Below are 67,419 nucleotides of genomic sequence, written 5' to 3'. Positions count from 1 at the left end.
CTAATATAATCCGCTATTTGCTAACTACTAGCACAATATGCTAACGCTAACCTCTAACTTTTGATTGCCAAATAAGGACATTGCGAGGTAGTTTCCCACTTCAATTTGTTGTGTGATTTGAATACTCTCTTTGTCAACAAATCCCCAAGTAGTTAATATGATTGGCTTACTTATATTTTTTTATTTTTTCATGGTATTAATAAAATACTTGATTAATAAATATATAGTATTATTTTGTATTATAACTTGATATTTAATTAAAAAATAGTGTACAAAAAAAAGATAATAGACAATGTAGTGAATATAATCAATTGTTGAATTTGAATGTAAAGAATTTTTACATTGGAGAAAAATAAAGACAATATAACTAATGAAATTATTTCTCTTAATTAATTTATTGATAATGAATAAATTTTTTTAATAAAGACATCGTAGGGACAATGTAGCGAATATAATCAATTAATTAATTTAAATGTAAAGAATTTTACGTTGGAGAAAAATAAAGAAACTAATGAAATTATTTGTCTTATTTAATTTATTGATAATGAATAATTTTTTTATTTTTTATTTTGAATAAATGCATTATAGACACATAATTCTAAATTAAAGAAATGCATATGTACGTGGCTTACATATACTGTGGGATCCTCCTGATGCAATTTTAGGTCTTTTAGATGATGATGCCTCTGGGGTGCCCAGATGGCGAGAAATTTTTGTTACTAGTTGCTAAAGATGTATTAGTCTTTGGGTATCCCCTTCCAGTGAAATATAAAAAAAAAAAAGAAATGCATATGTATTATTTTTTATTGTAGCTACTAAATTATTTTTTTAATTTAATAAGAGTATAATAGAGTACTAATTATGCCAACTTTGATTATTGGGATGATGTTTGAACCTAAGACCTTTCTTATTGAAATCAATGAGTTAACGAAGAATCTAATTTTTAAGGGAATTTTGATTGTGATGGGGTTCGAACCTAAGACCTTTCTTATTGAAATCATATAATTAAGGATAAATTTAGAAATCTCAAGAAAAAAAATTAAAATATGAACAATTCATTTGATTTAATAATTTGACTGACATTTTTTCTACCTATTATATGCCTAACTTCTTTTGGCTCTTATTAGTATAGTAAATTTATCTTATTACTTTATTTCTTGCAAATTGTCCATTACAATTTTGTTATAAAGTATTACATTTATGATATAAAGTATTATATATAAGACTTAAAATATTAATTATATATGTAATTCTGATATGACACATCTTTATTCAATCCGATTCATATCACAGATTGAGACTCGTGAGACAGTCTCACTGGAGACCAACCCTATTTGATATTGTTAGGAATGTAAAATTGACAAGCAATGTAATAACTGAACCAAACGCCGCACCCATCTTCTTGAAGAATTATTTTCTATCCTTGCTAGAGGGAGCTCCTTGTGCGCAATAAGCAAATGTCTAACCTCTATGTTCAACTGAGTTACCATGATTTACATCATTTTAGATGCTCTGTCGGGTTGAAACGTGGGGAAACCTTATAATGAGAGATTCAACATTTTGGAAACAATTATTTTCTATCCTAGCTAGTTGGAGGTAGTCTCACAACTCCTCTAATATATTAAAAACGTAAAATAAAAAGAATAGATAACAAGAAAAAGAAGAAGAAATTAAACAGATAAACAACACCAAAAGTAAAAGAGAAAAAAAGGGGGGAAATGTCAAAAACGCAAAAGTCAATTCTCGTCTTTAAAGGAAAAAAGAAAGAAGAAAGATGTACTCCATGCACATATACATACGAACATATCTAGCTGGGCAGCATAATAAGTGAAAGGACATTTTTTTGCATGTAAATTTTTGCACACTAATGTGAATGAATAAATCTTTAATTCTTACTCGTAGATTAGTCAATAATTTTGTGAAGAGAAAAGGGTCAAATAGGCCCCTAAACATTTTGCTAAAGGTCAATTAACCCCACAAACATTTGAAAAGGTCAATTGAACACATGAACACACAATTTTGAGTCACTTAACCCCATTAACCGGTAACTTTTACCTGATGAACCGGTAATTGACACTGTGGCGTGACACATAAGCGTTGGAGTGAGTACTTGGCTGCCACATAAGCATAAAAATATTAAATTAAAAAAATTAAATTAATAAAAAAAAGAATTTAGGGCTAATTTTAAATTCTTTTTTTATTAATTTAATTTTTTTATGCTTATGTGACAGCCAAGTACCCACTCCAACGCTTATGTGTCACGCCACGGTGTCAATTACCGGTTCACCAGGTAAAAGTTACTGGTTAATGGGATTAAATGACTCAAAATTATGTGTTCATGTGTTCAATTGACCTTTTCAAAAGTTTGTGTGGTTAATTGACCTTTAGCAAAATGTTTAGGGGCCTATTTGACCATTTTCTCTTTTGTGAATAATGACATATATGCATGTTCAAATTTGTATATTAAATTTTGTGCATATATAAAAAGAAAATTGCTTTGTTTCCCAATTCGTTATCAAAAAGACAAAAACTAAATCATCCAAGAAAAAAAAAAAATCATGTTAGGATGAAAGATTAGGAGATAGAAATTTTGGAGGGGTGGGTATTATTACTCTATATAAAATTATTTAAATGAAATTCTTTCCTTTTTCTTTCCTTATTGGTAATATTGAGTTTTTTTTTTTTTTTTTTTTTTTTTTTTTTTTTTTTTTTTTTTCAAAATGGATACTATCAAATAAAGAGAATAATGTCTAAATTGACCACTGAACGTAACTTAAAAATGTAATTAGGTCACTGAACAAAAAATTACAATTACACCATTGAACACCCCAAATGTATGCAATTTCACTTGATAGCAGGTTACCATCCATTTCATTAGGTTGCCTGCTTATGTGGATGGTGAGTTGACATTTTTAATAATTTTTAATAATAAACTTTAAAACTAAAATTAAAAAAAAATAAAAAAGAAAAGAAAAGAAAACGTCGGGTGGCCGCCCGCCACTCCTTCCCCCTCCTCCTTCGTCTCCGACGAAGACAAAGGAGGGGGGAAGGGGGTGGCTTTAGACGAAGGATCTGTCTCACGCCACCCCCCTTTCCCCTCCTTTGTCTCCGGTTTGGAGACGAAGACAAATCTCTTCGTCTCCAACTGGAGACAAAGGAGGAGGGGGTAGGAAGGGGTGGCCGCCGGCCACTCATCCTTTTTTTTAAAATTATTTTTATTTTAAAAATTTATTATTAATAATTATTTAAAATGTCAACTCACCATCTACGTAAAGTAGGCAACCTAATGAATGGATGGTAACATGCTTTTAGGTGAAATTGCATATATTTGGAGTGTTCAGTGGTCTAATTGCACGTTTTTTTTCATTCAGTGGCCAATTTGGCCCTTATTCCTCAAATAAAGATGCTTAAAGACTTATTTCCCAAATCATTTATACATTGTTATCAACCCTTATTGTGTGGACCATATTTTTTATACTGTAAAATAATGTACATTGTATTCAGGGAATGTACATTATTTGTATACTGAGTGTACATTATATTGTATAATGTACATTCAGTACAAAAATAAAGTACATTTAGTATATTAAAAATGTACTTTTTGTTATGCTCCACATAACACTGTGTGAACAATAATTTGCCCATTGTTATATCCACATCACAAACCTTGTAATGTCATCTTCACCCACCATCGATGCGCTATTTATATAATATTTTGAAATTGTAACCACTTTACTATAATACCTTTTAATTAATATTTCATTTAGTTTATTTAAGTACTGAATTATTTACGTTCAAAAAAAAAGTACTGAATTATTTGAAAGCAAAATATATAGTGCCATAATGCAACTCCTTTTATTATTGATTAATATTATGTCTTTTATTTTATTTATTTAATTAAATATTTAAATTTTTATTCTAAGAACTTTATAATACATTTTAAGAAACTTTTAAATTAATTTTACTTGATTAACATTTGGAAACAATATTAAATTAATTTAATTCTAAAATTTTAAACATTTGGGAAAATATTTAATTGAATAAAATTAGTTTGCAAGTTTCTAGAAAATATATTGTATTAGACCCTGGAATAAAATTATTTTTCTGATGTTTTCTTTAAATTTTCAGTAAAATAATACAATAAAAGACATATTAATAAAAATTAAAAGAGTTATGGAGTATAATATTGTTTTGTATCCAACTTAATAGGGTAGCTCAAGTGGCAAATGAGCTCTTTTTGTGGGGGAGAATTCTAGGATAACTTGAGTTCGATTCTCAAAAGTGACGATTCCCTTTGGGCCAGCTTAGCGAATCGAGTGGACCTGGACCGTTACATGGACAGAGAAAGACCCGGACCACAATGTGTGGTTTTCACCAAAAAAATATTGTTTTGTTTCCAAATGATTTAATACTTAAATAAAGCAAACTAAATACTAATTTAAAAGCATTGTAATAGAGTGGGTAATTTTTTTTATTTTATTATTATTATTATTATTTTTTTTTTTTGCAGCACATGATTTTCACCATCGGAATACAATTACTAAAGTCTATTCCTTCAGTAAATTAAACAATAGAATACAATTCCTATTCTATTCCTTACCTATTTCATTCTCTGTGGAATAGCATTCATATTCACTCTAAATTCATTCTGTGAATCAAACGTGCTGTTAGAGTCTATTTGGAGACCTAAAAAATGACTTCCAAAAATAGTCATTTTCCAAAACTTTCAGGGTTTTTAATTTTTTTTTTTTTAATTTAAAACAACTCAAATTTTATTAAGTCAAAAGAAACAATATAATACACCACAACAAATATATATGGAGGCACAAACCTTCCCTCAAAGAAATGGGGACAAACCCACTAAGACAAACAAAAAAAAAATGAATAACATTAGCATGCCTCAACCACCGCGGCTTGGGCAACCTCGCCCTCTAGCACGACGGCCGATAACCCTCATATTTTAATTTCTCAACCTCAAAATCGTTCACCTCATGATCCTCCTCCTCAGATGGGAGTGATAAGCATCCCCCATAGTTACCATGTTCAGCAGTCAGCACGACCTCAGTTTATTGTTAAAAATGATTAAAAATGTCAACTCACCATCCACGTAAGCAGGTAATCTGATGAAATGAATGGTAACCTGCTATCAGGTGAAATTACATACATTTGGGGTGTTCAATATCCTAATTGTACTTTTTTTCTGTTCAGTGACCTAATTGTATTTTCAGGTTATATTTAATAATGGCCAATTTGGAACTTATTCTAAAAAAAAAAAAAAAAAAAATCAAACCTTGTTTAATCAACCCAACACATAAGATGCGACAATAAGTAGTGCTGACTCTATTACAAGGTAGTATCTTCTATACTTTCTCTAACTACTGCAGTCCAAAGAGTCAATACCCCACCACCGAGAAGGTAGTATCTGTTCTATACTTTCTCTAACTACTGCAGTCCAAAGAATCAATATCTCACCACCAGGATTCGATCCTGTGACCTTCACTTAAGAGGAGCCACAGAAGTGTCATTTAAGCATAATATTTAAAATATTTAAATATGTAATATCTCTATGAATAGTTGATGTGACCGAATATAACAATTTGCGTCTATAAAAAATACATTTCATAAGTGATGACACTTCTAATAAGAATAAAAAATTGAATGTTGAATCATTTTTGGTATAGAAGTGTGTGATCACTCATAAAATAAAATTACATACTATATTTAATCTAGTTACTGTGAGACTAATCTGGATTCAACATATTTTTCGTTTCTACTCCTCTTTTAACTTTTTTAGAATTTAAGGAGAAACGGGTAGAAATGAGAAATTTATTAGCATTGGAGTGAGAATTTTTTTAGAATTTAAGGAGAAACGGGTAAAAATGAGAAATTTATTAGCATTGGAATGAGAGTGTATGTTCTCATCCCTGAAGAGAAAAATATGGATGAGTGGGGCCGTGGGGTAACCCCAAATCAAGTTAGCAAGGATATAAACTTCTAAGGTCACAAATTTAAATTCTAGCATTTTTAGTTTGAACCGCATTGCTATAGATACCTTATATTAGTTTATCTTATTGTGATTTTTTGTCAACTAAGGACACAGTAATTATGAGTTTTTCTTAGTCATCGGAAAAAAAGGTGGATGAGCTAGCAGAAAATAAACTCCATTTCTTTTACTTATATATATATCCCTCAGCTGTTTGATTGGGTTTTGATTGATTGGTAATGATGAAAAGCAATCCCTTTTCTCTCCTTTTCCTTTGCTCTCTCTTGGCAAACCTTTGCAGCCTTTAGACTTTGGCTTTGCCATCTCACTTTACCCATACCTTATACCTAGCCAGCCAGCCAGCAAAGCTCAACATCTCTCTCAACTGTGTCTCTTCACCTCATTTCTTGATAACCCCATAAGAGATTTGGAGTGTTAAGTTTCAATCATGAAGAGGTTCACCTTTTCTGATTCTTCAACAACTTTGCTCTATCCACACAAAGGTAATTAATTATGTTCTACCAATTCCCTTCTACCTCACAATAAACTCTATATGCAAGAATAAGCAATTTCAGGTAACTCAGCCAAAATGACTAAAGATACAAGGTTACAAGTTCGAATTCCAGCCTTCTTGATTTGAGCCGGCTAACTATGAGTAATCTGGGCTGGTTTACCTCCTTGTAATCTTTTGTCGGATAGGGTCATAAGACGGGGTTTAGCCAGTGTATACCCTCGAGTAGTGGCTGCTGGTTTCTCTCGTCACCCCAAATGAATGAGCAATTTCATTGTCTTTGACATTATAGGTGAGTTTGTGGGGGGAATGCTGGAAGGATTGGAATATGAGGAAAGCATGGAAGAGATGAATGTGAAGAAGAAGAGACTAAGTGCAGAACAAGTGAAGGCACTGGAACAAGTGTTTGAAGAAGACAGGCAACTTGACCCTGAGAGGAAGGTAAAGATAGCACAAGAGACAGGGCTCCAGCCAAAGCAGGTAGCCATATGGTTCCAAAACCGCCGCGCCCGCCATAAAACTAAGCAGATGGAGAGGGACTACACCCTCCTCAAGGCTAACTATGAAGCTCTTCACCTCAATTATACCAAAGTTGAACAAGAAAAAGAAGGCTTGATTGCAGAGGTATATTATATATATGTGTGTGTGTGTGTTCACAAGTAATTATGTAAATATATGCTTGTTTGAAGTTTTTAAAACCCATGCATATATCATTTCCCTTACTTTTTGTTGGGGGAGGCCGGTAAGGAGTAAGTCTAGTATCATATAGTTAAGGAATTATTGGGCAGAGACGGGTAGAAGGCTAAGTCTAATGGATCATTATTTTATGGACTATCGTCCACAGTGGACCACAAATAAAAAAATACATTATTTGTGTACATAAAGTACATTATTTGAGTACTGAAAGTACATTATTTTGTATATACTATCAAATAATGTATATTCAATACACAAATAATGTACTTTTAGTATATTAAAAATGTATCTTTTATCCATGGAAAATAAATTATATTATTTGAGTACTGAAAGTAAATTATTTTGTATACTATCAAATAATATACATTCAGTACACAAATAATGTACTTTTAGTATATTCAAAATGTATCTTATATTCATGGAGCACACAGAAAAATTTGCCAAGGCCAACACTCTGGTTTTCGAAAATATGTGACGGTATAAGGAAATAAAGTTAGGTCTTCGCTACTAGAGTACTAGCTATAACATTTTGGCATAGTGGTAAGTGTTTGATCCTAACACTTTTATTCAATTGGCAGCTAAAAGGGCTAAAACAGAAGATTGGAGAAGAAAATAATGCAGGGCTCCATCACTCTGCTAAAGAACCTATTACTATCAATTTAGGTTCCCAAAACCAAGAGCACAGAACAACCAATTATGCAGCAGCCTATAATACCTCCCAACTTTCACCAGATAGTGATGATTCAAGTGGAGTCTTGAACAACAATGAAGATTGCAGCCTCAATATTCTGCAGTTAATGCACAAAATCTCAACCGTTGATCAACGGTCGGATTTCGCCAACGTGGAGGATCGATCTGGGGGCCTTGGCTGCACAGAGGATTCTTGCAACATCTTCTGTGTTGATGAGGCACCTGATGAGTTTTATTGGTAATGTAGTGAGCATGCAGAGAAATTAAAGTAGAGGTTATTTAGCAGTTCATAATGGCAATTCAATAAATTTAGCATTTCTAGTATTAAGCCATCAAGAAGCTTATGTTCAAGAGTTTATTAGTTTCAATGCTAAACTTTGGTTAACTTTTTACTATTTAGATTAATACAAATTATACATATGCAGAGTCTTATAATTTTTGCATTTTGTGAGAGTTCAGTAGTTCCTAGTATCTAGTTAATAACTTTATGGTGTGACTGAGTGGAAGAGACTCATCCATCCTTAACTAAAGATCAAGGGTTCGGTCATGACTTTGGGTATGGAGTAACCTATTAGTCACTATGTCCGAAGGTGGAAACCATAAGTACACCAAAAAAAGTACTCATTCTATCTTACTTACTATTCATTGGTCAAATTAACTCTTTCTTCTTTGTTTATTTTCTTTATTATTTTTTACTTATTTTTAAATTTAATTTTTTGTGTTTAGTAGTACAATTAGTGTAGTTTCTAAATATATAAATTTTGTATACTAATACTAAACTTACTATTATGAAAAATTGAATTGAAAATAACTCCAGTCAAGCCTCGTTAATCTAATCAGACACATAAAATGGAATGGAGGGAGTAGTTCCTAGTTAATGAAATGCCTGCCAAAGCTTAAATAGGAGGATTATTCTGTCTGTCCCATTTTACATATCATATTTATTATATTGGTCAAACCGACTCTTTTTATATTTTCTTTAGTATTTTTTTTATTTTTTAAATTTGAAATTTTTACCTTTAATAATAGTTTTATTGTAGTTTCTAAATATATAAATTTTGTATATTAATACTAAATTTAATATTATAAAAAAATTGAATTAAAAATAACTTTAGCCACGTTAACTGAATTAGAAACATAACATGAATGGAGTATTTAATTAGTGGTAAGGCTGCATGGGTAATGCACTTTTCAAATCATCTGCCCGTATTTGTGTCCCAAAATACATGCAATACTCTTAATCTATTATTATTATTTTGAAATATTATCGACTCTATTACAAACTAGTATGTATTCTATGTTTTCTCTATCTGTTGCAGCTCAACCCTACCATCGGAATTTAATTGATCCTGTGACTTTTCCTTAAGAAAATTCACAGATCGAGGTGTCATCTGAACACAATGTGCTTGACATCAAAATAATTAATATAATTCACAAGTAATTATGAATAAAAAAAAAATTTGTGACACTGATAACATTGTAGGTCTGATCTAGCTAACAAATACAGAGTACTTATTAGGGCAAATTATGTTGTGCAGGGTGCATACGGATGCAAAAACGATGTCGTTTTGTATAAAATGCGCGCCCTACTTAAGAAAAAAAATCTGTTTCGATTCCCAGCAACAACATTATGTTATTCATTTTTAGTCCATTCATTTTGGATTTTTTAGTTATGAAATTCTGGAAGTGTAGTTATGCAATTCTGGAAGTGTAGTTATGAAGTTATGGATCTGTAGTTATGCAATTCTGGAATTATAGTTATGCAATTCTGGAAGTGTAGTTATGCAATTCTGGAAGTTTAGTTATGCAATTCTGGAAGTGTACTTATGCAATTTTGGAAGTATGGTTATGAAATTATGGATGTGTAGTTATGAAATTCTGTTTTTTTTTTTAATTAATTAATTTATTTATTTTTTATTTTAAGTTAGACGCCAAAACGACGTCGTTTTTGCATCCGTATGCATCATGCATGTTGCATACGGATGCACAGCATAACGCTCCCTTATTAGTATGCAAATTAAAAATTACAGCAGCTTGAATTTGAATTTTGAAGAGAAGCCCATATTAACAATGTAATTCGTACTTGACATCAATGATTAATTATACCATGCAGCTTTTTTAAAATAAAGATTATTCCTAAACATGGAATGGTTTGGCAAAGAGAAAATATGTACATATGCATGCATGATTCACGTCTTATATGTTGTCACTTTTACTTGCACATTTAAGCAAAAGCGATGTGGGCAGACGATGACTTTCACTTATGGTTTGTGGCATATAGTGTTCTTGCTTTAAGTCACTATCTCTTGTGCATATCTTTTTCACTATATTATATATGCTACCATATATTAGACCTCATATTTGGAGATATCATAAAGTTAAAATAATATTCTTATGGTGAAATATAATATATATATATATATATTGATTTAAAATGATTGACACGATATTTGATGTTGTGATGACATCAGGTCAAATTTCGACAAACTTTTCATTTGTTTCTTTTACCTAAGTAAATTTGCAATAGGCTAAAGAGGTGTTTGGTAAATAGTTGTTAGTTGATTGGGTTAGTGGGCTTGAGTAGTTGATAGTACTACCTGATTGTAGAAATATATTTGGTAAATTAGCTATTAGCTAATAGCTTATTACATGCAAAATGACTTTCTCAAAATGCTAATCGAAAAAGTTGTTTTGTGCATCTTTTTTGAATTTTAGCATTATGAAGTAATAAGTTGTCAACAAAAGCTAATTAATCAAACACATATATTGAATGTTTAACCAAGTCAAACAGTTAATAATGGTCAAATAAGTCAAAATTGACTAAGCTAACTATGTTACCAAACAGGTCTAAGGATGGAATATGAGGAAACTTATAGAGAAATCATTAGACAAAATTCAATAGTTGTTATTAAGTTTAAGCCATGCAAGTGTAGTTAAGCTTAGGAAAAATGATACTATTAATCCAATGTAATGAGAGTAGTCATCAACAAATATAACGAAGTAACGATATCCATTATTTGAAAGAATGGGAGCTGGTCCCCAAATGTCTGTGTAAACTAAATAAATAATACATGGTCAAGCACATACCTTGTGCTTAGATGGCATGTAGTGATCTCTCCCATGTGAGAGGTCATGAGATCAAGTCTTAGTGGAGGGGTTGTTGGCTCTTTATGCTTCATTAGGTTGAGAAAGTATCTTTGAACATTAAAGAAAAACGTGCAGATTTCCTTAGCTGACATGCAGTACATTATAATCTAACTCAAATACATAGAGTCTTAATACATATTTGAAATCCAAACGGCACTTGTACTTAACTATGTTAATGTTATAAACTTATAACTAATAAATCATTAGCTTAGTAGCATATAACAAGGATGGATTGGATTAAATTAAAGAGTCCAAATTTTCCTATAACAAAAATTTTAAATAATAAATTAATTGAACTATAAAATATCTACTATATATATATATATATATATATATATATATATATATATATATATATATACTAATAAGAGGCCAAGAGAGTTAGGCCTATAATGGGTAGAAAAAATGGCGGTCAAATTTTTTAATCAAATGAATGGCTCAGATTGATCAGATTTTAATTTTTTCTTAAGATTTCCTAATTTATCCTTAATAAATATGATTTTTCGTTAATTTTTCCGTTAAATATTATCTTTTCCGTTAATTTCTGTTAGTTCGCCGTTAACTTACTCATTGAATTCAATAAGAAAGGTCTTAGGTTCGAACCCCATCCCAATCAAAATTGGCATAATTAGTACTCTATTTTACTCTTATTAAATTAAATAATAATTTAGTAGCTACAACAAAAAATAATACATATGCATTTCTTTAATTTAGAATTATGTGTCTACAATGTCTTTATTCAAAAAAATTATTCATTATCAATAAATTAAATAAGAAAAATAATTTCATTAGTTATATTGTATTTATTTTTCTCCAATATAAAAATTCTTTACATTCAAATTTATCAATTGATTATATTCGCTACATTGTCCCTACAATGTCTTTATTAAAAAAAAAAATTATTCATTATCAATAAATTAGTTAAGAGAAATAATTTTATTAGTTATATTGTCTTTATATTTCTCCAATGTACAAATTCATCAATTGATTATATTCACTACATTGTCTATTATCTTTTTTTGTGCACTATTTTTTAATTAAATATCAAAGTTATAATACAAAATAGTGCTATATATTTATTTACCAAGTATTTTATTAATACGATGAAAAAATTAAAAATATATAATAATAATAATAATAATAATAATAATAATAATAATAATAATAATAATAATAATAATAATAATAATAATTGTTTTAAAAAAATAAAGAAATAAAAAAATATAATTAAACCAATCATATTAACTACTTTGGAGATTTATTTACAAAAAGAGTATTCAAATCACACAATAAATTGAAGTGGAAACTATCTCGCAATGTCCTTGTTTGGCAATCAGGAGTTAGCTCTTCAATATTAGTATATATTTAATATTTTATGCACAAATTTTTATTTTCTCTCCTTATGTCCCGTATTTGGTTTCAACCATACCTATAGAATTATTTCATTGACAATTATAATCAATCTTGACTATATTATTTTGCATTTGTAAACTTAGAATTGCCTATTTAAATACACAAATTTAACATTCAATTATCTATGCATGAATAATTCCAATATAATCTTGCCTTGATATACTTTAAAGTACTTATTTAAAAAAAGAAAAAACATTGGGCATTATCTCAATCGCGCAATGCGCGTAAAAAACTAGTATTTAGATAAACTTTGGAGGTTGGGTGAATTACATTGGTTAACCTCGCAAGTTACATGGGCAGGGTTACTTTGTCCACTTAGGTAGACACTATTTTAAATAGGTAGAGCCTATTTTGGATCACTCTACAAGCCACTGGCCTTATTTGGGAATATAATTAAGTTATCAATTGATTATTATTAACTGTTTGACTTAGTTAAACAATCAATATAAGAGTATATGATTAATTAATTTTTTTTTTTTGTAATAACTTATTGCTCTAAATCGCCAAAATTCAAAAAATGGCTTAAAATAACTTTTTTGATAAGCTTTTTGAGAAATTAAAATAATTTTGTATGTAATCAGCTATCGGTTAACAACTAATTTACTAAACATCTTTCTACAATCAGCTAGTCAAACTCACTAACCCAATTAACTAACAGGTATTTACCAAACACCTCCAATTACTTTTTGAGGGATCAAATGTATTACTTCTGCCAAGCACGTACCCACTGAGACTCGATCTCATGACTTCTCATATGGGAAAATCACTATATACTATCTGAGCACAAGGTGCTTCGAAGTATCATGTATAATTTTATATATATTGTTTTTGTTTAGTGGCTATATCATATATTATTATATCTAATATTATTATTAGAAGCTTTAAAACAAATATTTTTGGAATTGTTTGGATTAGAAAAATAATGATAATGTAGGTGCCAAAACATGAGGATGGGATCATGGGAGTGGAGGAGTAGGCTACTTTTCATGTGGTTTGAAACTTGTGCTAATTGCCAAAGGATTAGATTGGCAGATATAAAAAAAAAACGTGGGGGGAGAGAATCTCCAATCACTGCCAAAAGCGGCGCTCACACCACACCTTTTATTTTATTTTATTTATTTTTTTTTAAAAAAAAGAAATTCTTTTTAACACACTAACTTATTAACAATATATTGGCAATTGTTTTTTTTTTTTAAAACAATATATTGGCAATTTATATCATGGACCAAGGTTCACATACTATTATGAACCCTGGATCGAAACGATGAATTACTCGTAAGGAACATAATTTCATAACACAAGATAACAAAAAAAAAAAAAAAAAACACAACACAAAACACTATATATTTAGTTATTTTTCAAATCTGATTTAGGTACATATATAATTTGTGTTCATAGGCACAAAATTTCACAATACAAAACACAAAAATTTATAACATAAAACACAATTACTAATTTGTTTCAGGTACAAAATTTCATAATATAAAACACAAAAACTCACAATATAAAACACAAACACATGCACCGGGTTTCATAGTACACTGTGAATCCAATATAGTCCATGGTATAAGAATTGCAATATATTGGAATGGACTCAAACGGAGACATTTCTTATAAAGAAAATAAAAATATTATTATCAAATCACAAGATACTTCACCAACACTCAAAATTTATCTTGTGTTATTGTATTTGTCATACTGAAATATTCTACCATTTTTATTTAGTCTTGTTAGCAAAAAAGAATCTAAATTATTGTGCAGCGCAAGCAAACCTTAGCTTATTTGTAAAAACACGTGAACATATTTGTCACAATGTTGTTTCAAAGAAAATATATTTGTCACAATGTAGAATTATTTTATTTATATTATGTTCAATAGAGTTGAAGATTTTAAAACAACTTTATATAATTCGTATATTTCAATCACCATTTTCAAAGTTAGGTAGATTACTTTTCCTTTTTGTAATGCGTTTTGTGAAAAAATGTATGCCGGCCTAATCATGTATACACAATTTACTATAAATAAAGCACACGATTTACTCTAGGATCTCCATATTCATCTAGAGATGTCAAAAAGTAGATTGTGTGTATTCATGTAATAGTTGACAAAATAATGCATTTTTAGTACTCAAATAATTATTTGTCATGAATACAAGTTACATTTTTAATCTATTAAAATTACGTTATTGTGTATTGAATAAATATTATTTGATAGTATATAAAATAATCTAAAAGTACATTATTTGTGTCCCGAATGTACATTACTTGATAGTATACAAAATAATGTACTTTTAGTACTCAAATAATATACTTTTCATGAATACAAGATACATTTTTAATATACTATATAAAAGTACATTATTTGTGTATTAAATGTACATTATTTGATAGTATACAATATAATTTATTTTCGACACTCAAATAATGTATTATATGTACATAAATAATGTACTTTTTATTTGTGGTCCACACAATTGTGTGAACTATATATAGTCCACAGAATAATTATATATATATATATATATATATATATATATATATATATATATATATATATATATATATATAGAGGCTTTGGATCTGGTGCACCCCTCTAATTAGATGAGCTCATGAGGCCTAATAATACCTATTGATTAGATTCCCATCTATGGTTGAGATTAAAAGAAATATTTTCAGTTATTATCTATGGTAAGATTAGATTAGTAATTTGGTTAGCTGATTTAATTAATGAATTAATTTAAAAGGAATATGATTCATCTTTTGATGCTTTTGAGGATGGAAATTAATAGATTCTATTAATAAAAAGATTAGATAACATATTTAACGTGAATAAGCTGGTGATAGTAGGAGCAGCAAGTTAGGACTTTCAACAAATGGACATTGGCAGTCACGGTAAGTGCATATACACAGCATAGTCTGTGCGTTTTCTGGTTTTTCTGGTAATGGTTGAGATGTGAAAAGGGTCTAGGGGTGGTCGTTAGCATGCGTTCACACCCCGTGTGCGTCCGGGTACACCTGCCTGTGCGTACATATATACTTCCATCGAGATGTTTATGTGTTGTTTTTGCTTTGCCTTGTACTGCTCAGTGCATGTGTACTTTTTTGTCCGTGCATATTAGGTTGTTTTTTGTTTTCGTCCGTACATACTTCGTGTCGGTGCATATGTTGGTTTTTGTATAATGCTTATAACATATACGCCGTTCTACCTTACAAAAAACCTGCTCTGTGTCCGTGATTTTGGTATTCTTTTGGTTTGTACCAATAAGTGCTTGAACGGTTCGAGTCTGTGCGTATGGTCGTTTTGAATATTGCTTATCAACTGGACGATGAAGGGGGGTGTCCGAGATTGGAACGTTGCATTTTTTTTTTTATTAACAGGAGTTAGCATTTTAAGAAACAGGTCTGTACATAATTCAATCTTTTATATATATATATATATATATATATATATATATATATATATATATATATATATATATATATATATATATATATATATATATATATATATATATATATATATATATTATACATGTAAAAACGCACAAACCTTGGGGCCTATGCACATACAATAATTTAAAATGCACGGACTACATAATATACTACATAGTGTAAATGCACGGACTACATATGTGTGTTATGCACATTTCCATCTACTTATGCAAATTTCAAAATTTAAATAACCATGCATTAACCAAAAAGCTGGGTAATGAACGGTAATAGCAAATTGACCATAGAAATAATGCGTAATACCAAATTGGTCATCGCGGGGACAAATTCACTTATATATATATTATATATATGTATATACGCACAAACCGTTGTGGACCAATGCATAGACAACAAATTATAATAATATATGTATTAGTACACCTAAAAAAAAGTGCATGTATGGAATGCGTTGTAGACGAAAGGTACGTGCATAGTTGCGCACTTGATATCATGTGCGAAAGGCAGTGTAAAATGGACGAATAATATTTCATATTTAAGTTTTATCACACTGTTAATAAGAAAACTCGAAATGACATCTGGTCCAAGCCCGAAGCGATACATAAATACAAACAAAAACGTAGAGTTGGGGATAGAATAATAATACTAAATATAATAAAGGTGTTCAACGAGACGAGTCAGTTGTCCTCATGGCAGAGTTGAAATTCATTCGGCGATGGGTGTTGTTTTGAAATAGCAGGATATCATACATATATATCGTGTGCGTAAGGCACTCAAGGCACGTGCGTCACCTCCGCAAAGACCACAATCCCATGAAGCATAGGGCTGTCCAACATAACACTCCATGTGTCGCATCACGAACACACCACAATCTACTTTATTCTTGGCATCGCGACACGAGAGGGAACCCTCCGGGGCGTGAACCTAGTGACCTTCAAAAACATTGCGGTGGCCTCCACATCCTCCAAGAAAACGGTCAAGAACTCATGCTACAAAAATGACATTGTATTAATATATAATACAGCCTAGTCCTTAACAAAATGACAGTGTGGCTATAACTACACAAGTATATATTGAATATACTATTAGAATTAAATTGTTAAAAAAGCATACCAGCAAAGCAGGGATGTGAAGATACTTGTCTAGTGCGATATCACCAACAGAAATGCACACACATTGTCTCTACTGCGCCCATACCCATCTCATATTATTCATTTTTAATATGCTCAAAATTAAAATTCCAAACCCACGATACTAAATCTACACAAATATGTTTGACATGCTTAACGCAATTACAATATCCCATAATTGCACATACTATATCCCACAAAACTATACTGGAACGCACATACTATATCCCAAAGATGCATTTACCTTCATTCCAAATCGCAGGCAATTCTGCCTATCCCCCTAAAACAATAGCAAAAAAAACCCAAGCAAATATACAGATAAAAAAGACAAAAAAAAAAAAAAAAGAAGGCAAAATGCACGAAATGTGCTTGTAAAAGATGGTAACATGGGTGCAATGAACATAACTTACGCTAACATGGAATGCACACGCATAGTCATTACTGCGCCCATACCCCACCCATAGTATTCATTTTTAAAATGCTCAAAAATTAAAATTACAAAACCAAACTACTAAAACTACACAAATATGTTTGACCAAACTTAACGCAATTACAATATACCCTATATGCACATACTATATCCCACAGAATTTATATTTGACGCACAGACTATATCACTAATATGCATCTTCCTTCATTCCAAAATCGCAGGCAATTAAACCTATCCCCCTAACACATTTACAAAAACAAGCCCAACCAAAAAAATTCTAAAACAGGATAAAAAAAATAATAATGCAGCAAACACCAGAGCCCCAAACCAAAAAAAAAAAAAAAAAACGACAACCCATAGAAAAACACGGGGGCACAGAGTGGCTGCCATTGGAGCACAAACCTGCGAGGAAAAACAAGAAGACAACCATAGACATGCAAGACACCCCATACTTGACTTCAGAACTCCAAAACCCCCAATGTTGTAATAACTTACGATTAACCACAAAAAACCCTAAATCTAAACCCAAACCCTAACAAGTAGCTTGCCATACTCCGCCTCCCAGGGCGATACCGGGTCCGCCGCCGACCAGACGCCGGACATGCAGCGTCCGCCCAGTAGCCACGCACCCACGAAAAACCCCCAAACTCCAGGCAAAAAAAACGGCGAACCAGTTCGACCGCCATTGGAGCAAACATCCGGCGAAAAAAAACACACAAAATTACAGGGGATTGTGATTACCTTCGATGGAACCACCATTACCCCGTCGTTGCCTCTTCGATCGACGTACAATTGACGCCACCATGACGAGCTTCACCGCCGAGATTTTTGGATGGAGAGGGAGAGAGGATAGAGGTCACCTATTGATGTAACTCTAAGAAAAAAGATATGCGCTGGGAGTAGTACTCTAGCAGATGGAAGAGACAGACATAGAATACAAATGGTTTAAATCTCATTGCAGATTCCAAGGCGAATTAAATACACCGTATAATAAAAAGCTAATGTGAATTTACAAAAAAAACCCTTATGTTACAAATTAGCTGATACACGTGTGAATTTTCCCTATTGATCTGGACCATTCATCTAAACTAATTAATGGTCTAAAAAGAGGCTCACGAGCTCATCTGCCAAGGGAGTGTGCACCTGATCCAAAATATATATATATATATATAAAATTAGTGTTGGAAAACGGTGCCACTAACGGCACCATTACTCCAAAATTGTCAAACGGCGTCATATTGGAATCGTGTCCACCTTGCAAGGTGTACACAATTCCACGGCATAACAAGACGTGACAATTATTGTGAGTAGGGAAGTTTTTTTTTTTTTTTCTTTTTTGAAACCAAACGAAACTATGTATGTTAATTTTCCAAAAGGTCTGCACCAACAATACAAGAGATAAATCTAGGAATATAGTCCACATATTCCAATCGTTATGCTATGCATCCGTATGCACCATGCATGGTGCATACGGATGCCAAAACGACGTCGTTTTATTAAAAAACGCGCGTCTCCCCTTTAAAAAAAATTCAGGTTCGATTCCCAGCAACAACATTATATTGTTCATTCATTCTGGAATTTTAGTTCATAGATTATGGAATTATAGTTCATTGATTATGGAATTATAGTTCATCGATTATGGAATTATAGTTCATCGATTATGGAATTGTAGTTCATCGATTCTGAAATTTTAGTTTATAGATTATGGAATTTTAGTTCATTCATTCTAGAATTTTTAGTTCATAGATTAGATTATGAAATTATACTTCATCGATTATGGAATTGTAGTTCATCGATTATGGAATTATAGTTCATCGATTATGGAATTTTAGTTCATATGTTGTTGCTGGGAATCGAACCTGATTTTTTATTTTAAGGGGAGACGCGCGTTTTATTAAAACGACGTCGTTTTTGCATCCGTATGCACCATGCATGGTGCATACGGATGCACAGCATAATTTGCCCACATATTCTACCCTGCCCATCCCTTCATTAAACAGTGAGCGTTTTGCAATTTCATGAGCTAAGGTGTTTGCATTCCTTTTGACAAAATGTAATGTAACTGAGTGCAACTGGTTTAAGAGAGAATGGATGTCATGAATAATTAGCCCGAAAGGAGAATTATGCGTTCTTCCCTTCACTGCCGTAGTCACGATCTGAGCATCCGTTTCAACAATAACTCTATTCCATCCCTTGCACTTTATCCAGTTTAGAGCTTCTCTTACCCCTACTGCCTCTGCTTCCCGAACTGAATAGAGGTTCCCTACCTTATGCCACCCCATATTCACCACCACTCCCATCCCATCCCATCTCTCATTACCCAACCAAACCCCATCTTGTATCTCTCAAAATCCATTGCTACATCCACATTAATTTTCATACTGCCTTGCATGGGAGGCTGCTAGCTTTCCAGAGCATAATATTGGCCTTGCTAGGGGTATGACCATTACTTTCTATATGGACTTGCTTCCAATTTTGCATGTACAGTAAAGCTTGAGTAACTAGCATCTTTGCATCCATGCTTTGATCTTTGAACACCATATTATTTCGGTTGTCCTATATCGCCCAGCACACAATGATAATCTTCTCAATCATCTCAATTGGCAAGCTTATCCACATATCCCCAAGCCATGCCTCAATAGAGTCCACATGCGCCATTCTCCAAGTTCTATCCAATTAACTCAGGCATGCACGGGCAAAGAGGACTGGTGATTCATACTCCACAGTCCACACCACACATAGCGCACATCGATCGGGTCACAAGCTACCCGTTTTATGATCAAGACATCTTTAGTAGGTAAGCGGTGAGTACATAAAGCCCAAAAGAAGCATTTTGTTTTAGGAGGCAATTTCATTACCCACATCCCCGCCCATCTCGCCTCTTCCTCACCATCCCAATTCTTTGTTATCATTCTATACGCACTCCTTACCGTAAATTCCCCCTTCCAGTACCAATCATCTTGAACACAAGTGGTAGCAGTAGGCAAACTTAGAATAAGTTTTTGATCCCTTTGGTTGAACATGTCACGCACCAACTCTCTATCCCATATATGAGTATTTATGCAAAATAAAAACACCTGTGGAGATCCCAAATACCCCGGGTTTGGAGTTGAAATATATGGGTTATTTAAATCTGGAAGCCATGGGTCCCCCAAACATTTATGTGCATACCATCCCCCACTCTCAACCGAGCCCCTTCTCTAATTAATGCCTGGCTCTCCCGAATACTAGACCACAAGAAAGATGGGTTCGATCCTGCATTCACCTATAAAAAAAAACAATTTGGGAAATATTTAGCCTTAAAAACTCTAGAAACCAAAGCATTTGGGTCTGTTAAGAACTTTCATCCTTGCTTTCCCAGGATTGCCAGGTTCATCTCATGTACCGCCCTAAAACCCATTCCCCCGAATTTTTTCGGCTTACAAAGATCCTTCCAAGTACTCCACCGGATTCTTGCAACACCTCTACCCTCACACCCCCACCAGAAAGCATTCATAAGCCTTTCCATCTCAACACACAAGGTTTTTGGTAGTAAGAAAACATTCATTGCATAATTTGGGATGCTCTGTAATACGGTTTTCAACAGAATCTCTCGGCCTGCTCTAGAAAGAAACAAGTTCCCCTAGTGCAGAATTTTGGTTCGGATTTTTTCGCGAATAAATCCCAAGATCTCCTTTTTCCTACGTCCCACTAACCCCGGTAATCCCAAATACCGCACGTTTCCCTGCTGTTCGTGAACCCCCAGGACCTCACAAACAACCTCCTTATGCTCCCAATGCACATAACTCCCAAAGGTTATAGATGTTTTGTCAAAATTCACTAATTGGCCACTCGCCTCCCCATAATCCCCCAAAACAGTCTTAATGATATATACCAGCTTCAAGATTATTTGCACGAAAAAAGAAGCAATCGTCTGCAAAAAACAAATGAGTGATAGCAGTAGCATTACGAGACAATGATAGCACTCAGACTTTCTGCCACAATGATAAACAGACACGGGGAAAGGGGATCCCCTTGACGCAACCCTCGTGTTGGCCGGATTGGACCCCATTCCTTCCCATTGACCAACACAGAATAGGTAATAGTAGACACACACTCATACATCAGATTTGCTCATTGACTATTGAAATTAAACCTAGTTTTAATATAACAGCCCTCAAGAAGCCCCATTCAACCCTATCATAGGCTTTGCTCATGTCAACTTTTAAAGCCACACAACCTCCCCATTCCCCTGACCCCGATATAGAGCATGGGTAGACTCGTAAGCAATTAACACATTATCAATAATGGACCTACCCGGTGTTAGGATGTGGCTCAAATCAAACCCATGCATGTAGGCTTGTGGACCACGAACGGCTTCTTCGCGCATTTGTCTCCTTCGCTATTGCCGCAACATGCTTCATTACATGCATAATTATCTCATTTGTATAGTATAAATAGAATAGCCTTTTGCTTTGTAAAATGCCTCAAAAATTGTAATTCATTCTTTCTCTTTGTCTGATCTTCACGTAGATACATATATATATATATATATATATATATATATATATATATATATATATATATATATATATTATATTTTGCCTTTTATTATATTCTTTGTCATTTATATATATTTTTCCCTATTTATATTATTTAACTTCTATAATTCTCAATTTTCGATTCTTCGCTTCCGCATTATTCCGCTATATTCCTAACAAGTGGTATCAGAGTGGTTTATTTGAGAATTATTTTCAAAGATGTCGACTGTCACTAAGTTCGATATCGAGAAGTTCGACGGGAAAATTAGCTTCTCTATCTGGAAGGTTCAGATGGAAGCCGTTCTAACCCAGAACGGTTTGAAGAAAGCGCTAGCTGGGAAGAAGAAGAAACCAGCTACAATGACAAATGAAGATTGGGAAGATTTGGATGACAAGGCACGTTCAACCATTCTTTTGTGCCTGTCTAAAGAGGTTCTACGTGAGGTAGTAAGTGAGACGACTACGTCAGATTTATGGTCCAAACTGGATACGCTTTACATAGCCAAAACTCTGGCGAATACGCTACGCCTGAAGGAGCGTCTGTACACAATCCGTATGACGGAAGGTACTTCTATTAAATCTCACTTAGATGAATTCAATTCTATTTTATTGGACTTGGAAAATATTGATGTCATAATTGACGATGAGGATCGTGCTGTTTTATTGCTTGTCTCTCTCCCTAATTCATACAAGCATTTCAAAGAAATTATGCTGTATGGTAATAGTAGTGATACCCTTACTTTCAACAATGTTAAGTCAAACCTATTATCCAAAGAAAAGTTTGACTTTGAAATTAAGTCTGAGGACAAAGGTGAAGGCTTGACTGTAAGGGGTCATTCACTTGAATCAGAGAGTAGCAATAAAAAATCTAGATCCAAGTCCAACAAATCCTATAAGTACTGCAAGAAGCATGGTCATGATGTGACTGAATGCTTCAAGTTGAAAAACAAGCAAGAGAGAGAAAAGAAGTCCGCTGAAGCTAGTGTTGTTGAAAGTGATTCAGATGGTGATGTGTTGTTATCTGTTAGCTCCGGTGAGAAACGGAGTGAAACCGAGTGGATTTTGGACTCTGGTTGTACATTCCACATGTGTCCCCACAAAGATTGGTTCATTTCTCTGGAACCGGTTGATGGTGGAGTTGTCTTGTTGGGTAATGATACCTAATGCAAGGTTAGTGGAATTGGAAGTGTTCAGATTAAAACTCATGATAACGTTGTCAGGACTCTTACCAATGTTCGGTATATTCCTGATTTGAAACGCAATCTGATATCATTGGGCACCTTGGAATCTCTGGGGTGCAAGTACACAGCTGAAGGTGGAGTTTTAAAGGTCATCAAAGGCTCTTTTGTTCTCATGAAAGCTTCTCTTTTTGGAAGCTTGTACGTCTTGCATGGCAGTACTGTGACAGGTTCAATTGCGGTATCCTCGTCAAAGTCTGATGCATCTACTAGCACCGCAACTCTCGTCGAGCCACAACGAGAGTATTCCATTGCTATGGATCGTCCTAGGAGGAAAATTAAAAAACCTGCTAGGTATGCTAGTGATGATGAAACCCACTTGGTTGCTTATGCTCTTTCAGTCACACAGGAAGTTGATGGTGATCCATCTTGCTATTCCGAGGCTCTTCCTGTTGCTAAGTTCAAGTAGTGCTTGAGTTTAGTCAGACTGTTCCAATTGTTAATAATTCTTAAAGTGGATTTGATCCAAGATGGAGATTGTTAGGATGCGGATCAAATCAAACCCATGCATGTAGGCTTGTGGACCACGAACGGCTTCTTCGCGCATTTGTCTCCTTCGCTATTGCCGCAACATGCTTCATTACATGCATAATTATCTCATTTGTATAGTATAAATAGAATAGCCTTATGCTTTGTAAAATGCCTCAAAAATTGTAATTCATTCTTTCTCTTTGTCTGATCTTCACGTAGATACATACATATATATATATATATATATATATATATATATATATATATATATATATATATTATATTTTCTCTTTTATTATATTCTTTGTCATTTATATATATTTTTCCCTATTTATATTATTTAACTTCTATAATTCTCAATTTTCGATTCTTCGCTTCCGCATTATTCCGCTATATTCCTAACACCCGGAATGAAAGCACTCTGAGCACATGAAATAATAGAATCCAGAATAGGTCTAACACGATTTGCTAAGACCTTCCCCAAGACTCGATAAAGCACATTACATAGAGAAATCAGGCGGAAATCAACCATCAACTCAGGTTTTTTCTTTTTGGGAATTAAAGCAATATGGGTATCATTAGCAGAGATAGGTAACTGACCAGAATTTAAAAATGATTTGCAGAAAGAAACTACCCCCTCACCCAATACATCCCAATGAGTTTGGAAAAAAGCTTGAGATAAACCGTCAGGGCCCGGGAACTTGTCCGGGTGCATAGCAAATAAGGCCGCCCGAACTTCTGCATGGAAAATTTCACGCAAGAGTTCCTCGTTCAGAGCAGCCGACACCCTTCCCTCCACACAATCCAGAGCCAGCTTCCCATCCCCTCCTCCCGCCGTAAACAACCAATCGTTATACCCTACACCACGGCGCGCATAGCACTGTGCGTCGCGCGCGTCGTTTTGGGAGGCGCGGTAGGAAGTTGCTGTGATTATGTGTATTTGTTCACACAATTATGTGTATTTATTCACACAATTATGTATATTTGTTCATACAGTTATGTACATTTTTTATACAATTATGTACATTCTTTTTATACAATTATGTACATCCGAATAAGAAAATTTGTGTGTATTATGTTAAGAGTTGATGTGTATTATGTTAAAAGTTTATGTTTATTATGTATTATGTTAGATGTTAGATTATGTGTATTATCTTTTAAAAAGAGTATGTATATTTTGTTATATAATTATGTACATTCATGTATACAATTATGTGTATTCTAGTATAATATTATGTAAATTTTTGAACAGCGGGTTTTTTTTTTTTTTTTTTTTTTTTTTTTAAGAAAAAATTACTGCCATTCACTTGGGCGGGAATTTAAAAAAAAAAAATATAAATTAAAACGACATCGTTTTGCATCTGGGCGCACAGTGCAACGCGCTCCGTGGTGTAGGATATAAATTGCCAGTTTACCGATCAAAATAATCCACTGCTATTTCCCCCATCTGCCTCTCATCCGTAACCAACACCCCTCCCTCAGTCAGCAAGCCATTTATGAAGTTTCGTCTCCTCCGAGTGTTCACTGAATTATGTTTGATTACTTAAATATAGGTGACATTAATTGATACTATAATTTTATAATTTATAATTTCATATTTGGGTCTAATTCGATCAATCTAAGTATTTTTTTAGAGATCTTTTATATTTATAGGTAAATTGCATTTTAGTCATTCAATATTCTTCTCAAGTCATTTTAATTCCACATTTTTTGTCGTTATAATATATTCCATACATTTTTTAAGAAAGTTACAGTTTTAGTCTTTAAAACTGCAAAATTACTAAAGTTTAGGATTTTCGTTAGTGTGTTAGTATTTTAGTAATGGAAAATACTTTGTTTCCGACCAAAATTCTCATATTAAAATCATTGAGTGTCATAAATTTATTGAATTAAAGAAATTAAATAAAATAAAATACATAAACTTTAAAACATATATTTATTTTTAAGAAAGAGTAAAGTGGATGAGGGCAAAATTGACAAATATTACATAATTTGTACAACCCCAAAAGAGTTAATACCTAATTTGGTTCCTCAACTATTAGGATTTCACCATTTTGATTTTTAACTTTCAAACTTGCTCAATTTCATCTCCATTTACGCAAATTTTACCTAAAATAGTCTTTTGTCGAAACCAAAATAGTCCTGATTAGGACCATTCACTACTGGAAATTATGAAATTTCCGACCACCTGAAAATGATCTTAAATCAAATCTAAAGTAAAAAGTGGTCGAAAATAGCTATAAAGGTTTTTCCAGACACCAAAAGTGATCGGAACAAGGCTTTTGACTTAATTTAAGATCATTTTCAGGTGGTCAGAAATTCCATAATTTTCAGCAGTGATTTTGGTTAATAATTACATAATTGGATATGAAATTTAGCAAGTTTGAAAGTTGAGGATAAAATCCTAATAGACAAGGGATCAAATCCGACATTAACTCACCCCAAAATAACAAAGTATAACTGCAATGCAAGAAGTATTGTTGGGCCAAAATTGAGTACATAAAACAACTTGTCATAAAATTTCGTCTCTTTCAAACCGCATTAGTACGTACGGTTCTCATCATATATGTAATTTTATCATGCCATAATCTATTGCTTTGCTGCACATCATATAAGCTGACTGATTTAAAACATTTATGACTCTAACCAAAGACATACCTATCACTCAGCGATAACTTCATCCTTAACCTCTATTTGACACATGCTAGAAAAACCTGAAATAAAGTAACTGGTTCTTCTTGACAGTATAACAAAATCGTGCCCAGAGTTCAACCTCGTTCCAAATGAAGTGCAAGAATCATAGTTGTGCTTATTCACAATCCACACATCCTGAAAATGCGTATCATAGTCAAACTCTAAAAAGCAATACAAAATAATAATAAAAAAAATTAGTTGTTAATTAATTAATTTGACCAAGAATATATTTGATTATTAAATAATTTTTTTTTTTTTTATACATAGAACATCACCAGCCTTAAACTTTTCGCCATTTGGCCAGCCATCCATGTTAAGGCCCCATTCGCCGCTTGCAACGATGATAGTATCTGCATAAGCAAAACCGCACAACATTGCTATTATAGCAATGGCTGCAATACTTTTCTGAACAAACATCTATCAGACAAATGAAAGATGAGAGCTTTCTTGTGATGAAACTTTGTCTTTGTACCTACCAGTGAAATGGAGAATGCAATAAATATTCTGGGGACCAGACTCCTATTTATAAGTCGTAACGCTAGTTTAATTATAACAAGTTTTATTGGATTTTCATAATTTGGAATTTATATGTGTAATTGGGTTATAAGTAATTAAGATGTCAATCTTTGCATGAAGCTGATGGGCTGGCCCGATAAAATTAAAAAATTTAAGATTTGGCCCAAAATATTTTATCTCGATAAGCTTGGTGCTTGTTAGGAACAACTGTAATTTAGATTTTTATGATACCAAAGTTAGGAAATTTTAGTCCCCAATTTACTTTACTTTAAATTTTAGACTTAGGAACTCAATTTTCTCTAATCGAATAGTCTGGATGATAACTCACATAGTTACATCTCAGGTGATCTAAAGACAAGCTTCAAAGAGTTCAAGAAAAGAAGAGTTCGAGTCGAAGAGTACTAAAAGAATTCGAGATCGGAAGGTTGCAAAGGCCGAAGAGTGGAAGGGCCTACCTTACCGAATAGAAGAGACTTACAAAAGATCGAATAGTAAGGTCAACTATTTGAATCCGAAAGGTTGAATGCATAAGGTTCGAAACATGAACTCAAATGCTAAGAGTTAATTGTTCGAAGGAACTGTTCGAGACATCCTCTTATAAGCAAACAATTCGAAACTTTAAAGCAAATAAGCGTTATGTGAAAATGTGACAAAGGCAAAGGAGTCCTAGGTACACATCCCAAAGGAGATTTTTCTTAAAAAGTCTAGACAAAAGGAGCATAACAAAAAGTAAAGTTTAGCAAATAAAGGAGGTCCAACGGTTGGAAAATCTTACACAAAAGCAAATTTTCGAATTGTCCATTGGTCATTACCCAATGGTTAAAGGACGTTTGAAATAGATTTTCCTCCAACGGATTTATTTCAAAATACCAATAAATACCTTCATTCAAGACTAAAGAGTGTGTTGGTCAATCAAGTAAAAAATTTACAGGTGTTCAAAAGCTTTCAAGTATTTTATCAAGTGACCAGTGTGTGAGAGAAACAAATTAAGCTACAAAGCTACATCCAGTTGAGACTTTGGTTGACGAATTGTGAAGATTCAAATTAAGATCCAAGAGCCAAGTCTATGTGTTGGAGATTCAACAATCTTTTGTTGAAAATCTTTGTATCTTTACTCGGTAGAACTAGAAAGAGACGGAGTAAACTCGTGTGGAGTTGAAAAACCTAGATACTAAGGAAGCAAGGCAAGTGAGATTCTCCACAAGCATAGCAAGTAAGTGACAACTTCATTTCTCCCACATATGCTCCTCAATGATTTTGTAGGAGTCATTTAATTTGGATCTTTTGGCTTGGGGTTCCGCCAATTTTCACACATAAGCTCCATGATGGATTTCTTTTCGGTCGAAGGTGTGTTTTGAGTGTATGATGGTGGAGAGTAAGTTTGGTATGGGTAAGAGGTATAGGATTGAGAATTGTTTTGGCGACTTAGTGAAAAGTAGTCATCATCTTCTTCAAAATGGTTAGAGGGATAGACTTGAGAATGATAGGCTTGGTGAAAAGTGGTCCCTCAATCTTCCCGGTAAAAATTGGAATAGTCTCCTTGATCATGACATCCTCCTCATAATCTTTCCGGTAAAATATTGGTGTTTGGTATTCACCCGAATAATCATGAGGGATTTCTCTTTGTAGTGGTTGGGCCCGATTACATGAATGCTCAAATCAAGATCATAGGAAGACTCTTGATAGTTCTTTGGGGAATCATGTATGTGTATCTTTGTTGAGGTGGTGGTGTAGTGTAATGGTGGTTTTGATAGTGCGGGTTGTAAGAATAGGCATTTTAAGAGTATGATTTTTGTGGTGCTGGGGTATGTTTTTTATGGGATTAATGGAAAGGATGGAAAGAATCATCATAGGAATCACAATATTGAGAGTAAATCTTGCAAAGATCAATCCTCACAATATTAAGAACAAGATTTTGAAACTAGAAGTAGTTGCAAGTGGGATCAAAGTGCAATTTCAATTTCAATGGTTCAAGAAGAGATAGGAATGAAAAGAACATAATGTAAAATGGTAAAAAAAAATGTGAAAACACAATTCAACACAATGGACAAGATGATGGAAATAACAACACAATGGCTTCACAAGATAACACGATGGAATATGCAAAAGTGACCGTTGTTTTTCCCGGCAACGACGCCATTTTGACTTCCCGGCAACGACGCCATTTTGACAAGTTGTAGTTTAGCCAAGCATCTGGAAAAGAACCAAGAACAAATGAGAACAAGTCCTTAGGAGAGAAATAAGAACTAATCTCAACCTTACATATGGAAAAATTGGATGGATCAGATTAGATTTAAAAAAAAAAAAAAAAAAGTGGCATTTTCGTAATTATGACCAACTTTACTATGCAAATTTGAATACTAAAATCTGTAATTTTCATACTTTTTCAGGTTTGCACATTTAGTATTAATATTTTTACACATTTAGTATTAATATTTTGCATATTTAATATTAAAAGATTCCACTTGCAAAATTGCGAAAGTACATTGCACATAGGGTTTCGATTTTAGAATTTATGACTGAATTTTTTGTTTTATTTGGTTTAGTGGTTCACTTTTTACTGCTTAGGGTCTAGCATTTATAGTTTGGATTTAAAATTTAGCTTTTCCATTGATTTTATAAAATTTAATAGATTTGCATATTTAGTTGTTAAAAGATTGCATATTTAAGTCACTAGTACAAAAATGATCATAAAAATCTAACAATCTGCGTCTAAAGTTTAAACATCGGCCATGTAAAGTGGGGGCGGTGGCATTTTTGTAATTAAAATGACACTATTTAATTATTTTTTAATTTTTTAAATTAAGGACAATCTGCGTCCGATGTACTCGATCAAACATCGAACGCAGATTGTTAGGATTATTTGAAAAAAACCACCCCTAGCCCGTCGTCTTCCCCACAGCCCTATGCCCTCAAACAGCCCCCATCTAAGCGATGCTGCTATTCCCAGCCAACAAACACCCCACACAGCCACACCCTCCGCCGCTCTCCATCGTCTTCCCCCTTCACTGGTCGTAGTTCGCAAGTTGCCGCAGCATCCGCCCCTCGCCATTCGTTGAGTCGCCGCCTTTCTCCAGCACTCGCCGCAAGGTCGCTGGTCTCCCGTCCTCGTCGCTCGTCGTTGGTCTCCCGTGCTCTTGGTCGTCGTTGTTGGGTATTCGTTGGTAAAACTGAATAATAATCCTACAAAAATAAGGATTATTATTTTCTGTAGAAAAAGGGAAGGAAAAATGAAGAGATAGGCTCGTGTTTGATGTAGGGTTTTTAGCATGAGTCGAGCGATCACTCTTTCCATAAAACCTTATTTGCTACCTCCCACAAGTGCTAGGAGCATTGTAGCCTAGGCTTCCCAGAATAAAACTTGCTACGATTTAATGTTTGAGCATCCAAACAAGGAATCCGACGAACTAGAGCAATGGGATGAACACAGTTAGGCTAAAAAGAGAGTAGAAGTAGAGAGTTTTGAGGTTGGAAAATATGATTTTCTATGTTCTAAAATTCTGCTGCTCTAACCTCTCTTATATAGGGCTGTTGGAGTGAAACAGCAGGCCACTAAGTAACGTAGCCCCCAGGTGCCGGCGCACACGAGCTTAGGCTTATACCAAACCTTTTCAATCTCATTATATATATATATATATATATATATATATTACATACATATCTATAAATACGCATAAAGGCTTAGTGATTTTTGCCCATGACATTTTCAGGCGACTTTTTTTGTGCCGTGTGCTTTAATGGTTGGACCTTGCTACATGAAATTCCTCATGTGCCCTTTTTTTGCAATATGAAATTCCTCCTCTGCCCTTCTGATGCACCAGCCGTTCAAAATCCGGCTTGTATACGACTTGTATCCGGCTTGTGAGGTATAGAGAGAGTGTTCCTTTTTACTGTAGTCACATGATATGGCCTGCCAACCCATCCCTTACCTACTATACTTTTCTTTCTGACAATTCATGCTTGCATTTAATGTGAATGTTACCAATTGAGTTTCTTTCACGCCATTATTATTTTTTTTAATTTCCTTAGTCTTCTCTCTCTCCTCAAATGGACAGCCTTCACCGCCATATCATCTCCCCGACTTATTCTCAGATTTATTGACTTTTCTGTTCCAATTCTAGATTATTTAAATATTTTATTTTCTTCACACTGTCCTTTCGTCGATTCAACACCTTTCCCTGTTTTTTATTATTATTACTCTGTGAAATGTGATGAAAATATATTAGGTATATAGATATAGATATAGATATAGAAAAAGGCTTCACATAGAGGGAGGGAGAGAGACAAAGATGGACATGGATTCAAGGAGGCTGGAAGAGAACCGCAGTCCACATCCATCCATCCGCCGTTGACTTTGTAGGCGGCAGCCGCCGAGCTTCCGCAGCCCGCAGGTAAACCATCGATTTCTAGTGTTTTGATTTGTTTTGTTTTGTTTTTTTTAAAGGAAGGTGGAAGAGAACCGCAGCCCGCATCCATCCATCCGCCGTCGACTTTGCAGGTGGCAACCGCCGTGCTTTCGCAGCCCGCAGGTAAACCATCAATTTCCAGTTTTTTTTATTTGTTTTGTTTTGTTTTTGTTTTTTTGTTTTTTTTTTTAATTTTTTTATCGCTTTTGTTAAATTTGTCAGTTCGTGTTGTGAGGCCGGAGCCTTGCACTAAGATGGAAGGTCAAATTTGGAAAAATAAAGTATGTCGCCTTTCACTGTTTTATATTTCGAAATGAAAATATATTATGTATAGATATAGAAAAAGCCTTCAGAGAGGGAGAGAGGGAGAGAGAGATAGAGAGAGACATGGAGGCAATGAAGCTGGAAGAGCTAAAGTACTTCATTGATCACTCCAAAGCTAACCCTTGGATTCTACAGACTCCGTCACTTTCCTGTGCTATTCCTGCTTAGCTTTTCTTGTTCTCTGGTTTTTTCCAGCAAGCGTTCACGGTAAGGAATCGCGGGCCGCATCCATCATCCGTCGTCGACTTTGCAGACAACAGCCGCCAGCGGCATCCGTCCACGGCTCCACAGCCTGCAGGTAAACCATTGATTTCCAGTTTTTTTGTTTTGTTTTGCTTTTTGTTTTTTAAACAATTTTTTCATCACTTTTGTTAAATTTTCCAGTTTGTGTTGTCAAGCCGGAGCCTTGCACGAAGAAGGAAGCTGAAACCTCGGAAAATAGAGTATGCAACAATGCTTACAAGCTCTGGATTACACCTTCATTCAAGAAAACAATAATGACTTTGTTTTAACAAGTTTTTCCCTTTAACTTATGAAATTATTACATGTAGACCACATCCGTATGTGTCACATTTTGAGAGATGGAATTCTGCATCTAAATGTATTCTTTTGTGTGTAGAATATCACATTGTTAAATGTATTCTCTTGCAGCAAAATATCTGGTTCATATGCGATGATTTGCATTTGTTCAGCAAAGCAACGACAAACGTATTCTCACCCAAAAAAAATAAACAAAGCAGCGCCAAACATGCAAAGTTTTGGCTGCCGCCGGACATGCTAATGGATCCTTCTTCAAGCACTTTTTCTTTATTCTTTTGCTTCTAGATTATGTGTGTTAATTGCTGGGCTAGAATTGTTGGGAAAATATCCAAAGGCAAGGCTCCAGCCACGTGTTAATGACTCATGTGCTAAGCCCATAATTATCCAAATGGATTATGTGGTAAACATATGTCCTAATGAATTATGTGGTAAGCATATTTCTCGTACAGCTGGACCATGCGTGAGCTATCTTTGTGGCTTGGCTGTAATGGAATGTGAAATGCTATAAATAGCAATGCATTTCACATTCTTATTTACACAAAGTCACGACTTTAAAGCCATACCCGAGAAACACCGTCCTGAGTTCTTTCAGATTGATTTCTTCCCGTCTGTGTTATCTGTCGGAGATATAACGATACCCTGGTCGTTAAATATCTTTAAGATAGTGTTGCCAAACACGACACAGAACGCTGCCGGTTTCCTGTCCTAAAGCAACAACGCATCGCAAACTACCTTCCAGGTATTTATTTTGTTGTTACGCACAACAGTGAAAGATATTTAATTCAGGGAGGCGATGTCTACTTCAATGAAGCCAGCTTCTGATGTCACACCAATCGAAATTCTAACCGGAGGTATGAACTACAAACGATAGGCTGCTAGGATCGTTATGCTGCTGGAAGAGAAGGATGTTGACTATGTGATATATGAGGATCCAGCCACGTTCATTATGGAGGCTACTACCGCGACAGCAACCGCGACCGCGACCGCTGCTACTGCCACTGCCGTGGCAGCTGACAAATCTGACAAGGCCGATGATCAAGTTCCTGCGCGAGACCCACCCGGACTACACCGCAGGTTTGTCCTAAGTATGTGAAAGACAACAAAACTGCACGGTCTACAATTCTTCAATGGGTAACAACTTCAATTTTTGATATGTTTTCTGGAGAAAAATCTGCAAAAACTCTCTGGGAAAAATTGCAAGAAAAGTATGGTTCCGATGACACCGGTAGAAGGAAGTACGTCGTGGGACGTTGGCTGCATTTTCAGATGACCGGATCCAAAACCGTGATAGAACAGGTACATGACTTCGAAAATATGGTTTCTGATATGCGATTTGAAGGTGCTAAAGTCAACGATGCATTCCTGTGCGATGCACTCGTTGATAAGTTGCCCGAGTCGTGGGTAGACTTCAAAAGTAAAATGAAACACGAGCGACGCAACTACGCCCTTCAAGAACTTATCAGTAGCATCAACATTGAAGAGGAAAATCGCACTATACAAAAATCTGAATCCTTTTCTTTTAATTCAAAGGCTAACTTTGTTGAGACTACAGGAAAAGATGATAGGCATAAAAAAGGTGATCAAAATAAAAATAAAAAAAAGGAATGCGAAAATAACAACAATCGCATCAAAAAAATGGAAAAATTCAGAAAAAGGGAAATGGCGACGAGTGCTATGTTTGTGGGAAACGTGGACATCGAGCTGCACAGTGCTATCATTGCAAAGGGTCCACAAATAAAAATTCAGAGAAGGACGGATCCAAAAAACAAGCAAATGTGGTAGAAACCACGGAGGATGACGAGGTCGTAGCAGCGGTGATTACTGAGATTAACATGGTCGGAGACCCAGACGAGTGGGTCGTGGACACCGGGGCATCTCGTCACTTCTGCAACAACAAGTCATTTTTCAAGGTGTTCGAGCCCGTCACTGGAGGAGAACAAGTCTTCATGGGCAACTCCAGCATTTCTGAGGTAAGTGGTAGAGGAAAAGTAGAGTTACTGCTTAATTCTGGCAAGAAGCTATTACTGAACAATGTGTTGTATGTTCCCTCTCTGCGTAGAAACTTAATTTCCGAGGGCCTACTGAATAAGGCTGGTGAGCTGTCGTAGGCTCCCAAATTAAAACCTTACAAACGTAGTAGCGGGAGTAAGGGTCGATCCCACGAGGAGTAACTAGTTTAATGTATGTGCTCAAATTAAAGGAAAGGGGGATTTGGTATGAAAGTGATAATCAAAGTAAATAAACGCATAAAGTAATGAAAACAAAATATTGAAAGCACATATAATAGAAAACCTTGGTTAGTAAAGATCCACCACCGGAATATAGCACTGATCATTGATTCATAAAGTAATTAATATGCAGTTGAATATTTGTTGTGAAATTATTTCATTTCCGTTTTCCCTTAGTTGTAGGTAACTAAAGCACACGCGGTTTAATTACCCCTAACTACTAAATAATCTAAGACAAGCGCTATAGATTTAATTTAATAGCAGCAATAGGAACTAGGAAAACCAACAAACTAAATAAACAAGCACAAGCAGTTGCATTTAATTTAGGAAAATATTTTACCCGAGTCCAACTATCACTAAGCCGTCAATAATTAACCCCAGCTGCTACTGAATATTAGAATAATTTGTAGCACAACATTATCTAATATAGCAAATAATTATATCAAGTAAATAACTAGTAGGCCTCCCTAGCAATTAAATGATACAACTATTCAAATAACTTAGAAGAATATTTAATACCCAAATGCATAAAAATTATATAATAAAAATAAATAAATAATCTTACAGCATATTCAATTCCGGGGCTTCAATTCACTAAACCAAGTTAAAGAAATTAGTAACAAATGGACATTGATAACAACTTTAAAGATAATCGAGAAGGGAAGAATGAATAAAGAATGAACATTTTACAAATGGAAACTTCAACTATTTATACACTTTCCAAAATACCTAAACTATTTCCTACCATTCATTGCCTATTTTTGTGCCTCTTGTCTGAATTCCTCCGCAACGATCAAATGCCGTGAGACCGTGAGAATAGCTCATACTTTCCTATTGGCTCGCCTGTACGAAGGAAAAGAAAAGAATCATGATATATGTTTACAATGATTTGGACTAAACCATTCAAATAATATTATAATATACTAGGAGTTCAAATAATGATTTGCATGAAATAATACTTAAAACATTCATAATATACTAGTACAGTACGTAGTATGTATTCTTATATATATTATTTATTACATATATTATATATTATATATTATATATTATATAAAAAGAACTAATTATAAGATAATATTAAATAACTAATGCAAAATTATTATAAAGATGTACCTAAAATATGAGTGTAAAATATGTCTATCAAAGGCCGGGATTAAAATTATCCTTGAGTCAGACCGCTTGGTTATGACTCGGTGTGGGACTTTTCTCGGAAAAGAGTATCTGTGGGGGGATTATTTGTGTTAGACATATCTGTAATTGGATCAGAATCTATCAATAAGAATAATGCTTCTACTTCGGCTTATATTACTGTTTCAGTTAATTTGTGGCATGGTAAATTAGGACACATTGGCTCAAAGTGCTAAAATAGATTAAAAAGCCTAAACATGTTGTCAAACTTTTCTAATGATGCATGCTCCCAATGTGAAACTTGTGCTGAAGCAAAATTTGCTAGGAAATCTTTTTCTGTTGTAGCTCATCGATCTTCCCCTGTGCTTGAATTGATTCACTCTGATCTAGCGGACTTTAAAACCACTGAAAGTAAAGGTGGAAAACCGTATTATATAACCTTTATAGATGACTATTCTCGTTTTACAAAACTATACCTCTTAAGATCAAAAGATGAAGCTGAACAAAAGTTTGTGATTTTTAAAACTAAGGTAGAAAATCAATTAAACTTGAAAATAAAGAGGCTTCGTTCTGACAGAGGTGGATAATATGAATCCTTTTCGCTAAAAACCTTATGTGAAACTTCGGGTATAATCCATGAAGTAACTGCACCTTACTCTCCCCAACAAAATGGCATCACGGAAAGGAAAAATAGAACCCTTAAAGAAATGATTAACGCCATGTTGATCAGTTCAGGGGCACCAGACTCTATGTGGGGGGAAGCTGTTCTAACGGCAAACCACATTTTAAATAGAGTCCCACATAAAGGGTTCGAAAAAACTCCTTATGAGATGTGGAAAGGGCACGCCCCGAACCTGAAATACTTTAAGGTATGGGGATGCTTGGCTAAGGTTGGTCTACCATCCCTGAAAAGGTCCAACGTAGGACCCAAAATCTTTGATGCCGTTTTTGTTGGATATGCCGAGAATAGTGCAGCATATAGGTTTATGTGTTTAGAAAAACCGTTCTATGTGTGAATCAAGAAACGCAATATTCTTTGAACATATCTTTCCTTTAAAAAATGCTTATGTCTCACCAGTTGATACTCTGTATCAAAATGATAATGCCATTTTTTCTAGCATTACTAACGATTTGGATGAGCCCAGAAGAAGGAAAAGACCCAGGATCGAGAAGAATTTTGGTTCTGACTTCATAACATATGTCACAGAACTAAAAGACTTAAACGAACTGTGTGATCAGTTTGTGTGTCAACTAGTCTTGGAAGAAGAACAAAAAACGTTTAAAGAAGCGATGTAGTCAGTTGACTCCATTCTGTGGAAAGAAGCAATCAAAAGTGAATTGGACTCTATTAAGTCCAACCACACTTGGGAGTTGGTAGATCTACCCAACGGGTGCAAGCCAATTGGCTGCAAGTGGATCTTCAAAAGAAAACTTAGACCAGAGGGGTCTATTGAAAGGTTCAAAGCCAGGCTAGTAGCCAAAGGCTTTACACAAAGATTCGGTGAGGATTACTTCTACACATACTCACCAGTGACAAAAGTAGGAACCATTCGAGTTCTATTTGCACTAGCTTCTTTACACAACTGGATAGTTCACCAAATGGACGTAAAAACGGCATTCCTCAATGGTGAACTAGAAGAAGAGATCTACATGGAGCAACCACCTGGTTGTGTTGATCCAGGGCAAGAAGGAAAGGTATGTAAACTAAAAAGATCTCTTTATGGTCTAAAACAGGCCCCCAAGCAGTGGAATGAAAAATTTCACAAGACTGTAATGGACTTAGGCTACACGACTAACCGGTCAGATGCCTGTTTGTACTCTAAAGAGGTCTAATCTAGCGTTGTAATAATATCTCTCTATGTGGATGACGTGTTGATCTTTAGCTCAAGTATTGAGGCTATAAATGAAACCAAACGAACTCTATGTCAAAAGTTTGAAATGAAGGATCTAGGAGAAGCCGATGTGATACTCGGGATAAAGGTCAATAAAACCAAGGAAGGTTACCTTCTATCCCAAGGTCACTACACAGAAAAACTTCTGAGGAAGTTTGACAGTTATAATGTTGTTCCGGCTAAGACTCCTTACAATCCCATTGTCAAACTAATAAAGAACATGGAGTCAGGTGTGTTTCAAGAGAAATATGCAAAAGTAAGTGGGAGTCTAATGTTCTTGATGAACTATACACGTCCCAACATTGCATTTGCCGTGAATAAACTTAGTCGTTTCACTCATAACCCTAGTGGTCCACACTGAGACGCGCTAAAAAGAATACTCCGGTATCTGAGAGGCACGTTAGACTGGGGGCTCAACTTCAAGGGATACCCAGCTGTGCTAGAAGGGTTCTGTGATGCAAATTGGGTAAACGACATTGATGATGTCAGCTCTACAAGTGGATATGTGTTCACACTATGTGGGGCTGCAGTGTCTTGGAAATCAACCAAACAATCGTGCATAGCCAGATCAACTATGGAAGCAGAGTTCATAGCTTTAGATCTAGCTAGCCAAGAGGCCGAATGGCTAAAAAATCTGTTGGCAGACGTGCCACTGTGGGGGAGTCCTGCTCCTGCCGTGCCCATTCATTGTGATTCTCAAACTGCTATTTTTGTAGCACAAAATAGTGTCTACAATGGAAAGAGAAGACACATTAGAGTCAGACATGAGTCTGTACGGCAGTTAATACTGAATGGGGTAATCACAATGGAGTTTGTGAGATCTGAAAGGAATATAGCTGATCCTTTCACGAAAGGCCTAAATCGAAAGGCTATCCTTGATACATCAAGGGAGATGGGCTTAAAAGCCAATGAGGTGAGAAATTCATGATGGATACCACCTCGGTGGTCAAACAAAATCATGGAAAGACTCGCATTTATAAGCAAACTGTAAATCAGTCTGCTTGCCGTAGTTCTCGATTAGCAGTCTACGGTGAAGTACACTCAGTGGAGTGGAATGTCTGTGCTGAGACAGACAAAACAGGGTTAATACATAGTTATCCAATAACTATACAGAGTGTACAACGAATGCAGCTAACGAGGTGCACATAAGTTCAAAATTCAACTAGCCGAAGTGTTCAAGACTCTGTTCACTCTCGGATAGTGGATTACTTAGTGCCACTACTTGTCAGTTCAAGTTTAACACACTGACATGAAAGCTAGCTCTTATTTGTTACACTTAATTACTCTCCGTCAAGCCTTACACCTTCGGATGTGTGGGGGATTGTTGGGAAAACATCCAAAGGCAAGGCTCCAGCCACGTGTTAATGACTCATGTGCTAAGCATAATTATCCAAATGGATTATGTGGTGAACATATGTCCTAATGAATTATGTGGTAAGCACATTTCTCGTACAGTTGGACCATGCGTGAGCTATCTTTGTGGCTTGGTTATAATGGAATGTGAAATGCTATAAATAGCAATGCATTTCACATTGTTATTTACACAAAGTCACGGCTTTACAGCTATACCCGAGAAACACCGTCCTGAGTTCTTTCAAACTGATTTCTTCCCGTCTGTGTTATCTGTCGGAGATATAACGATACCTTGGTCGTTAAATATCTTTAAGACAGTGTTGCCAAACACGACACATAACGCTGCCGGTTTCCTGTCCCAAAACAACAACGCATCGCAAACTACCTTCTAGGTATTTATTTTGTTGTTACGCACAACAAGAACAACTGGTTCATATGTGATGATTTGCATTTGTTTAGCAAAGCAGCGGCAAACGTGCGAAGTTTTGGCTGCCGCCGGACATGCTAATGGATCCTTATGCCGTCGGCAATGCTAATTTCTCACCCGTGGTGACATGTTAATGGATCCTTATTACTTCGACAACTCCGTTAGCAAGTCTGTGTCCCGCTCGAATATGTTGTTCTAATCTGAGTTCTGTCATGATTTTTGCCCCGCCGAGAAGGCGAGGAAGACTTCGTCGGTTGATCAATTGTGCTTCTAGATCAGTGCGGCTGTTATCGGGTTTTGGTTGCTGTTCGAGTATACGGTATTGTGCTGATCCTCGTTCTCATATCTTTTTTAATTTGACGTTTGTCTTTATCGATCGATCTTACTGATATATATATATATATATATATATATATATATATATATATATATATATGTATATGTATATGTGTATATATATATATATATATATATATATATATATATATATATATATATATATATATGTGTGTGTGTGTGTGTGTGTGTGTGTGTGTGTATATATGTATATATATATATATATATATATATATATATATAAAAGTCGATATCTAATTCCTTCAACTGAAATTCATGAGATATCAAGTTTTAATTTACATTAAAAGATATATAATTAAAATTTGTTGTTCGACTTTGGTTATAATTTAATGTTTTTATAGTGATAATGAAAATTTACCGGTCACTATACGAGAATGTGCATTAGGTAAATCATGTCTTGTGATCCTAGTCGGCAAAAATCACAAGAAGATAAATCTATTTAAGTTATACAACCATCATCGATTATCAGTTCCACCAAGAAAACCAATGGTTATAAATTGATTTTATTAGTAGGTAAATTAGTGAATAATTAATTTTATAAATTTTTAGAAATATAATTAAATAAATATAACTCATTGTTTTATTTGGAAAAATATGTATTTTTTTAATGAAAGACGTAGGTACCAATTAAGCACGAGGAATATTTTATTCGGAATTTAAGTTTACAAGAACAAAGTTTTCCACAATGTAACTTGATCTCTATTTCCGTGGTTGACTAGCATTTGATATTTTCTTCTATTTATTTATTTGTTTATTTATTTTTATCATTTTCTACTTCTTACTTTTGTTTGAGTCAACAACAGACACCGACTTCTATACTTGCTGCCATACAATTATCATTATTATTATAATAATTAAAATAAAGTTTGAGGGTGGACGTCTTTTTGTCACCAACCCAAACGCACAAATAGCCATCAAATTAGATTTTAGGACATTAGTAAATAGAAATAAACTTCGGTTAACTACCAAAAAATAAAAATAAAAAAATACAACCCAATTCAACAACCTGAAAGAATATCGTCATAACATACACACATCGTTACACGGGACATGTTAGCACATTCAATTTATTTAATACACGTAAATACATATTGTCGAATACAAATGTTTGTTAAATGTGTAATGTATAATTCGAAAGTTAATAATCAATTTACATGTGTGACAACGGAAAATTGGACTTGACAATTTTTTACGATACGTACATTATTGTTTAATCTTAACGTGTTCAAAATTATTATGAATTAACCTATTAAGAACTTCTTGATGTGCATAACGCCTTTTTGAATGGTAATTTGTATGAAACTGTGTACATGCGTCAACTTCCTAGCTATGCTGATGTCAATTACCCTGAGCATGTGTGTTTACTGCAACGCTCTCTGTATGGTTTAAAGTTGGCTCCTCTTGCGTGGTTCACCAAGTTACATGATTTTCTGGTTTCTTTTGGTTTCCGTGCTTCTAAGACTGATGTTTCCTTATTTATATATACTCAGGCGGCCTTGCATGTGTATTTGTTAGTATATGTTGATGGCATTCTGGTTATGGGTAGTGATAAGTCTCTGGTTGACGTTTACTTCTGAAGTTATCTGCTATGTTCAAGATTCGTGACCTTGTGATGGATTGGCAGTGAACATGATGAAGATAAGCTACAAGAAGATGAACGAAAGGAGAGTACTCATGTTGTGATAGAAGCAGAAAATAATGAAAAGTTACAAGCGGGAAGAAAAGCTGACACAAGCTCTTATAAGGAACAAAAAAACGGTTATAACTAACCGAGAGTAAAAAGACAAAAAAGCCCTTTCACTTAATAGAGAAAGGTAAGCTCACTGCTATAGCTCTGCATCAGATCTTCATCAACAATTCATCAGATATTTATGGCTTCATCACCCCCCCCCCCCCCCCCCCCCCCCCCGTAAGCTGGAGCGTGAACATCGTGAAGGCCTAGCTTAGAATGGAAAATGTCAAACAAAGGCTTAGACAAAGCTTTGGTGAAGCCATCTGCTACTTGTTGATGTGAGGGAACACTCATCAATTTAATAACTCCTTCCCTGATTTTTTGTTTCACCACATGGCAATCAATTTCAATATGCTTAGTGCGCTCATGAAAAACATGATTCTCCCCAATGGCAATAGCAGATTTATTGTCACAAAAGAGAGTGATGGGACTGCTGATATCAAATTTTAAGTCTACCAGCAGGTACTTGAGCCATTGGATTTCACAAACTGTGGCGGCCAAAGCTCTATACTCAGCTTCAGAGGAAGACCTTGAAACTGTTACTTGCTTCTTAGATTTCCATGAGATGAGAGAATTTCCCAGATAAACACAAAATCCTGTGATAGACTTTCTAGACTCAGTGCATGCTACCCAATCAGAATCAGAGAAACCTTGAAGCTTGGCCTGAGATTGTGATGGATAGAATAACCCTTTGCCTGGTGATCCCTTGAGGTATCTGAGCACCCTATGTGCTGCATTCAAGTGTGTATCCTTGGGTTCATCCACAAATTGACTTAGTTGTTGGACAGAGTAGGAAATGTCAGGCCTTGTATTGGTTAAATACAAAAGCTTCCCAATCAGTTTTCTGTAAATTTCAGGCTTTTCAATCAATTTGCCTTCATCCTTAGTGAGCTTCTGGCCTGCATTACAGGGGGTCTTGGCTGGTTTAGCATCCAAAAAACCATTTTCTTCTAGGATCTCCAAAGTGTATTTTCTTTGGCATAAGTAGAGACCACTGGGAACTCTGAGAGCTTCAAGTCCCAGAAAATAACTCAATCTGCCAAGGTCTTTTATTCTGAAAGCTGCATCTAACATCTGTTTTAATGCTTGTATTTGAATGGGATTGGTGACTGCTGAAAACCATCATTCAACAAAGCCTTTGTTAACTTGAAATTCCATTGCCTGCTTGCCTATTTTAAACCATATAGAGATCTTAACAACTTGCAAACTTGATTAGGCTTATCACCTTTAAATCCTGGAGGCAAAACCATGTAAACTTCTTCATCTAAATCACCATGTAAGAAGGCATTATTGATGTCAAGTTGTTGAACATCCCAACCTCTAAGGATGGCCACTGCCAGAAAAGTCTTAATGGTGGTCATTCTAGCAATAGGTGAGAAAGTTTCAAAGTAGTCTACCCCCAACTGTTGAGTATAGCCCCTTGCCACAAGTCTTGCTTTGTATCTTTCTATGGAGCCATCAGCCCTGTGTTTTATTATATAAATCCATCTGCAGCCAATTGGCACTTTTCCTTGAGGCAAATCTACTAGAGTCCATGTATTATTGTGGACCAGGGCTTCAATCTCAGATTGCATGGCCTTTTTCCAAGGTTCAAACTGCACAGCCTCACTATAGAACTGAGGTTCATGTGTGGAAGTTATTGATGCAATGTAGTTCCTATAATTGGCAGGCAAATGATCATAGTAAACAAAATTGCTTATAGGATGTGGAGATGTTCTCAAACCTGGTTTATTTGTCTCTATGTTGTGACAACAATAGTCTTGAAGCTTAGCAGGAATTTTCCTTTGCCTGACTGATCTTCTGGGATGTGACTGAGTGTTAGAGTTGTGTGGAGAAAATCTGCCAACTACTGTCTCATTTTCTGCCTCATCATCAATTGTCTCACCAGCCATCTCACTATGTTGTCTATTATTGTTGTCATCATAATGTTCACTTTCACCTTCTGAATATCTGAGACCATCATCAGGATTAACAGGTCTCAAAGTGTGTGGAAGATCAGGGAGATCTACATGGACAGAAGTAGGAACTAATGGCACTGGTGGATTAAGAAATCCTTCTGCATTTTGTTTGGGAACATCCTCCAAGTTCTGAGCTCTCATGGGATATATCTGCTCATAAAAAATAACATCTCTTGATATGAAAATGTTTTTGTCAGCTAAGTCATACAATATATATCCTTTGATATTGGCAGGAAAGCCTAAGAAGATGCACTTTCTTGCCCTGGGCTGCATCTTAGTTCTCCCTTGAGCAATGGTGGCACCAAAACATAAACAACCAAAGGATTTTAACTGACCATAATCAATCTGCTTTCCAGTCAATAACTCAAAAGGAGTCTTTCCACCAATCACTTCACTAGGTAGTTTATTGATAAGATAAGAAGCATGAAGCACACAATGACCCCAAAAAACAGTGGACAGTCCAGAATGAAACCTCAGAGTTCTGGCCACATTTAAAACATGCTGATGTTTTCTTTCTGCCACCCCATTCTGTTGAGGTGTATATACACAAGATTTCTGATGTGTAATGCCTTTCTCATCAAAGAAGCTCCCCATGGAGAACTCAGTTCCATTGTCTGTTCTCACAGTTTTGATTTTGACAGAGAATTGAGTACACACATAGTTGTAGAAACTTTGGAACTTGGACTTGACTTCTGATTTGCTTCTTAACATATGCAACCAGGTGAACCTACTAAAGTCATCAACAATAGTAAGAAAGTAGTGTTCCCCTTTCAGGGAGGCCACAGAAAAAGGCCCCCACACATCCATATGCAATAAATCAATGATTTTCTCAGCTCTTGAAGTACTGATTGGAAAAATGGACCTCTTATGCTTACCAAGATGACAAGCATCACAAACAAAATCAGATTGTTTATTAATGAAAGCAGGTTTTATTCCATTCACCAGAGATATTTTGTTAACAGGGTAATGCCCTAGTCTATTATGCCAAACTTGAATAGACACACTACTGCACAGCTTTCCAATGTCATCATCAACATGTTGAGCCTCTTTCCTCACACAAGGAGCACTAATAAAGTATAATCCATGCTTTTGCTCAGCAAAACCATCCACCATTCCATGGGGACCCTGAATAGCACAAAAATCAGCCTCCATGACAAGCTTGCAACCTGACTGCCTAGTCAATTTACTGGCAGATACAATGTTGAAAGCAAAAGAGGGAATGAACAACACATTCTGAAGTAAAAGGTTCTCATCAAGTCTGATTTGTCCTGCATGAGTCACCTTAACTGTTTCTCCATTTGGAAGCTTTACAGAAACTCCACATATTCTGTGATGCATTTCAAAGTAGTCTAAGGAGCAACTAATATGATCTGTTGCTCCTGAGTCTAAAATCCAAATGTTCTGAGAATTTAAGACAGTATTGATCTGAGAATAAGCAATTCTACCTTCATCATGAGACTCCCCAAAATCTGATCTGATCCTGGGTGTGGTCACAGTCACAGCAGCAGTGTTTGTAGTTTGATTTTGATTCTGCAAAAGAGACAACAGTTTTTGCAATTGATCAGTGGATATACCTATGTCTGCAACTTGGTTCATGGCAGCATTGGAAGCCTATTGTGGTCCTTGAGTCTGTCTATTCTTTGATTTATAGCCTGCCAACTATCCAGGAGGGAATCCATGCTTCTTATAACATTTCTCAGTAGTATGTCCAGTTTTATCACAAAAGGTGCACCTAGGTACAGTCCTCCCCATGTTGTTGGTGAACTTCTTCTTATTGTTAAGAGCAGAAGCTGCCACAATTGATGATTCCTCCTCCACTTGGTTCTGAATGGCATTAGATTGTGCCAAATCACCAGTTTTCTGACTGAGAGATCCTTTAATCTTCCTCTCAACCTTCAAAGTCATGTTTAGAACCTTCTCCATCTCTGGAATTGGATCCATGACTAACACTCCTGACTTGATGGCTTCATATTCCTCATTCAAGCCTTCCAGGAAACGAATTATTTGATCCTTCTCTCTCTGCTTCTGCATTCTGCTCACTAGGGTGCAAGAGCACCTTGGAACACATTCGCACAACAGCAAGGGTCTCAGTTCGGATTCTCTGTTACATGAAGGTACAGAGGATCATCGAACTCTTCACTCCTTTGATTAGGGTTCATGGCTGTCTGGCTTGAAGATCCAACTACATTCTCCACGGGATTGTTGTTGCTGGTGGTGCTCATCGTCACTGCCGCTGCGTAGCTTCGCCGGAGCTCTGATACCATGATGGATTGGCAGTGAACATGATGAAGATAAGCTAGAAGAAGATGAATGAAAGGAGAGTACTCATGTTGTGATAGAAGCAGAAAATAATGAAAAGTTACAAGCGGGAAGAAGAGCTGACACAAGCTCTTATAAGGAACAAAAAAACGGTTATAACTAACCGAGAGTAAAAAGACAAAAAAACCCTTTCACTTAATAGAGAAAGGTAAGCTCACTGCTATAGCTCTGCATCAGATCTTCATCAACAATTCATCAGATCTTTATGGCTTCATCACCTTGCTTCTCCCAGTTTCTTCCTTGGTATTTAAATTGTTGCTCGAGATGGTGGTTTGGTGCTAAAAAAACATATATGTGTGACATTTTGATGTGTACTGGTATGGTTGACTGCAAACCATTAGCCGCGTCGGTCCTTGTGACTCATATGGTTGATGCTTCGTCTAAGCTATACGCTAATCCTACTCGGTAGCGAAGTCTGGTCAAGGCTCTTTAGTACCTTACTGTAACAAGACCGGATCTCTAGTATGCGATGAATTTATTGTGTCAGCATATGCATGTGGCTACTACTTTTCATTGGTCGCAGTGTAAGCGCATTTTACGGTATGTCAAAGGCACCTTGGATTATGGTTTGCGGCTGCACAGGTGTGTTTATTCAGACTTGCATGCCTTTTCTGATTCTTACTAGGTTGGGTGTCCGGCTGATCGCAAGTCGACGAGTTGTTTTGCTGTGTTTCTAGGGTCGAATTTGGTTTCTAGGCTTTGCAAGAAAGAACAGACTATTGCTAGATCATCCATTGAGGCTGAGTATAAGGTATTGGTTTATGTTTCTGTTGAAGTCACTTGGATTATGTCTTGTTGCGTGAGCTTGGGTTTTCTGTGCTGCCTACTCCTTTGTTGTGGTGCAATAATCTCAGAGCTACATACATGTGTGTTAATCTAGTTTTTCATGCTCGGACCAAGCACATTGAGATTAATTATCATTTTGTTCGCGATAAGCCAGCTAAGGGCGAGCTTCAAGTCAACTTTATCTCAACCAAGGATTAGCTCGCTGATATTTTCACCAAAACCTCTGTCATCTACTCATTTTGTGTTTTTTCGTGACAAGCTTCAAGTTATCAGTTGTACCCTCACATTTGATGAGGAGTGTTTGGACTCGTCTAGTTGTATTCTATCTCTTTATTACTATCCCTTGTATATATTCTTATACCGTGTTTTAGTTGTTTAATAATACAGAAATAGCGTTCTCATCCAAATAGTCATGGCCATTTTTCGGCTATGGCTCTTCACTGACAAGCATGGTTCTTCGTCTAGATCAAGATGAAGAGTGATTGCCAGGGCCGTCCCTGGCCATGTCTGGCCAGGGCAAGCGCACAGGGCCCCAAATTTTGAGGGCCCCAAATGTTACGTATATAGTATATATGTGCATTCTGCCCCAAATTTTGGGGCACTTTTATTTAAAAAAAATTATTATTTTATATTTATATTTTTATATTAGTGTAGGTGTAATTTATGTATAAAGAAATTAAGTCGGTTTAAAATTCTAAAAAGTTTACGTATAGAGTTATAGTCCTATAACTTATAGGAATTGAGGCGGGCCTATTTAATTATTGTAAAAATTATTATATATAAAGAGTAAAAAATTACTCTTATTCCTATTATAATGCATACACGCAAGATTTGTATTCACAACGCAAGAATTCGGTCTCAGTAATCATTAATTTGAAGTGCGTTGTTTGTGCATTTGGCATCCTCAATTTTTTTATTCTTCACAATAAACGTATGAAGGTATGTAAATAATTAAATATTTTAATTCTTTAATTTTATTCAAAATTTTAAAATTATTATTTCAATAACTAACCCTAGCTAGGAATTTTTTTGATTGGTGAATAACAATATAATTTCTTGTATTTTGATACTACAATTGCAATATTAATTAGTCTTGACTATTTTCATTACTGTTGTTTATGCATAAAGAAGTTTTTTAAAGTTAAAATTGTTGGAATCTTACTTATGATAAACTATATTGTAAAAAAGACTCAATGAATTGGTGAATAATTTTACATCTAAATATGGCCGAAGAAGAAGAATGTCACTTTTCAAGTGAAATTTTGAATAATAAATTTTTTATGGACTATTATATATATATATATATATATATATATATATATATATATATATATATATATATATATATATATATATATATTGGTACAATAAAATATATCTTTTATATATTTACAATTATACAAAAAGGGGACCAATGTTAATTTTTGTACAGGACCCCAATTTTCTTAGGAACGGCCCTGGTGATTGCAAACAACCATGGAAAGCAACCTTATATGAAGAACCAGGGGCGACGATTGGCCATGACCATTTTTTTATTTATATATCATTATTGAATTGTAAGTTTGAAATAAATTATAAAAATATTAAATAGTATGACATGGCGTCCAAATAACAAATAGTAGAAGGTTTACAAGAAAAATCATGTAAATATGACTTAATTGCACGGTCTGTTTTATGAGTTTTAAGATTTAATTAATTGGAACTTAATATGGTTTAAGAAATTATTTAATCATTTTCTCTAAATTTTAAGGAATTGTTTTACCCTTTACCCCCCCCCCCCCCCCCTTCTAATTTTAAATTCTCAACTTAAAAAATTAAAATTTACCTCTACTACTCTTTATTTCCATTTTTTACCCGGCCTCCTCATAATTTTCATTCTTCTTTCCTTGCAAGTTTAGCTACTACTACCTATTGAATTCTAAATTGACTTACCAAATTAGGTGTAGGTGACTTACCAAATTATTTCACATTTTTTAAAAAAATAATGTTGACACAATTATGTAATAGTCTCAAACTTAATGCGTAATATTTACATTCGCAAATTTATTATATATACGTAACATTCATCAATGTTACACGATTAGGTCTAGATATTTTATTTGTTGTTGGTGACTATCACGATATACTCCTAATATAATTTAATATTGGTGACAAAAACGACAGTCTGAGACTAAATTTAAAATTACGACCAAAGACAATGGACATTCACTGAAATTAACACTTTTTAAAATTTATAAGTTGAACTAGTTACTACACGGGCATTGCGCGAATAGTTTAATGTCCAATGTGTATTTTTAAATTAGTGTTTCAATAAAAAATTGTTTTGTTTGTTAAAAAAAAAATAGTGTTTCAGAATTTATCAAAGTATCATTCGGTATCCTGGCGAATATCATTGCACGATTATCAATTTTTTTCATAAAAGTAAATATTTCAAGAATGCATAATAATATAACTATGACATGTGACATAATTTTTCATAAAATTAACTTGTGCAATAACAATTTTAGAGGGAAACACCCTATTTTTGCAACACAGGACCCTATTAATTGGTGTGATTCATGTTTCTTCTTGTTGCCACTTCTGCCAGAAATGAATTATATATTTGTGCAAGTTTCTCACTGTAAACTAGGTATACCGATCGAAGACATTTCTTATGAAAATCAATGAGTATGTTAACAATAACAAATAATCAACAGAATATCTTGTTACTAAAGTTTACACTAGCAGAAGATAAGGGTTTTAAAGAAAAGTAAATGATATAATAGAGAATAAAATAAGAAAAATAATAAAATCAAAATAATATAAATCATTAATTTTAACAAATAATTACATCAATATTTTTCTTAAAGCATTACACCAACATTTTTTAGTTCTTTCAATTAACATAACTTTATTGACTTTTATTAGTTTCGTAGATTAATTTAAGAGTTCTACTACATGCACTCCCAAGTTATACTCCCTCATTTGTACTCCCTAAAGTGGCAAATTAAGATTGATTATTTTCATCATGTGGGTCCACAGCAAAATGTCTATATAAAAAATATGTGAGAAGGGGTACAAATTGGGAATATAAAATGGAGTTCTACTACGGACTCCCAAAATTCTACTCCCTCATTTATACTCCCTGAGGTGGCAATCCAGGATTAGTTATTTTTATCATGTGGGTCCACAAAAAAATGTCTACATCAAAAACATGTAAGAGGGAGTACAAGTTGGGAGTTTAAAATGGGAGTACACCAAGTATTTTCCTATAAAATGGAAATACACCAAAGTATTTTTCTTAATTTAATCATTGAATGGCTAATCAGTCAAATTAAGCAAATGGAAATAGAAAAGAGAAATGAAAGTCGGAGCTGAACCAACCCACCCCACTTCATACGTATAGTATCCCTTAGGTCATATCAGATCACCGCGACCAGACTACCATACTTTTCAATTCAAACACACAAACCGTCAAAAATGTCATGTTTTTTTATGAACCACCCAATGAACCTCACATGAAGCATCAAAGAAGCTCCCATGCACCACCGCCACCTTTATAGATCTATATATATATTCCCCTTTCCCCAACCCCAAAGAGACTTTCACAAAATTAAATGGAACCCAAACGACGCCCAAGATCCAGCCACGCCGCCGCCGCCTGCCGGAAACACCCCCAAAACCGCCACTGCCCCGGCGTTTGCTCCGGTTGCCTCGCGGAAAGGCTCTCCAAACTCTCCGCCGCCGGCACTACTTCGCGGGCCCACACCGCCACTTCTTCCTGCTCTTCTTCTTCTTCTTCTCTGTCTTCTCTGTCGTCGCTGTCCTCCTCGGAGCTTTCCTCGTACTCATCGCCGGTCCACCGCCATTTCCGGCGGGGCAAGATTATTGGGGTCATGAAGAGCAAGTCCGTGGGGAGAGGATTTTGGTCGAAATTGCTTGGACACAGATCGGGGAAGAGAATTGATGAGGGTCTTGTGCATTCAAGAACTATGAGAGAAACTACAATTATTCATTGAAATTCTTTTCTTCTAATTCTTCTCCTTCCTTCTATACAGTATATGTTAGATAAATGATAATCAAATATAATATGAACATAGATCAAAGGGCTTTGAAGACTTATATATATATCTTCTTTGTACATGGAAATCATATATGCATCATTTCAATTGATGATGCATATGTGAAAATTTAATTTAATTAATGCAAAGGTATTAATTAAAATATTATGTTTTAATTTACTTAGCTCTTTTTTCCTAAAATTTTATGTGTTTAAAAATATATATAAGGGTGAGGTTAGGTGCGAAGAAACTCCCAGTTGAGAAGGGGTTTTAAAAACTTTGAGCTTGAAGATCGAATAAACTTGTGCACCTAAAGAACAAATTAAAACTTGTGCATTTGAAGAACAAAACTTATGTGCCTGAAAAACAATATCTCCTTTTGGATCGGAAGGAGCGCACTCCTTTCGAAGGTGGAATTCTAATTTCGGAATGAGAGGATTAACCTCTCCTTCCGAAGGCACAACAATGTGCAGGCACAATAATATGCAGGCACAATAATATGCACCCACAATATGCACTCGAAGGAAAAATATATGCACCTCAAGGTTCAAAGTTATGCATCTAAATGTTTAAAGTTATGCACCTCAAGATTTAAAGTTATGCACCTCAAGGTTTAAAGTTGCACCTGAAGATTCAAAGTTATACAATTGACGGTCTAAAATTATGCACCAATAGGTTCAAAGTTATGCACTTTAAGGTTCAAAGTTTAGTACCCGCCGTAGGTTCAAAGATATGCACCCGTCCTAGGTTCAAATTTGTGCAATTGAAGAACAAGACTTGTGCATGCACTTCAAAGTTAGGAAAAATTATCAAAATGTAAATTTTTTAAAATTTTTTCTATTTTTGTATGCTAATAAGGGTATACATTTTACTTTAAATGTTGTACACTTCAATTTTATTCGACAAAATTATCTCTACTATACATATTCTTTGTTAGACTAAACTACCCTTACATCGTTCTAACTCCATTACTATTTAATTATAACATTAATGACTCAATCATTATTACCATGCACGTATATCTATCATATTTTTTTTAAAATCACTTAATTATCATTTTATTAAAATCATTATATAATTAATTTAAATTTTTTTATATTTTAATTAAATTTCTATGAATGGTAAATCATATGTGTGTATATAATACATATATTATTTGCATATAAATAACTAGAACTATAATTTTAAATTATTTATATTTATTAATGTTTTAATATTAAACATGAATTTTTGTACATCGCGTATATAAAATGCTACTACATATATAAAAGCTATTAATAGAATTCAACTAATTAAGAGAACTAAATACTTCTTCATACTTTATTAATAATGGAAATTCTTACATTTCGTCCATTAATTATTTTTAGTTACAAATTAATATACTCCACATTTTTAAATTTTAACAAATATGAACTTTTAATTGCTAAATAAATTGTAAACTTATTATCTAAACCATCTGACATCAAACTCCATTTGTATTGATAGCATTATGAGTTATGACAAAATAGATCATTGATTGGTTGTTACAAATATATCTATAGCTTCATATAATTCTATATACAAATAGAGTTTGATTCCTTTCAAAAAAAAAAAAAAAAAGAGTTTGATATATCAGTTAGACAAAGGACTAAATTTACAACTTATTAATAACATTCAACTAATTTCTTTTTCATTTTAATTAGATTTGTTGCTATATATATAAATCAACCGATTTTATTTTATTTTACATTCAAGGACTATACGAGGCAACACCAACGCAACTATATATATCCTCAAACAAGTCTAGAATAAGTTCACATGGACAACTTAGTTGGTCACAAGGGTGAAGTTTAGGAACAATTGATCCGAGATTGAGTCTCACCAGCAGTAGTGTGGGAGAAACCTCTCAAAGTGAGAGGCTCTTTGTATACAAATACTCCGTTGGACCTTTGGAGTTGGGATTCAATCTTTTGGGAACAAAAACAAGTCTAGAATAAAACACCCCAATTAATTAATGCATTCTAATTTTCAACAGGTATCACAAAATCTGTCACACACGCAAGCATACAGCTAATATAAACTCAGTACTTAATTAAGAACCTAATTATAATATATAATAACCTATATATGTTGACCCAAGCTAGACTGACTAAAATTATTTGTTAAGCATGATCTTGTCCTATTGACCAAAACATGATCTTGTGCCAAACCAAGCAGATCTGTTGCTTTAATGACAAAATCCAGATCTTTATTGGTATATATGGACTATGACTGTTAGTTGTTTTATGCAGTGTACAGATCAATTAGTTGGGAGGAACATAAGCTTTTTGTCTTTACATAATCATAGGACAAATATTCTCTTCTCTCCATATATATATATATAATAAATAAAAAAAGTGAGTAGCTAGATTGTAAGGTTGCTAGGCTGTTGTCATGCTGTTGATCTGAACTATATATATATGGATGGGCTTCACACATATGTATTAAATTAAATGAATCTATCTTCCTAGAGATTCTTGCAAAAACTTAGTTGTATAAATTATTGATGTATTAAAATATGGGGTTTTTTATATTTTATTAACTATACCTAGCATGTTTTCTTTTCATTTTTTCTTTGAGGCTGGAAAACTCAAAGTTTCGTATAGTGTGTTTGTTGTTCTCTGTTGTTAAACATTTACTTCTTACTACTCTCTCTTATATAGGGACGAAGGAGTTAAATAGCTTTTAATAGGCACTTAAGGGCACCCCTCCACCTTTCTGTAACAACAACCATTAACATGGGTTTCAATTCAAAAATTAAAATTCGAATTGTTTCGGCCATGATGCTCACAAGGCCGAAAACATGAGCACGACCTTGGGCTTGAACCAAGCCTTTGGAATTTGATTTGGTATATATATACACACACGTGTGTGTGTGAGAAAAAGAGATGTGATCAATTTTATAAATATTATCAAACAACAAATCACAATCTTTATATATATATATATATATATATATATATATATATATATATATATATATAATTCAGTTCTCGTGTGGTTGGGTGTGTCCCATGCGGTTGTGCGATTAAATCTGTGCCATTGATATTGCTTAAATCAACGTCCAAGATTAACAAAATTAAAAAAAAAAAAAAAATGCATTGGCAATTTGATAATTTTTGCATCTAGGTCAAATTTAAGGTGCGTGATTTGTGTGCTTAAGGTGCGTGGTTTTGGTGCTTAAGGTGCGTGGTTTGTGTGCTTAATGTGAGTAGTGTTGAAACTTAAGGTTTATAGTTTTTGTGCTTAAGGTGCGGGGTTTTTGTGCTTAAGATGCGTGATTTGTGTGCTTAATGTGAGTAGTTGTTGAAATTTAAGGTGCATGATTTTTGTATTTAAGGTGCGTGGTTTTTTGTGCTTAAGGTGCATAGTTTTTGTACTTAAGGTGCGTGATTTGTGTGCTTAATAATGTGAGTAGTTGTTGAAACTTAACGTACGTCAACCTGAAGCTTAAGGTGCGTGGTTTTTCTTCTTAAGGTGCATTGTTTTCCTTTTTAAGGTGCGTGATTTGTATGCTTAAGGTGTGTGAGTTATTGAAACTTAAAGTGCGCCATTTTAAAACCTTAGGTGCGTAGTTTGTGTACTTATGGTGCATGGTTTATGCATTGAAGGTGCGCCATTTTCATGCTTAAGGTTAAGTTGCTTGGTTCGTTCCAGAGGCGCAGTTTTTTTTTTTTTTTTTTTTTTTAATTTTCATTGATTTGAGCTATTGATCTAGATTTGATAAACGGCTCAGATTAAACCGCAATTCCGCACCTAAGAGAGAGAGAAAATAATTCTACTACATGGACTTCCTATTTTTACTCCATTATGTGGCAATGAATGATTAGGTATCTTCATATGGTCTCATGAAAAATGTCAACATCAAAATTTTGTGAGAGAGAGCCATGGATTAGTTATTAGTTTTCTTATAAGGACTTGTTCACACACGCGCACGCGCGCGCACACACACACACAGGTTTTGCTTCATATGAGAACATGTCCTTTGGAGAAAAAGTGAAAAACACACACACAGGTTTTGCTTCATATGAAAACATCTCCTTTGGAGAAAACTAAGAATCAATCTCAACCTTATATTTGGAAAAATTGGATGCACTCATATTTGATTTAAAAAAAAAAAAAAAAAACATGGTGGTATTTTCATAATTATCACCAACTTTACTATGCAAACTTGAACACTAAAATCAGTAATTTTTTGAATTTTCCAAATTTGCACATTTAGTAACAAAATATTGCACTTGTAAAAATGCGAAAGTACATTGTACTTAGGATTTCGATTTTAGAGTTTATGACTGCGTTTTTTGTTTTATTTGGTTTAGTGATTCACTTTTTACTACTTAGGATCTATCATTTACAGTTTAGATTTAAAACTTAGCTTTTTCTTTGATTTTATAAAATTTACCAGGTTTGCATATTTAGTTGTCAAAGATTTCATATTTAAGTGTTCAAGTTTGCTTAGTGAAGTTGATGATATATAATTATAAAAATGCCACCACATTTTTTTGAAAAAAAAAAATCTGATCAGAACCATCAAATTTTTACAGATGAAAGGCTAAGATTTGTTCTTAGCTAGTTTTCTCTTGAAGGTGTGTTCTCATGTGATCCAAAACATATATATATATATATATATATATATATATATATATATATATATATATATATATATATAATAACAAAAACAACAACAATATATAAATTGTAAAAGTAATTTAAGAGGTAAGAATAAAATGTTTTTACCAAACACTTTTCTATAACTCGCTAATATTATCAACTCGCCAAAACAGTTAATACAATTAACTATCAACTAATTGCAAAACATTCCAATGTCAACCACCAAACCTAAATAAAAACCACAACGGTGTTAACACGCATTCAATAATGTATGGTTGTGGTATAAACTTTGAGATTTTTTTTGTTCTTTAATTTGACTAGTTCTATTGCATGGGTGTTGGTTTAACACGTAATATATTGTATTGAGGAATGAGGATTTTTTTAAAAGTAAAATTTTATTGTATGCTTAAATTTTTAGTTAAAATAAAACATGCATATTTTTGAAGTACTAACTTGTTGAAAATATTTAGTATGATATAGAAAAAAGAAGTTTAAATAGACTTGTTCAAATAACTTGTACAATTTTTCTTTGTGATATGCAAATTATTTAAGTAAAACCATTGGAATGTGCAAAGGATTTGCTACGTGTATGTTCAATGGATTTGCTCCCTTGGTACGACAATTTTGCTCTTATAAAAGTGTAAAGGTATATTAATTTTTATATTAATTTTTTCTTCCAATTTAAAACCCAATTAAACAATGAAATTAATATTCTTATCAGTAATTTCTTTTCCACCAACCAAACAATATGAATTGAAATTAATACTTTCAGTAATTTTTCTTCTATTAAATTTTAAATTTATTTCTCTTTAAATATCTTTTACGAATCAACCGGTTGTTAGTGTGGAAACTAAAGGAACAAGAAATTGAAACCAACAAAGTTTTCCATGACAGATAGGGCGTGCATATGCTTTTGGGACCCATTAAACTTCCAAGAAATTTCTTCTACTAACATATCTTATGTTCAAATTACAAACAAAAAGGAGTGCATGCCGTAAAGTTGTCGTTCATAAAACGATGTGCTTAAACTTTTTTCCAAAAAAAAAAAAAAAAAAAAAAAAAAAAAAAAAAAGACAAGACAAAAAGAAAGTTATGTTTAATCTTTAACGAAAGGAACACTGCATTCATACGACCTCTTCAACCTACGACTTTGATTGTGCCAACTTCCATTTATTCAAATGTAAGATTAGACTTATTCAAGATACTGTGATTGAGTAACTCAGATATATTTAATAGAAATAAAGAATTGTGAAACTGCATCGATAGATTTATATAAATAACATTTTTTTTTTAAAATATAAGGTTTCTAATGTTGTGGCATGAAAGTTCATTTTCTTTAATTAATAATACCAAATAATTTTGCCAAATGTTTATATTATCAAATTAACAGTACAATTGAACACTCTTATTGAACATGAGATTTGAAGTTCAAGATCAATAGTATATTATCAGGTTTTTTTTTTTTTTATTAACTTTTTATTTTTTGGAATCTTTCAAATGCCTTTGTTTCTCATTTACTCAGAGCAAGTCTATTAGGCATAGATTTTAAGGAGTTTTTGTCAAATTGTAAGGAAAGATAAGAGAAAACAAAAGAAAAAAAAAAAAACAAAACTTTAAAAGAAAAAGAAATAAAACAACTATAGAGGGAAATAAAATTTTAAATGCTTTTAGGCGCCCAGGGGCGCATGCAATCCACGCGTCTTCTGGGCGCACATCTTACATTGAACGCGCAAACATGAGAGTGCCTTTTCACTTTCTCTTTCTACACGGGTCCTAAAATAGTCACTTCTACAAAAAAAATTTATCCTCTCTTTTCACTTTCTCTTTCTTTCACATCACATTAGGTCCTACAAATTAAAGACTTCCTAAAATTTACCATTGGGGATGATCTGAGGGTGTGTTTGGTTGATGGGTTTTGCCCATAGGAATGGGTATGAAAGTTATTTTTATTGTTTGGTTGATAGGTTTTTAGAACACAACTATGGGTTTCGAATACCCAAACAATTTGAAAAAATCATACCCAAATAAAATAAAGGTTTCATTCCCTTATTCATTCTCAAGCACTACTATTAGTAAACATTCTCATTCCACCCTACTACCAAACATATTAAATACTTTTACCAAAATCCATTACCATTACCAAGTATTTGATACCCATTCCGATTCTGATTCCCATGTGCCAACCAAACACATAAATGTACGAAGTCTTTATCGTAATTAGGTTGTTCCCATTGAAGGAGCGTTCTTGCCCCCTTTTGCAAGCAAAGTTGCTATGAGCGTGGAAGACAAGCTTGATATTGCTACACTTATTTTCCTTCTTTGTCTGCTCATTCCTTTGACTATTTGTCCTTCATCATACAACCCATTTTTTCTCCAATAATATTACAAAATTAAATTAAATTTATAATCGTTATTACATTTAATTTAAATATATTCCTTTTTTTTATAACACAAATTTCTCGACTTCGCATCAGATTATATTTTGAACCTTATCATGAACTAGTCCCAAACCATGAATAGGTAAATAGAGTCAATCTAGCCTCTTCCCTCTACCAAAAAAAAAAAAAAGAGTCAATCTAGTTTTGAAAGTAGAAGTAGGCCAATCCAAACTCAAACTCACAATATTTATGGTAAGAATACAACTAAAAATATAAATTAGTTGTGAATTAGTTGGCTTTGCCACAAAGTCACAAAGTAATAAAGAATTCATACAATAATTAAATTATCCTTTTCTCTCAATTTACTTGTCTTGTTTACTATTCATTAGTCAAACAATTTTTTTTTTTTTTGCTTATTTTTTTTAGTAATTTTTAATTATTTTTAAATTTAAATTTTTAATTTTAATAGTACTTTTAATTTAGTTTCTAAATATATAAATTTGACATATTAATACTAAACTTAATATTATAAAAAAATTGATATAAAAATAACTTTAGTCAAGCCTCTTTAGTCGAACCAGACACAAAATGAGATAGGGAAGTATACAAATTCAATATAATAATCAGGCATCACAAAGTAAATATTTAGTATTGGTTTTAGTAGGAGAATATAGTGTGACTTTTGTTTTTGTTTTTTTGTTTTTGTTTTTTTTTTATACTTACATTCATTTTATGCCACGTTTGTTATTAGAGCTTATTTCAGTAATTATAACTTATTCTAAATTACAAATTAACTATTAGCTTTTATTGATAAAAAAAATAAAGATCTTAAAATAACAATTTATTTTGAAACACTATTCCAAATAGTGTTTCAAAATAAACAATTGACTTATATATTTTTTTATCCTTATTAATTTAAAACACCATCTACCTTTTATTAATTAAAACCCTAATCTCAATTTGTCGTACATATTCTTCCATCTCTCAATTTTTTTTAATAGTCAATTAAAGTGGGAGCTAAGTGGGAGCCAAGTATGTAGCACATATATCAGCATTGCATTCTCATCATCAGGTAATTAAGCTTCTTTTTTATTTTTGTTGTTTGATCATAGTAGAAGAATTAATTTTACTTTTAGTCTCACAACTTTTGAACTCTTATCACTTTTGGTGTAAAATTTTAATTTTTTTTTTTTAAATTTTGGTGCCTTACTTTGTTATATTTATCAATGTTGATCCTTCCAGCTAAATTGACGGCGAAATACTATCGAATTTTATATTTTTAGGAGCAAATTCATCAGCCCAAGAAAAGATTTTATATTTTTAAGGACAAAATCCTCAGCGCAAAATTAGCCCCCTAAACACGTTCCTCACTCATCTCTACAGAGAAGGCGACCACATCTGGGTTGCCTTCTCGCTAAGGCAACCCAAATCTGGGTCGCTTCTCGCCGGAGAAGGTAACCGGAGAAGGTGACCTAGCGGTTGCCTTCTCCACAGAGAAGGCGACCTTGGTGTCTTCTCCGTGACCGGCGACCGCTCGTCGGCCAGTGTTTTTTTTTTTTTTTTTTTTTTTTTTTTTTTTTTTTTTTTTTTGTCGAAAATTTCACGGGAGGGTGGCCGGAACCCTAATGACCTGTGATAGAAAGTCATTAACCTGTTTTTGGGCTTCATTGCACCAAAATATCAATCGTTATGTTGTGCGTCCGTATGCACCATTCTTGGTGCATACGGATGCACACGACGTCGTTTTGGAGTAACAGTGCCGTTAATGGCACCGTTTCACTCCACCAATTAATTTTTTTTTTTAAATACAAAAGCTTATTGGATCGTTTCCTCTCCCATTTCACTTCCCTCCACCAGAGCACTTTCTTCTCCCACACGATTCCCTCCCCAAAAGCTTCGATCATCTCCATTTCCTTAGCTTTCCTTCAACATTTTCGTGGTTTCGCACACATTCATCATCACCATTGTCGCCGGCCTCCGATCATCACACATTCATCAGCACTTCCTCTCTACAGCTGAGCTCAGCTTCTTCATAGAATAGGTATTATGCATTTTACGTTGTTACATGGTGCATTTATACAAAATAAGCATTAATTTTCAGTATATGTTTATGTAATTTTAAACTAGGGTTTTGCACTGTTTAAAAATTGTATGAATGTATATTATATGATTATGAACGTGGATGATTATGATTATGAGTTTATGAGTATATTTGTGAGTTTATGGATATGTAGTTGTAAAATTATGGAAGTATAGTTGTGCGTTTATGGAATTGTATTTATACAGTTTTGGATGTAGTACTCTGTGAACCTTACTCTGCGCACCAAACTGCATTCAAGTCTTTTTAGCATAATTTTCCTTGTGGGTATATTTATGAGTTTATGGATATGTAGTTATACAATTCTGGAAGTATAGTTGTGTGTTTATGGAATTGTATTTATACAAATTGGGATATATTACTCTGTACACCTTACTCTGTGCACCAAATTGCATTCAAGACTTTTTAACAAAACTTTGTATGATTTTTATTTGCAGAAATGGAAGACTCAAATGTGAGAGATGATGCTACACTTGGGCAATTCGTCAAGAGGAGAAAAACCAGAGCGATATTGAGCTCGCAGGCTGCTCAGCTCACCCCTACACCAAGAATTGAAGATTCTGCAGAGCCTTCCACAAGGCAACAACCAGAAGCTCTCAAAAGAAAGAGGGCAAAACCAGCAAAACGAGAGCAAGTATATAACCCTGACGCGGATTACTTCAGCACGCGAATGGGTCCCAAACAAATGTTTGAACTTGTCCAACGCCTATCACAGGATCAGAAGGATGCTGTTTTTGATATGGGTTTTGGAGGGCTGCTACATCTGCAATTCTCAAGCAATTATTCACAACTCGTTGAGTATCTTCTGAAAAGATTTGATGTTTTCAAGTCATATTTTATATTGGATGGTGATATTCTGCATGTCACTGAAGAGGATGTTGAATACACGTTGAGGATCCCCCGGGGAAAGAGGGATGTTGAGGAGGGGACAAAATCTGAGGAAAATTCTACAGCTGCATATAATAAGCTCCTAACTGACTGGAGGAAGAGGTGGAATGTCAAGGCAGGGTCACCCATAACAACCAAGATGCGTGATGAGATAATTAGAAGAGGTGACCATGGTGATGCCTTCAAAAGAGACTTTGTGGTGTTCGCTGTTTCCCCTCTGCTCTGAGGAAACACTGGAAGATATGCCAACTACCGAGTTCTTAAGTCATTGCTCAACATCCGGGCAATTCCAAGACTGAATTGGTGCCGATACACATACAAGTCTTTCATTGATTCGTATGAGATTTACAAAGACAATCCTGGAAGATCCTTTGCAGGTCCAATGGTATTCATCCTGGTAAGATCCCATTATACATAAATTGTTCTTAATTATGGAATTATAGTTATGCAATTATGTAATTATAGTTATGCAATTTTGGACGTGTGGTTATGCACTTATGGATATGTGGTTTTGTAGTTATGGAATTGTAGTTTTGCAATTATGGAATTGTAGTTATGCAATTATGAATGTGTAGTTATGCAATTCTGGATGTGTACTTTTGCAGTTATGGATGTGTATTATTTCAATTCTAAAATTGTGTTTTTTGCAGTTATGGAATTATAGTTTTACAATTATGGAATTATAATTATGCAATTATGGAATTATAGTTATGCAATTCTGGATGTGTAGTTTTAGAATTATGGAATTATAGTTATGCAAATAAGGATGTGTAGTCATGCAATTATGGAATTATAGATATCCAATCATGAGTGTGTAACTATGCAATTCTGGATGTGTAGTTATTCAATTCTTTAATGTGCTCTTCTGTAATTCTTGAAGCTGTTCTACTTTGACCGGGTAGAGTTCAAAGGCATGGCTGTCAACCGAACATTCCCAGCAATCAAAGATTGGACAAAGATGCTTGTACGAAAGCGAGTATCAGCTGAGATAAGATCAGGGGGTTTTGGTAAGGGGAAAGTTATCCTCGATTTCATAGGCCTACCACCATTGCAACAACGTCATCACCCCGACCTGCACCTCCTCCTGCTGCAATACCTAGACCAGTATGCAGCTCTGTTGCTACACCATCTGTTCCAACTCCATCTGTGCCTCTGTCTAATGTTGAAAGAGTAACACATGTGCTTCAGAGGCTTACAATAGATGTCATTGAATTCGGTCAAGTCATGTCTGACATTGGGCAAGCAAGGGGCCCCAGTTGAGATCATGAAGAGGGCTTTTTCAGGAATCTCAACAATGCTGAGTGCTGCAAGCACAATTCAACCGACTTCTAGCCCAACTGCCTCGCAGTTGGATGACATCTTCTTTGGAAGTGAAAGCTTCACGGCAGCGGTTGATTCTCTGGTGGAGGCCTTTGAAAAAAACCAGAAAAGAAATGGAACTAGAACCCCCATCATTTGAGCTACTTGGATGCTCTACACCAACCCCACCACCATCTCAACAGCAACCTTTGAACACCCTGGTGGAGAACATTGTGAGGAGTGCAGGAGTATCAACCTCAAAGGAGAAGGAAGCAACTCCATTGCTAATTAGAGTTCCATTTGAAAAATCCACCACTCCTACTACACCTGCTGCCCAAGCTGCTACTGAGATTGATGAATTTGATAGGTAGGTTACTGCTTCCTTATGTAGATTTAAACAATGAATATGATTTTCAATTGGTCAATAATTATGAATATTAAGTTTGATTATTATGAATATGTTCTTATTCAACTATTGACATTGATTGTTACAATTATGGATATGTAGTTCCCAAATTATGGGCATATAGTTTACAGATTATGGAAGTGTAGTTATACAATTCTGGATCTATACTTGTGAAGTTATGAACTGCCTATGTTTTTTGTAAACAACAGAGCTATGGAAGAAAGTGAATCAGATGTTGAAGATGTCACTGTGAGGAAAAGACCTGTGCGCAAATTCAGAAACATCCCACTTTATTTGAGGTCGCCGTACTGGACGAAGAACAAAGGCTCCATCCATAATGGAACTCCCAAAAAAAAGGTCGTTTCAAGCTATGCATTTTTGGAAGCCTCAAATGAGCACCCAGGGGGGGTATGTTTCCATCCACATATTTTACATGAATTTTATTTATTAATTTATGTTCTTTTATTTATTTATTTTTTGTGTTGTAGAGAGACATTGTTCCAATACGGTGACTACTGAGCAGCTTCTTAGATGTCTGGTCCCTACGTTTTACATTGCTAAACACACCCCGTGCAATTGGGGAGACAAAGCGGGTCTACTTCTCCACCCTAGTACATGTAAGTGTTCTCAAATTATGGATATATAGTTTTCAGATTATGGATGTGTAGTTATTCAATTCTGGATGTGTACCTGTGAACCCCTGGTTTTATAGTTTTGTAATTCTGGAATTATAGTTATGCAATTATGGAACTATAGGTATGCAATTCTGGAAGTGTAGTTATATAATTCTATATGTATAACTTTAACATTTTCAACGAATATTATATGAATTATGAATACTCATTTCTGCCTTTGTGTATACAGTTGCAGATTGATCTCAATGACCAGTGGATGAAGGATCTCCCAGCTGACATAAAAAGGAAGAATTTCAATGAGCGATTAAGCTATGAAATAACCAGCTTTGGGAACCTAGACATCAGTGATGCAGATTTGGTAAGTTCTATTACCCATGTCCAATTTGACTTTATCATGTCAAAAAAATACTAACATTGCTTAATTTTGAATTGGAATTAGATATTTTTCGCAGTTCATCGCCATGGTCACTACTTCTTGGTCTGCTTCAACGTAAAAGAACATAAAGTACAGGTCATAGACAACAAGAAGTTACCAGCTGATGTTTCAGAGAAGGACAAATATGGCAACTGCCCACACTTGTTGGTAAAATTGATAAAAAAAAAAAAAAAAAAAAAAAAAAAAAAAAAAAAAAAAAAAAAAAAAAAAAAACCTTGACCTTCTTATGATTACCTATATATTGACTTTAAAGCATTATCAACACTAAACTAACTTTTTTGTCCAGATTGAAGCATTCAATGATTACCTTAAAGCCGAGTGCTACTCCTTGTATGTGAAATTGCAAAAAGTTGCAATAGAGTACTTTAAGTTGGACTGGGCAAACACTGAAAATGTCACCGATTGCGGAATATATGTACTCCGGCATATGGAGACATACCGAGGGACTCTACAAGACTGGCAGCCAGGATTCAAGAAGAATATGCGCTTGAATGTAAGACTACAATAAATATAATACTTTCAAAATACATTAAAAAAAACTGCATAAGACTAATTACTTAATGTTCTTTATTTACAGGCAAGCTTCATATACGAATTGCGAGCGAAATATGCTGCCAATCTCATAAAGTGGAGGATGAACGCAGTCAGGGGGGAGGTTCTACAAGCGGCCAAAGGTGTCTCCAAGAAAAAGTGAATGAATATTCTTCAACATGTTGACTGTATTCTAACAATGTGAATCTTTTTGTGATCTACACTAACAATGTGACTTGGCTCTGTGAATGCATGACGTTAAAAACTGAATACCAATTTACTTCTGATCTATGCAGTTCTAATTTTTTTGTTTTTCACGTATCAAATCTATAATTGCATGACTACTACACATGGAAACTACACATCCATAATTGCATGTCTATAATTCCATAATTGCATAACTATAATTCCATAATTGCATGACTATAATTCTATAATTGCATATCTATAATTCCATAATTGCAAAACTACACATCCATAATTGCATAACTATAATACCATAATTGCAAAACTACACATCCACAATTGCATAACTATACACTCATAATTTCGTAACTACAAATTCCATCACTATGGAAACTACACATGCATAAATGCATGACTATAATTTCATAATTGCATAACTATAATTTCATAATTGCATGACTATAATTCCATAATTGCATAACTATAATTCCATAATTGCATACCTACACATCCATAATTGCATAACTATACACCCATAATTGTATAACTATAGTTCCATAATTGCATAACTGTAAATCCATAATTGCAAAACTACATATCCAGAATTACAAAACTATAAATCCAGAATTGCATAAAATCAATGATAACAACTTGTATTTCTCAATCTACACCTACATTGTCATCTAAACCCTTACTAAACTGAACAAAATCTGAACTCGAAGAACTTGGATGTACGAGGTATCCATCCCCATCAAGCTTGGATATGTTTTCCAACACCAAAGACTGAACAGCACCCTTTGTACTCAATGCAGCTTTATTTGCAGCACTCTTTCTCCCCCTTGCAAGACTATACTTCTTTTCAATAACACCACTCCTCCTTTTATTACGCTCACCTTTCAATCTCCAGCTTGAAGGATTTTGTACACCACCATTTGAAGATGAAACACCACACTCTTCAATATGCACATACCCAATCTCGGCTTCAACCTTTTTCTTTACATCATCAACAGCTTCGTCACACAGTTTCCTAGCTACACTACTATCTTGACTAGAAACAACTAATCTTTGAAATTTCCTACTAATATCGAACACCCAAATTGATGGAGGGACACCAACATTATAAACCATAAAATCAATGTTGACATTCCTACCATCAATAACCTTTTTAGTCCATCTTTTAAGGATATATTTGTCAGGGATACTAGAAACACAATGTACATGAAGAATGCGTAGACAATGACAACATAGAATTCCCAACTCAGAAATCAACTTGCAACTACAAGAAATGTCCAAGTTGGCTGGGTTAAAACTAACATCATGCCTTATAATGTCTATATCTGGCCGCCACACGTGATACTTCTGTTGATGGCCATCATTCAACACCATTTCTTGATGACAAACACTGCCTTTCATAAATTGTTCCTCAAACAAAAAATATATTTCAATCGTGTATACCTCTCTAGCATGTGAAACAAGTTTCACGTGCTCCATCATCATAGCGGGTACCCCTTGAGCACAACGAAAATCTTCCCCATTCTCTTTACTTCTCCATTCAGAAATTACGCTTACAAACGATGAATAGAAATCACAAAGACCAGCTGTCTTAGACAACCTTCTAGAAATCGAATGATTTGTAGTTTCACTCCTTTGTGACGACAAAATGCCCCCAGAAAAATAGTCCTTGTTAAATGCTAGACACCACTTCTCCCTACAGTCATATAGCTTTTCTAACCAAGTATTCTTGTGACATTTATAGTCAGTCACCAACCTGAAAATGGTAAGACAAAATCACTAATGTTTATGAAGCAGAATAACAAACAACATCACCACATCTCTAACACATGCTCAAAATTTCTACTGCTATATATACATAATTGGAATACTATATATCCATAATTGATAGAATATATATCCATAATCCATATACTACATTTCCAGGCACCACCAGTCAGTTCACCTGCTATATATGCATAATTGAAATACTATATATCCATAATTGATACACTATACATCCATAATCCATAAACTACATTTCCAGTGACCACCAGTCAGTTCAACTGCTATACGTCCATAATTACTATACTATACATCCATAATTATTAAACTATACATCCATAATTCATATACATCTATAATAAATATACTAAATGACCAGAAAGCCTAATACTATATACATATGAAATATAATCCAATAATACTATACATATGCACTATAATTCAATAAAAAGATTAATTACTAACATACCTTGTCCAATAAAATTGAAATTCAGCTTCGGTCTCTGTGTATTTCAACAAGTAGTTAAACATATCCAAGAAATCCTTATTATTCCTTAACGTCTTGATATGCTTCTTTGAATTCTCACCAATATGCCATATGCAAAGACGGTGACGTGATGTTGGAAACACTTTAGATATAGCAGCAGTCACAGCTGCACATTGATCTGTCATAATAGACTGTGGACACTTGCCACCCATAGATCTTAAAAACGCTTTAAACAACCACACAAACGATTTTATCCTCTCGTTCATCAAAAAACCCGCATCCAAACATTACATTCATGCAATGATGATTCATCCCTACGAAAGGTCCACAAATCATATCATATTTGTTTGTGCGATATGTCGTATCATGCACTAACAAATCCCCAAACACCTCATAATCTCGTCTCATTTGACCATCCCTCCAAAAAAAAACTGCACAATCTTGCATCGAAATCAAGTTCAAAATCAAAGAAAAAATCAGACTCGGTAGACTGCCTCCTCCTAAAAATTTCAATTAAAGAGTTAGAATCCGTTCCATCCAATCGCTTGACTGTATCAGCAGCCATTGAATTATAAGCATCTCTATTGGTGAAACCAACTAATGGGGACCCCCCTGATTGGTGTTTTAGGAACCTAATACCATCCGCCAGTGCAACTCCACTGTCCTTCAAACCTTGTAAATATAAGAGCTGATTATCTCCGACACTCCTATGTGAACGAAGTAGATGACTCTTGTTGAACACACATAACTCGTGATTGTGCACTTTCTCATGTTTTGTAACTGTCCACAACCCATCATCACCCATGTCAAACTGAACAAATGCTTCACACCCTATCCTTGTGTCAATTTTGGAATAAGCCTTAACCCCACTGTTTGCCTTATAACCAGCCTTAGAACAACAAAGTTCTTCATTTGAATTGTGTTAGTAGATCCCTTGTAGCGTTGATGACCCTTCCTCACACTAAAACCAAGTCTATATGCATAATTATTATACAACTCAAAAGCCTCATCAACATTACTTACTACCAAACCAACCAAATCTTGATCAACTGCAAATATAACACAATAATAACCATTTCCATTAAAATATAATTCCTAACCAAAATTTGCTAATTAAAAGGTAAACCACTATGAATAAACCTGGAATTGATGAAGATCCATCAATGTCTACATCCACAATGCCTTCACTAACTACATTATATAGACATGGTGAACATTATTTCAAACAGTTCATCAAACAGCAAAAACAGAGTACCCACAAATTCTGGATATATAGGTATGTTATTATG

The 67,419-nt window shown here is 34.3% G+C and overlaps 3 protein-coding genes across 3 annotated transcripts; 1 reads left to right on the top strand and 2 right to left on the bottom strand.

Annotated features, from left to right (window-relative positions):
- The first annotated feature begins 6,213 nt into the window (after positions 1-6,213).
- Positions 6,214-8,300, top strand: LOC109184705 (homeobox-leucine zipper protein ATHB-5-like). The gene is made up of 3 exons (XM_019334741.1): positions 6,214-6,486; positions 6,787-7,118; positions 7,769-8,300. The coding sequence occupies exons 1-3, from the start codon at positions 6,432-6,434 to the stop codon at positions 8,120-8,122; spliced, it is 741 nt and encodes a 246-aa protein (XP_019190286.1). The 5' UTR covers positions 6,214-6,431; the 3' UTR covers positions 8,123-8,300.
- An 18,039-nt stretch (positions 8,301-26,339) lies between these two features.
- On the bottom strand, positions 26,340-26,789 carry LOC109184742 (basic blue protein-like). Its single transcript, XM_019334779.1, has 2 exons — positions 26,643-26,789; positions 26,340-26,507 (listed from the first exon to the last, which is right to left on the bottom strand). The coding sequence occupies exons 1-2, from the start codon at positions 26,787-26,789 to the stop codon at positions 26,340-26,342; spliced, it is 315 nt and encodes a 104-aa protein (XP_019190324.1).
- An 11,566-nt stretch (positions 26,790-38,355) lies between these two features.
- Positions 38,356-42,352, bottom strand: LOC109184740 (uncharacterized mitochondrial protein AtMg00810-like). The gene is made up of 2 exons (XM_019334778.1): positions 41,474-42,352; positions 38,356-38,472 (listed from the first exon to the last, which is right to left on the bottom strand). Exons 1-2 carry the CDS (start codon positions 42,350-42,352, stop codon positions 38,356-38,358), a joined length of 996 nt encoding a protein of 331 aa, XP_019190323.1.
- Positions 42,353-67,419: the final 25,067 nt, after the last annotated feature.

This window comes from Ipomoea nil, unplaced genomic scaffold (genome assembly GCF_001879475.1).
Source record: "Ipomoea nil cultivar Tokyo-kokei standard unplaced genomic scaffold, Asagao_1.1 scaffold1286, whole genome shotgun sequence".
NCBI lineage: Eukaryota > Viridiplantae > Streptophyta > Magnoliopsida > Solanales > Convolvulaceae > Ipomoea > Ipomoea nil.
The sequence above is the reverse complement of the archived record's forward strand: the minus strand, read 5'-3'. Positions and strand labels throughout refer to the sequence as shown.

What these genes read in the sequence shown, in the direction of transcription:
- LOC109184742 (XM_019334779.1), bottom strand. Translation starts at nt 26,789, where the DNA reads ATGTTTGTTCAGAAAAGTATTGCAGCCATTGCTATAATAGCAATGTTG. An exon ending in AAAAGTTTAAGGCTGGTGAT is followed by an intron (nt 26,508 to 26,642) that starts GTTCTATGTATA and finishes ACGCATTTTCAG; the next exon opens with GATGTGTGGATTGTGAATAA.
- LOC109184705 (XM_019334741.1), top strand. Translation starts at nt 6,432, where the DNA reads ATGAAGAGGTTCACCTTTTCTGATTCTTCAACAACTTTGCTCTATCCA. An exon ending in TTTGCTCTATCCACACAAAG is followed by an intron (nt 6,487 to 6,786) that starts GTAATTAATTAT and finishes TTGACATTATAG; the next exon opens with GTGAGTTTGTGGGGGGAATG. An exon ending in AAGAAGGCTTGATTGCAGAG is followed by an intron (nt 7,119 to 7,768) that starts GTATATTATATA and finishes TTCAATTGGCAG; the next exon opens with CTAAAAGGGCTAAAACAGAA.
- LOC109184740 (XM_019334778.1), bottom strand. Translation starts at nt 42,352, where the DNA reads ATGTTAGATGCAGCTTTCAGAATAAAAGACCTTGGCAGATTGAGTTAT. An exon ending in CTAAGCTAGGCCTTCACGAT is followed by an intron (nt 38,473 to 41,473) that starts GTTCACGCTCCA and finishes TGTCTGTCTCAG; the next exon opens with CACAGACATTCCACTCCACT.